Below are 72,089 nucleotides of genomic sequence, written 5' to 3' on the forward strand. Positions count from 1 at the left end.
TTTAAGTAGTTTTAAATGAAGACTTTTCTTTTGGCTGCCCACCCCACCCCCCCTGCCACGAGAGCATCCTTTCCTTCCACTTTCACCTCATGTTACTTGTACAGAAACCCAAGGAGAGATTCAACACCCCACTCCTGATGGCTCTGTTTTAATTCCATGTATAAATCTCCTCCTTTGTAGGCACCATTGTTAATTGACAGGCAGTTCAGGCAAAGCCATGACAGGCACAATAAAAGGAGAAATTTCAGTATGAGAAAAACCACAGGTCACTGCAAAGGATTATTTCTAAGAGGTTGAAGCAGTGAAGAATTTGCTATACTTTATGGAAAGAGTCTGAAGCTGGGAGATATTTATTGATGTGAAACTATGGAAAACTAGCCCTAACAATAATTCAGAGATTACATGATGGGATGTGGGGTTGGTTAGGAAAGGGGTTTCTAGGGCCCCAAACTTCCATTTGCTGAGCATGTCACTGTCTCCTGTCAGTAAATTATCCACTGCAGTGTAAGGTAACAGCTGAATCCTTCTGAGCCCAACAGGACCTGCATCAGGTCTCACTCTTTGAAAACTCCATATTTCACACAGCACTGGAAATTCAACAGCATGTGGTAATTAATGGTCATAGAATGAAAATTATATGCTATTATAGAATAGAACATCCTGAGACAGAAGGGACCCACAGGAATCATCAAAGTCCTGCATAGGGGGCAGGCACTGCTCTCTTCTCTCTGGGGACCAGTGACAGGACCTGAGGGAATGGCATGAACCTGTGTCAGGGGAGGTTTGGGTTAGATATTAGGAAAAGGTTTCTCACCCTGGGGCACTGAAACAGGCTCCCCAGAAACGGTCACAGCACCAAGATGTGTACTCAGCATATACAAACCAGAAGGGCTGGGTGTCTCTAGAAGGGGGAGGAGTTTTAATGTGAAAATTAAGTCCCAAGAATTAATGTGGGGTTTTTTTTCTTGCTTTCATATGCCTCCAGACCCAGAAGAATCTTTTATAGTTGTTTAAGCTAAATGTCTCTCCAGGAAACTGAAGATATGAAATTCAATAAAGACCTTGCTTTCTGACGGAAATTTTCCTCCCCTTTGCAATATTTAGTAATTTCTCACACTTGAGAAACATGGTCCTTGTGCACAGTGCTCAGATGCACCCAGTTATCAGCTGCATCTTCCTTTTGTGGTATTTATCAATTCCGTATTTTACAGGTTACTCAGGTATTTCATTGAAAGCAATCTGGGTCTGCAGGTCCCTGGTACTTGTCCTCATTCTCGTGATATCAAAATACCCCAGACTTGCAAAGCTTTTGATGATTCTATTCATTGGAGGTAGGAGGAAACATTATCCACCCTGCACAGACAGGGAACTGAAGCACGCGCCAGTTGAAGTGATTTAGCTGAAGGAAGGAAGTTTGTGACTGCTCCATAAGGAATTGGATACAGTTTTTCCTAGTCCCAGTGTGGTCCCCTTCCTCAGACAATCCTTCTCATGCCAAATTCTCCAACATTAGATCTGTCATTAGGCAGCAAGACATCTGTGCTAATGATGCTTTAGTGACCCAGGCATGAGCAGCGCGCAGTGAAGCCCTTGAGTAAAAGCCTGATCTGCAAAACCTGCAGCAGAGGAACGAGGCCGGGGGAAAACCCAGGGCTGGACTTAGCATGCTTTGAGTTCAGCATGAGTCTGGCCAGGATCCAGCTCTAGAAAATATCACGCAATATGATTTTGAGCAAAGGTTGTGAATGAGACCACATGTAAACTGGGAGGAGAGAGTGTGTGCACAAGAAAGCAGACCTAGGGCTGTATATGCTTAATATGCTTTTCAGATTATTCTCCATCAGCCAGACAATTGCTTTTCTCCTCACTACACAAATGGGGCATTGGAATGCAAAGTAAAAGCCATTATCTGTCCAATCAGTGTCTGGGTCACAAGAGTTTTAGTGTGGGAGGGTAACTGTGAAAAATTTCTAGTTATTACTGCCAAGAAAACTTTGAAATCTCACCGGAAACCAAAAATTGCACTAAGGAAAAATAAAACTAAAAAGAGGGTCAAAAGACCCCCAAATGAAAACTCTTAACAGAACATTGATAACTTAAATGAGAGAGAATGCAGGCCTTTTTTGGCCTGGAAACGTTTTATAGATCCTCAGTGCTTTAGAATGTGCTTAGCAGATCAGTTGATTTGCAGTAAAATAATTGGGATCAGTTCAGAAATATAGGTGGAGGTAAGTGTAGATACCAACTAGGAGTATTGAAACAGTGATAAAGGCTTGTAAGAGCCCAGTGCAGAGAGTGAGATGCTGCTTTCTGAGGACACAAAGAACTGAGACTTGTTGACAGGTTTCTCTGACATTTTTCAATTGTGCATCTATTGCAGCAATTGAGAGTGGGAGTCAGCTGGGAAAAACAGGGTTAAATGAGATATAAATATGAAGCAATGAATCAAAATGTTCATGTCTTGAGTGCAACAAGTGATGTTCTGGCTAGAAAAAAACTACAGGTAATGTGTGGAGCACAATGAGCACAATTGTTTTCTGAAACTCTTGTGGTGCAGTGAGGTGATGCTGTTGGACACCAGACATGTGAAGACAGTACTTTGAGGGCTGGAGTGACTGTTCTAATGTGAGAAGTGTCAGTCTTGAAACACCTTATTTTTTCTGCAATGTCCATTTAAGTCTTAGTGGAGACTGCTCAGTTTTCTGAGTAGTATCAGCAAATGAATGATCTGTTTATGAAATACTTACAGATTAGCCCTGTAGTGGGAAAGTTTTTGGCTCATTTCTGCATGAGGCAAGACATGTATGCTCAGTAGTACCAACATATTTCGCAAAAATTATCACAGAATTGGTCAATTCTAAAAAGTGACTCATAACAAAGTCAACAATTGCTTTCATTTTCAAAGCAGAAAGTAATCCAAAAGGATTTTTCGTGTTGAAAAAGCCTGATTTCTTTTAAAAAATTATAGAAAATATCCTTTAAAACAGGTTTTAATTTCTTTTTCAGTTTGCGAAATGTTTTGGACACCATTTCATTAAAGATCAGGCCAAACCTGACTATTCACCACCACCAGCAAATGTAAAGCATGCAAACCTCTAAAACCTCAAGTGGAAAGCCAGCATCCCACCACACCCTCCCACAATCCTGTTGCTCCCACGACTGCTGTAAAGCAGTGCTACCCTGCACTGTGAGGAGCCATACCAATGTCCACTGGCAAAACTTCTCCCTCTCCCTTTGCTGTTTCACTGGTTGTCACCTTTCAGCTCAGGGCTGCACTTCTGGTGCTGCATTTTTCACATGTTTGGTGAGACCAGTCAGGGAGTTCCGCCTTGGGACCTTCAAGTGCATTGGATACATGAGGAAACCATTTCTCTAGCATTTCCCTCATTGAACAAAACAGGACTTTCCCTAGTGCTTCTGAGCAGAAAAGCCTTAGGCTTATATGGTCATAGATTTACTCACAGTCCTGAGGGACACAGGACTTGTCTTTTATACCTTATATGTTCTCGCTGAGGTTTTTACACCTGTGTATTAGATAACTGCCTTAGACATTGTCGTTCAAAGAAAGCCCCTATTTGAAACAAAAGACTTAAAGCCCCCAGAAGGATTGTCAGGCAGCTCTGTGCTCCAGTGTATTCCCCTGGCTTTCTTTCTCCTTTCCTGTTCTTTGTGTGCATTTATCTGCCTTTCTGGGCACCCACGGGGCTGTGCAGTGATGCACATCACTGCTGTGCAAGGAGAGGCAGTGGAGGGGAGGAGCAAGCCCTGGGGCTGACTGACCCCCCAGGACGGGCAGCCTCATTGCTTCTGTGGTAGAGCCACGTGGGATGATCTAATGCAGCCTCAACATGTGCAATATGCATTGTCTATAGTTTAATGTGCTTTATTTAGGTCCAGGCAGCCAGAGAAGGGAAATGAGGCTCGATAAACAATAGGAAAACATAGACATCTAAAAACAGATTATATCCTACTCCTGGGTTGTACTGTGCTATTCTGTGTTCCAGCAAAAATTGAGGATTTTCATGGGAAGGCAAAACAACGGGTGTAGCATCACCACTGCTTGTGATTCACCAGCCTTTCCTTCAACACCCCTGCATTTCATTGCCCTTTCAGTCTTCAGAAATGAACCCAAGTGCCACTGCTTATATTTGGTTGTGCAGCTTCCCTGATGAGGTTGGGAGTCCATGTTGCCTTGCACCCTGAGGGATGTAATCTGCCCATGTCTCAGTCTGTGAAGAGGAGGAGAGGAGCAGTGTGAAACATTTTAGCTGCTGCTGCTGTAAGGCTGAATTATAGCTTTTCCAATGAGTAGTGGTCTTGCTTTGGGGCAATTAATTTACCTGTTTATCATTAAAGAAAAATTTGTCATGCAAACTGAACTAATGAGTTCCTCCCACGGCTTGAGTAAAAACTACATTTTTTTGGCCTTTAGAGAAAAGATGGTCTGCTCAGAACCTAGTCAGCACTAAGGATGGACTTGGCACGAGGGGAGAGCAGGGGGTGTGAGGAGACCTTTGATGTAGTAGACCTTTGGTCATACAGGTCTCTAACTGTCAAACCCAAGCCAGACCACTGACCTCAGTTTCTAAGTCTTTCCCTGAATGGAGAGCTGGTCCTGGAATGCTGCTCTTGGCTGGCTTCTCCCATCTTCTCCAGTCAACCCCTTGAGAACTTTCATTATGGAGATTTAGGAAACTCGAAGTTTTAGAATCAAAGGGCAAAAGAGAAGCAGCTCAGTTTTAGAATGCAAGTCATTTTGGGCAAGTCAGCCCACAACTTTGTAATACAAGAAGCAGCTCAGTTTTAGAATGCAAGTCATTTTGGGCAAGTCAGCCCACAACTTTGTAATACAAATAACATGAAAGGCCTCTGAGAATGGAGTCTTGCTATAATATAACTTTCTTTAGGAAACACTTTGGCATGAAATTGATCTGTTTGCTGCACTGCACTGTTTTGATCTTAAAAAAGTCCAGTAATTGCATCAAATCTGTTTTTCTCTGAAGCTCATGGAGCTGCCTGCACGTTTTTGGTGCTTGGAACAGGCCAACACAAGTACATGAGCACTTGTGTTGCAAAACAGTTCTGTGTTGTCAGTAATCCCAACAAAAAGGCACGGGGAGGTTTACAGAGAAATGTTTCCTGGCTGGTGCAAGCCTGCATGTGCCTGCTTCTCATTTCTGAGTAAGTCAAAGGAGGGATCACTTTTATTCATGTCAGAGACTACTGCAATCCAACATTCCTGCAGGGATACAGGGGCCAGTATTCAAGCCTGGGTGGCTGATAGAGAAAACTGCACTCAGAAAACTGCAACAGTGAACTAGGCAGAAGGCTACTGTGAAAGATATTTTAGGGTTTTCTGGTTTGTCCCTATCTTGCTATTTGTTAACTGGATCTGCCAGGTTTCTGCTCAGCAGCTCTGATACTAATTTTCTATATATTTGGTAGGACTGATGCTAGAGCTATCACATGTGCTCAACAGGCATGTGCATGAGCATTGAAATTTTCTGGAGAAGCCTGGGAATTTTTATTCCAAGAAAATGGTAAAGGTGGAACATCTATTTCTTGAGTTTGTATCTGGAAGTCAGAATACTACCCTATCCTCAAAGGAAAGAACTTGTGTGTCTACACAGTCTCTAGACACAGAAACACATCTTCAGAGGTGCCAGTATGGGTTGCTCTGGACTGGGCCAGGTCTGCCAGGCACATGAGCTGGGGCACAATCTAAATATATCCACAAATCTCTGCACATTTGATAATATGTTGCTTTTATTTCTCACCATTATTTGTCAAGCTTCAGGTCTGAAATATAAGCATTACAGCATGAAACCCTAGAGGTGGAAAAGCTGTCTATTGTCATACATCAGGCAAGTATGGGAACACTATTGCTGCAGGGACAGACTCACCCCTAGGAAGCTTGGTGGGTCTTTTTAACTCCACATGGTCTCAGAGAAAGAGGCGCTGCAGGACAAGGAGCTCTGCTTTATTATTCTGTAGTAAGGGATGTTTCTGAGGCAGCAAAGGCTTTACTTGGTAGGTTTGTGTTACTACTGCTCAGTGTGCTGCAGAGAGCTCAGGGCTGAGCTGACAGCCCTTCATCAGCAAAATCCCACTTAGAAAGGGCTCTTTGCAGCTGCTGCAGAGTAAATACCTGAGCCTCAGCTAAGTACCACCCAAAGAGACACAAAATGAGGAAAATGATGGATCTAAGTGCAGGAGGTGGGACCCTTTGCAAAAGCTGAGGCAGGCCTTGAATAACCAGAGGATGGTAGGAATGTGGTCCTTGAAAGGTCAGTGCTGGACCATGGTAGATGGCACCTGTCCCTTAGACCTTTGTACCAGGGGCAGAGTAACTGGGTTTGTCAGTGCTACCACAAGGAAAGAGGTTCACTGCTTTTCTCCAATAAGCACTGGCTGCTTCTTCAGCCCCTATCAAAATTCAGTGCCTGTTAATAGGCAAGTGCTGTCCATCAAAGGTGACCAGAGTAGCCATGGAATGTTTACAAAGAGCCACAGCAGGGGCCCATCACTGGTGTTTATTAACTTGAGGAGGGACCTTACCCCCTCTCCCTCTTCTGTTCAATTCCTGTCCTCACTGCCAGCACCCCCTTGCATATAACAAGAGCTTTGTGGTTGCCAAGGAGAGCCCACCCCCCCCAGAGAGGAGGAGAACGTGTGGAGAAGAAGTAGCAAAGACCATTATCATCATTTATACAGCAATGGGAGACTGGCAGCCAAGTGCTGTTGGCAGTAAAGCTTTCAGCTGCTCTGGGAAGATTGAGAGTGTTCTCCTAATGATTCCCAGACATCTACTTTGCAGCAGTTTCTTGGAGTGATTCACTCTTTGGAATGCTTTCCCCCTCTGTTTTATGCCCTTCTGAAGACAAGGGCCAGCAGGGTGGGCAGAAGGTGCACTGTCAGAAACAGGGGTCTGGGGGAACCCCATGCCCCAGGCACCCAGTTTCTGGTGGAACTTGGGAGGGCACTGCCTCCCTGGCCTGTCTCCAAACTTTGTGCTGGGATCTTGAGTCATCCATCCATCCATCCATCCATCCATCCATCCATCCATCCATCCATCCATCCATCCCCCTCTTGGCTCTTTTGGCTGTCTGCCAGGGCACCTGCCTCTCTCCTGGTCTCCTCAGCCCCAGGTACTGCAGGCAGGAGAGGCAGCAGAAGGACTGCAGTGGAGGAGAGCCGATGCCTCCATCGTGAGCTGCCCTTTTGTGAGGAAAGCCTCGTTCCCCATTTACCTATTGCAACGTCACAGCTCCCTGGGAATGACGCAGCAGCACATGGCCATGGAGAGCCAGAATGGCACCCAATCCTCAAGCACAGCTCACTATCCTTACTGCCTTTTTGTTTTTAAGGAACTGGGGCAAAGTTGAGAAGACTACTCCCACCTCTTCCCATAAATCTACAACTGGGAAACAAACAGGCATCTTCATCCAAAAATGTGTGGCTCAGGCTCATCACTAGCTGAGACAGGAGTGACGTGAAATTCCCCAAGCTACAGCAGGCTGGATGGAGCAGATGAACTCCAGTTTCAATGAAGGCAAGGAGATGGGGGAGGTGTAGAGCTCCCAACACACAATGGAAAGGGCTCTGGAGGAAACTTTGTGGTTGTGGACTCTAAGCAGACTTTTTTTTGCTGTTGTGTAACTGCTTAAGTGCAGCTTGGCTGAAAGCTAAGCTATACTAGGAATTTTTGCTTTCTGTTAGCCACCTGGAAAGTGACATTAATTCCTTTGTCTCTTGTATTCCTGGGTAGGAAAGCAAAGCCAGAAATTTCTCTGTGATAAGAACACAAGTCCAGGCATATAAACCCTACTTCTCAGTCCTACAGGAATGGACTCCTGTGCCCTCAGTGCAGTCACTTTGGCTTTTTGCCAACACCACCAACAGCTGAGTTTAAGCCAGTGTCACATTTTCCCCTGTAAGGTGTCAAGTGGCCACTGATGTTTGGGCCTGGACAAGAGCCCCTGGGACCATCTGGCTGCAGCACAGGGATGGCTGCAGCAGGGGCTGGGCACGATTCCCACCAAAAAGCAGGGAGGGGGACCTGGAGGGAATCCTGGAGGAGATGCTGCCTCATGGGTGGCTCTGTGCCCCTCTCAGTCCCTGAGCTTGCAGACAGCATGAGGTGAAAGGATGGTCATGGGAACCAGCCTGAAGCCACTGACCACTTTTGTAGACAACGGCAGCCCCCCTTTAGGGGTAGGGACAGGGCAGCCAGGATCAAGGGTCACAGAGAGCTCTGCCTCTGCATGATCCAACAGCTGATCCAACAGTCTCCTGACTGGAGATGGCACTGGGGTGACTGCCAAAAGCTCTGTGGGAGAGGGGATGTCATTTGGGAAATAGTCTTCCTTCCAGCTGACACATTTGGGCTGGCAATCAAGAATGTCAATTGTCCCCAGGGCTCTTTTTAGCAGCTACTGTGGCCAAGAGAGGTGTGAAGACAGAGATGTGCAGGCTCAATAGATCAGAGTCCCGGTCAGCTTCAATTACACCAGCCAGATGACATTAGAGATAGCATAAAATAATATAAGGCCTATCAGCATAGCAGCTCTGCCAAAGGGGACATGCAGCATTAGGGACAATGGGCTGGAGCATCCTGCAGGTCACTTTGATGACAAGATTTTACTGGGTCCATATCCAATAAATCTATGAGAAAAAATTATTCTTTCCTTTAGTTTTTCTGATGTTTGGGATACATGGTGCAAAAAATTTAATCTCCCTTCGGTCTTCAATCATAATCTTAAATTGTTCTTGCTGCAATTGCTTTCCCTATATATTAGAAAGATAGATTGTCACATGGCTCTACAAACTCACAGACCATCCTTGAGGTTCTTATGAAGTCTTTTACTCTAGAAAATAAAAAACTATAGCTGAAGATCTGGATTTATCTAGTGCAGAATCACAGCCCTCAAAAGAGAGGTCTTAGCTTTACCCTCAATGAAGTCCAGGATCTTTTTGCTATCTATAGATTTTCCACTGTTTCTTAAGTACTGCCAAATGTTTTATCTCAATGTCTACTCAGTTTTAGAGAGTATGAACAAGGCAACACTGAAGAAAGTTCATGTAGCGTGGCTCCTTATTTTCTGACAATAGCTAGTAGGCACCAGTCCTTTTGGGAAAGATATGATCCAAAGCAGGAGATAATGAACCTGTCTGCTCTAAGATCTCCTTACACGTCCTATTAAAGATTAATCTCAATGTTGAAACAGAGGTTTTAATAAAGCCATAAATAATTCATTATTTACAACATTGGATATGCTTGTTATCTATAGAGAAATCCACTCCTTTTAGGATCTTGCCAAGTTTCTTTTTTTATTTATATCTAACAATATTATGGGAAATGAGTTTTGTAGCTCGATCACACATTGGCCAAAAAAGTGTTTCCTCTGATTCATTTTGAAATTTTATTTCTTTATTTTATCTTATGGATTAGCTTCTTATTCAAAAGCCTTTCAAAATCCTTTCAAAATCCTTTCACAAGAACATCTGCTCAACCCCAGGGGCCTGCAGGGCAAGATGACAGTCCCGAGTGAAGCCTATCTTCTTCATGAAGAGCCCTATGAAAATTCACAAGTGAAGGACCAGATAGGACTGACTTTTAGAGAGTCTGTAAGAGGGAACTGGCGGGAAAACAAGCTGTTCTATGCTCATTGTCCTGGAAAGCTGGACATTTTACTTAACCTGAAAGGAATTAAAACCAGTAACTGCAAGAATTTAGGGTAACAATAACATCCCAAGAGAAGGCAAGTAGCTGTTAGGTTTTTTTCTTTTAAAACATTGTACAGATTAAATAACACAAACTTAACCTAAAACACTAATATGAAATTAATCTAGATTTGTAATGTAATAAAAAAGCTGATATGAATCAGAACAAGGGGTAAAAGAAACTCTGACACCATTGCAAACAAGTTTCTGTTTAAATTGACATGTTTTCACAACCCCTCCATCACTGCCTGCCTTCCTCCTCCCCTTCCTTCTTTCTCTGAACCAACCAGAAATTTTTCTGCTAAGCATTTTCCAGACAGCCATATTCTCTGGAGAAGGAAAACCTTTAAGTGACAGCCAGCTTCATTTACAAACAAGAGCTGGGTACCCTGTCCTCATCTATACCTGCTGTCCCTGGCTCCTGAAATGGGGCAATATTCCCTAATTTGATTAGACTTCCCAGGTAATTTCTGCCCTGGGCAGCAGAGTGTGTAGGTGATTACTGTGGTGTGAAATAGCATGGAGATGTGGTCATTCAAGCATCTGAGAGTCCACTCTGAATAGGTTTGGCAGCCCCTCTGTCCCCATCAGCACAAGACCAAGGTCTTCCCCATTCTCAAAATCCTTGTATTGATTTAATTTAAACCAGATGCATTCCCATTGACATCCAACTGCCACTCCAAACTCTGCACCATACCCTGTAGGTGTTATTCCTAGTCTAAGCAAATTACTCAAGGCCTGGTCTCTATTATACTCCTCTGTTGGTGTTGAAAAGTGTTATTGAAACTCACATTCTGATTCTCTCCTTCCTCTATCCCCTATTGCTGCTTCTGACAAGGTGCTGCTCTGGGACCTGCTTCTGAAATCTCTTGGCAATTGGTGAAGAGTGAGGGGACCATGGTCTGTGGAGAAATTGCCTTCTGTATTTGTCTGAGAAAGGCCTTGTGACTACATAACCCTGAGCTAGAGATGCCTCATTTGGGTGACAGCCATAGGAGGGCCAACAAAATGCTCTTGTCATGGTACATGTGGCTGTCTGTCTCAGTGACAATTTTCCCTACAGGACATCCAGGTGGAAAGCACGCAACCCCAAATTCATAGAGCTCTGTAATCTGCTCCAGGGTCCCTGTGACACATCAACAGACCAAGACTGCAGAGCTGAGACTGGCTTGCAAAGGTGTGGGAGGGAAATGGACAACCCCAGAATGAAAATGGGCTCTCAGGGAAGGAGCCATCATCACCTTTACTTGTTCTATCTCCCCGCCCTCAGGCAGCACAAGGTACTTTCATGTAATGTCATTTTTTACAAATGTTCCTCTAAGCTCTTGAGGCTCTTCAGCAGAGAGATCCTCCATTGACCCCAGACAAATCCTTCTTGGTGTGTCAGTAACCATGCCCCCAAAAGATTTTCTAATATCCAACCTAAAATCCTTGTACTGCATGCTGAGAATATTAGGAGCCTCTAACTTTCAGCTGCTGTTGGGCTCTTACTGACCCATAAGGTGCTGACGGAGGGGCACAAAGAGGCCAGGCTAGGGACCCTAATCAGAAACTCTCATTACTGACGCCAGTGTGAGAGGGTTTTCTCCTTGTTGTTGTTTCTGGCACAGAAGAGCAGGGCAGGCAGGGGCCATGCAATGCCCTTGAGCATTGGGCGATTCCTTACCCATACCAGTGCCAGAGGTACAGGGATCAGGAGTCAGACACAAGCCTTTGTCTCTTACCTGCCCCAGAGGGTCAAGTTTCCTTCCACTTTATAAGTATTTATTGTTTCAGATGAAGGATGGTAGGGGGTCACAGGGGAGGGGGAACAGTGAGATAATAAGGGATAATATTGCTTCCAAAACTGTGTCTGGTTTTTCCTACAGTATTAGCTACTCTAATAAAAGATGTTATCTCTCCCTACAAACCTTGACTGGCCTACATCCTTTCATCACAGCTTCAACAATGTTACTACTGCAGTAAAAATATTTACTGGCAAAAAAGAGCCTCCTATTCTTTAGTAATGGGTTGCATCAGCAACTGGAAGGGGAACCTCCCCAGGGAAATATTTTTCTACAGCCCTTTCAGGCAACCCTATTCCCAAAGGAAACACAGCCAGTGTGCTGTGCACTGGATTAGTGAAGCAACAGTGACGTCACAATTTTGTTTTTATTGTTGTGCCTCTTGTGTTGTCATAAGAAAGGAAGAAGGAGCTGAGGGGCAGAGGGGAGCTTGGGGAGCTGTCAGCATTAGCCCCAGCTCCTGCCTGCTGGGTCTGTGCGTGGGCTGCTCATGGAGCCACAGCCTAACCAAGTGTCTGAGCCCATGAACTGTCAGGGGATGAATGAATCGGGCTCTGCAAAGGGCACAGCAATCCCTTGGGAAGCAGATATCCTCAGTGGCTCGCTGCTGGGCCCCCTGCAGAGCTGCCCTTCCCCTCAGTCCGAAGGGGCCATGGGACTATTACAGCTGATGGGCTGACTTGTAGCAGCACAGGCTTGGAGCTCAAGAGACCTCCGAGCAGCCTTGGCAGGTTAGCTGTGGTGGGAATCATGTTGCATGGTTTAGGCAGCAAACAGGAACCTCAGGCCTGACGTTAGAACCTTTCAAACACCTCTGGAGTTTGATGGGGAACAGTTTCTCTGTGCTTTCTGCTGACACCAGAGCACTTTCTTTGCTAATTTAAAGTTGGAGAAGGGCTTGAGCCAGAATTTGCCCATCTATGGGGCAGTTTTGTACTCATCTCTCCTCTGAAAAAGAAAGCAATTAGGAAATACAAACAGCACAAACTCAAGCTGAAGTGGATTCTGAATGTCTCAAAGGTTCAGCTGCAACCATAGTTTCCTGGGAAATGCTGTGCTAGGGCAAGCATGGCAAGTGGCTGGGCTGTATTGGGTTTGGCTTAAAGAAATGAACGGAGAAGGTTTCAAAATATTTAGGGTGAATATGTTTTCATTCCCCATTCTAAAGCAAATTTGGGACCATGGAGACTGGTGTTTCATTTCTTCAAGGAAAGAAAAGTGCCAGAAATTTAACGACTCATTGCTTCTGGGCAGAGAAAGTGCAGTATGACTGGGGGTCAGCACATTTATAAAAAGAAGGCATATTTTTCAATTTGGGATAATCCCAAGATTTTAGCAGCTGTAGCAGAAAGTCAGTTATTCACAAGGATCCTCTTCCTCCTTCTTTGCCTTCAGTTCCCAGTGCTAGTCCAACAGACAGAGCAAATCTCACTCCACGAATAAAGAGTTAATGTGTGCTCAACATCCTGGGTGCTTGGAGGCAGAGCCAGTCACACATATCAGCTCTGAACAGGGAGTCAGAAACACATATATCAAACTTTTGAGGACAAAACCCTTTCCCACAAGATCATGGTGAGAAGATTTCAAGTCTTAACCCAGCTGCCACTGCTCTGACTTAACAAATGTCCTTACACAGACGATTTAAGTCAAGATTTTTTCCCAGTAGAGACGTTTCACCCCTCAGATATAAGGCCATTGACCAACCCTTTCCAGTCAGGAAGCTCCAGTCATCTGTTTGTAGCTATCTAATGATAGAGAGGAAGGGGACATTTTAATTAAAACATTTGAACTCAATCTGAACTCCACAAAGACTGATGAGGTTCATGATGCCGGCTCAGGTGCTGTTCAGCTTACAGAGCAAATGCCAAAAGGAAGTGAGAGAGAGAGAGAGGGAGAGGGAGAGAAAGATCCTAATAAGGACTGTGCAGACAGTAGTTTGAATCCCTTGAAGGCACCCTGGTGGGCCATCACAGCTTTGGGTGACTTATCTCTTCCTGACACATGCTGGAAGCTGCTCACATGCTACATTTTATTTTTAAAAGTGAATCATCCTTAAAAATGAAATAGATCGAAGTGATTGGTGCAGGGGGACTGGAAGATGGAAACAGTTTATGAATGGATTTAAGTGCCAAGTTACTCCAAACTTCAGAACAAATGTTCCCGCAAATGTTCCCCAAAGTATGTTTACAAAAGCAGGTTCTCACCTGGAAGGATGCGAGGACTTGCTGGAGTCCCTGACCTTTGCCAAAAGCTTTCTAAAACTCTTTGGTGCTGTCAGGCTTTGAAGTGGGGGAATTCATCAGGGCAGGCCAGAACGTGGTGACATGAACAGACTTCACGTTTTGCTGATGGGCCCTCTCCCACAGCACTCCTCTGATTTACACCCAGAATAGAATTATACAGCTCCTTCCTCAGAGCAGCTGGGACACCTGACACCATCTTCAGCCCTCAAAGCTGGCTTACTTACAGTCCCAGTAGAAGTGAATGGAGCAACTACAAAGCTAAAAAACAGCGTCAGTGCAAGAAAACTCAGGCCTGGAATTATGCAATAGTCCTCATTCTGAAAAGTATTGTTGGGAGCGAGTCATTGTCCTCCCAAGTACTGCAGCCTGAAGTGAAAAATCCACATCCTTTCACAGGTCTGTCTGTAACAGCCTATTAAGCAATTTCATCTGGATCCAGAAGGGAAACCTGTTCCACATGCTTGATGGTGGATCAGACTGTGGCTGTTCACATAAGGAATTTATTATTTCAGAGATACAATTAGACAAATAAAGGGCTTCCTAAGGAAGTGTACATTCTCTGTACTCACATATGTAAAAAATGTATATTGCATTGGAAGCCTGATGCAATATTTAAAGAGAAATCTAAGTGGGGACCTCTCTTCTCTGCTCTACAGAAACACTGTTGTTTCTATAGGATCTCTCACAATTTATGCTGTGTAAGGTGGGTAGGGAATCAGGACCACAGTGTTCATTTAAAATGGGTCTTTACCAACATCAGCATGTAACATATCTTGTGCACTGCTCCCTAACTCATTCCTGCCAGCCTGAAAGAGCCTGTCTGGACTCAACTGATGGCAGTGGAAATTCATCAGGTTTAATCAGTGGAAACCCCATGAAAAACATCACTGTGCCTAAAAACAAGCCAGGAAAACAAGCAGCTAATTTTATTCTATGAATGAAATTCAGCTCAAGAGGGAAACCAGCACAAGATATTTGTACATGTCTGAGCTACTGGCTGCCAAAGCTGCATCATTTTACTGAACCACATCTGCTGTACATGAAGTCTTCCTTCCTGATAGTATGACTGCAAAACTGAGGTGTAGGGGTTCTGAGCCTTGCCTGAGCTTTCCCAGGGCTGTACAGGTAGGGCCACCTCATTGCTTGTATCAGTGAAATGGCTCGAGTTGCCAAAACAAATCAGGTGTTACCTAGACTGCCAGCAAAATCTGCCCATGTGCAGTGGCAGGGGAGTGAAGCAGACCTACCAGAACCAGGAGCTCCTCAGGCACATTTTGCCACCAGGTAAAATATTAACACCTCAGTCCTGAAGAGCACAAAACAGGGAAGTCTGTGCAGCTGGCCTCAGAGGAGACTGATCTGCTGCTGGATGATCCCTGGCCTGCAGGCAAAGGAGGACTTCTTACTGGGCAAGACAGTGTGATCCAGTTGCACAATACAGGCTTACCAGAAAATGGCTCATCATCTAATTGCCCGTGACCTTGTGCAGAAATCAGAGTCCAGGCCTCTGTGGGCAGTCCTAGTTCACGTCTTGTGACTGACTAGGCTGGACAGGACTGTGCTTTGCCATGCCTGTTAATAGATGGAGTAGTTGTGTTTCTGGTCTTAGGGCTAGAACACATCCCTCGTGATTTGGAAGAACTGAACTGCATCTGCAGTACATTTAGTTGTAGAAGCACTGGATTCACAGCAGTGTAATGGACTCCAGACCTTTCCCACTGCAATGTTTGAGAGAGTAGGATCCATGGGTGTGTTTGAAACCATAGGAGCATCCTGAAATAAGTATTATTTGAAAGACAGAAAAGTGCTGTAACCTGCTGCCTGAGGTCTGCAGAGTGGCAGTGATAGTTTATGCATGGTGACAGTCTCCTGCAGCCACATCTGCCCTCTCTCTGTGTCCAGCCTCAGCTGCTCCTTTCCTTGAGCTCCGGGTTTGGATTGATGTTTAAGACTAGACACTGCCTTCTGCCTAACTTCACTGGCTCTTCAAGCAGGCAGTGGCCTTTGGTCATGTAGGGTTTTCTGTTTTGTTTGTTAAAGAAGTTTATCAAGAGAAGCATCAGGATGAAATCTGGGTGCCACTGAAGTCGGTGATTAAACTGCTAGTGACTTAACAGGGCCAAGGTTTCAGCCTGTAGGCTTCGTTTGCAGTACCAGTAATGAATACCAGGCACTGACTTTGAAGCCACTTCGTGCACTAATGATATAGAACCCCAGAAAAAGCTGTCACTAGTAAGTAAAAGCCCTCAAATTCCTGAGAAAGGTTGTGATGATTAATCAAAAGCTTTTTTATGTCCACATAAGAATGGAGATGTATTGAATCCATGAGCTAATCTGGTATTTGAAGTTAATTAATTACATCTCCCTATAAATGTCAGTGGATCCAGGACTCATGCCAATATCCTGGGGAAAGAGGGAATATGGCTGCATTTCTTTCTTCCCCTTTTGTTGAAAGAAAACAACAGATTTTTAAATTAGATGTCACATATTTGTTAGATATATTGTGTAGTTTGCTTTTCTCCCTCTCCCTCCTATTAACTACCTCTCCCAGAAGTTTAAAGTTTCATTCAAGACACAAATATCCTGAAAGCAATAAGTGAGTTACAATGAAGAAATCACATACCTGAGACCCATGGAACAAATTAGGCTTTTGTTATGCTGGGGCAATCCCAGTAAGGCAGGGGGCAAAACTCGGCCATATATCTGAAATCAAGTAGTTGAATCTACAGTATCAGAAGTTGGCTCAGTATGAACATGTTTCTTAAAGCAATTATAGACATGGCAAAGGAAATGTCCAAGGCTAGCCAAGATAATCAACAAAGTTCCTTGAGCCAACATCCCATATTCTCCTAAAATAAACTTAAACAACATTTCTATTTATTGTTTCCTGGGTTTCTTGATAGCCCCTATCGAAAGGCAAGAAGAATTAGAGGAGAGGACTAGAAAACAACTGCATAACAGTGGCAAGGGCAGCATTTTGAAACTGGATTGTTCAGTACAGTCTGTACCAGCCTGAAGTGGAAAAGTTTTGAAATAAATCAGAAAAACCACATTCACCAAGAGGCATTGGGCAGTGGGCTTTGGGCTTCAGGACAGAACTTTTTGAAGACATCCTACATGCCATTGCAAAGGCCTGTGAAGAGTGGGAACAGCACTTTTTCTCTGCCACTGTTCACAGAAAGCTGAGCAGAACAGATGCTTTTGCCGAATGGAAGTCAATGCCTCTGGCTCCATCGGAGCTGAATGGCAAACAGAAGGGCAGAGAAGGATTTGTCCATGTCCTGCAGGTGTACCCAATTTGCTTTCTCTCTACATCTGCCCTGGTCCACTGCTATAAGTGAAGAACATTGCAAGCTGGAGACACAGTACATCTGTAACCAGGGAGCACAAAAGGACAGCCCTGACAACACATGTGAACACGCTGGTGTAAAAGGAGGCACAAAATAGGTTCCCCTTGGTTTCTAAAGGAAAATTGCCTCACTACAAAACTGTAAGTAGTGATGTGTGTGGCACAAATCCAGCTGTACCAGTGCTGCTGTCTTCCAGATGGGCCATTAAATCACTCACAGTTATTAAAATACCATGGCAACTTCTGCAAGTGCAGAAAAGCTCAGTGTAGCCCTGTGGCCAGATTCTAGCTTACAGCACTTCATCCTCCTTACTCCTTCACTTTCCTGCTCTCAGTAGCACCACTCCTGTCCAGCAGTGCTCCTGAGGCAGCAGATCAAGCACCAGCCATGCCCATGACCCTACAGGCCCTGCAAAGGCAGGTTTTACCAGACCGTAGGTAGTCACCGCAGCCCTCTGCAAGGATCACTTACATTCCCTTTCCCTTTGTGGGTGCATGAGTCCAGTGAGCCCAAAACCCCCAAAAAAACAAGGCATTCCAGAGGAAGTGTCCCCTCATGGACAGGACACCCTCATATGCCAACTGCATCTTCCCAAAGGTGGTTTTAAGCCCTGAAAGGATGAAACTACCATGCACTTGCTGGCCTGAGCCTGCAGTACGACATGAAACAATAAAACAAACAGTAGAGTTCACATGCAGGGACTGAGAGCAGAGCTATCTCAGGCAGGTCCATTGCCTGCTCCCTGCCTGGCCATCATAGTGCTTGGCCACTGTCCCCCTCCCAGTACTCTATGTCTGCTGGGAAAGCCAACCACCAAAAAATTCCCCACTGTGAGTGCAAGAATTTTGCTGCATGGTAGGTTTGATTAAATCTTTCTGCTGCAGAATCAAGAATAGTTTTATGCCCATGTTGAGTAACTCTTCTCTTGAGTGATGTCTGAGCTAACACCAGGGTGCCATTCAAGTGCCTACAAGTGTTTGTACAAAATGTCTATAAAGGTTTGCGGTTCCTCTTGTTTCTGAGTCAAACAGATGAGGGTTTTCAGCCTTGGCAACAACCCTGCTTGCTTACACTTGAAGAATTCCCAGCCTTACTGCCAGCTGTGGGTTGATGCCTCTGGCTGAAGTTGCCTTGGGCAGACCCAAGGGACAGGGCTGGCTGTAGCTGCCTCACAGAGAGTGACCAAGCTGCCCTCAGCTCTCCTGGGGACACTGTAATCCTTCAGGAACTCCAAGAACTGATATTTCTTTTGCCTCCCTCATCCTTTATTCCTGCTTCTTTCTGTCTTCACACTGCATTCACACTGGGGCTGTGGTGCAATAAGGAAGCAATACCACAAAAATTCCAAGAGCAATTTTGGAAATGAAATATCCATAAAAGAATTTAGAGAACCAGATGCAAAATATTGGTTCCGTGAAAACCCAGTTCATTGACAAATAGCAACAAAACCAAGACTAACAGCCTCTGTGCATCAGCTCCAGACAAGGGAAAGGTCATTGTTAAACTCAATCCACTCATCATTCATGTGACCCATGCACCCCTGTGTGTCTGTGGAAACTGCTAAGCAGGTGATGAACAATTCCAAGTTTCCTTTATTTTTGGCTAAAGACAGCTGCTGCTCACCACAGTAGACACATTCTACACAGACCCACCTGTTGCAGAAGTCAGTGGAAATGGATTTGTCCCAAACAACATGTCAATGTTATCACTCTTCTTGCTTATTAAGCATTGTTTGTTGATTCAACATGCAATGTAATGAGCCTAAACAAAGACCCTCTGAACATAACATAGTGAGAAATTAGCACCAAGTCCATGCACACCTCCTGGGGTGGCCATTGGCAGCCCCAGCTGAGGTGCTCTTCTCTGATGGGAACTTCTTATTGCTAGAGTGGAAAGTTTCTGCTTCTGTGTCCTGCACATTGCAGTCTCCAAGTGATGCTGCTACACGCAAATTGGGGCCCTGAAGGCATTTCTTTTCTCTACTGAGTAGTAAATTATAAAATAAAATAAACTGACCCATAATATGCTTTCCTCTCTCCAAATTAAATAACACAGAGAACAGTTCTCCTTAATCAGACCACACACACAAAACTCTTGGCTTTTTTGTTTTGTCTTGCAAATTACATGCATTTGGCCCATATAATATCTGGAAGCCTACCAGCAATCTCCATGGTCAGACTGCAGCAGGTTTATAGCAGGTATGGCTGGGTAAATTCCATAGCTTGTCCTTCTTTAAGAACTGATACAGCTTTCTATAGTAGCACTAGTTCTGGTTTTCACTCATTAAATCCCATTTGCTGACTTTGATCATGGACTCTCTGCCTCACAGGAATAATAGGAATAATGAGACAGAAATACCACATACGCACACACTTGCAGGCAACAGTGGGATGGAGCAGCAAGATGATAAGACTGGGAGTGGCTGTGCAGGACTGTGCCATGAACAGAAATATTTTCTTGACTCATTAGAAGATACCAGCACCCAGGAAAGAAAGCCTAACAAAAACAAGGCAAGGGTCACTGTGTTCTGGTATCCTCCTTCTGTCAAAAAAAAAAAAAAAAAAAAAAAAAAATTCTACCTTTCAATTAGCTGAAAACTGCAAATACTCTCGGTTGTGTTGAGTGGTTTTGTGTAAGTTGTCTAAGGCATAGCAGCAGGGTGGAGTATGTGCAACGCTGGATCTGATCAAAAGTGTGAAATTGAAAAATTCTTCTGACAGAAAACACAGCCTTATCAAAACCAGAAGCTTTCTGAAGATATCAAATGTTAGGAAAGTTAAATTTTCCAGATGGAAACTGTGAAGAGAAACTGCATGTTGGAAAACCAGGTTAGTGCTAATTTTTGACTGAGACATATGTGCTTCTGGCCCCATATCTGGAACTTGAGCTTTATCTAGAGTAAAAGATTAAAGCAGGCAGTTTCACTTTTCCTCCTTCCCCACACTTTCGGTCTCTTCCCTCCCATCTCTTCCACCCAAAGAGGACAAAGATTACAAAAGAGTGAAGATGGGAAAAACCCCAAGTGTGCATATACCTACTGTTTCCTAGAAAGAGAGACTCAGAAGGCAGGGAAGTGTCTGAAAAAAGAGAATTATTAGACAGCAAGCAGAGACACCTAAGCAGAGGAAATGTTACAGAAAGGCTGGAGGCCCCTAAAGGCACAGAAAAAAAGAGAATTTCATGACTGCATAAATAAATAAATAAATGATGTGGACTTCTTGATTAAGAGGACCTAGAAATTATGTTTATTTTCACACCACTTTCTAAAGTGAAAGGCAAGTGCACATTTCTGTGAGAAAGCTGTAAACATTTGAAAGATGGAGTATTTCTAGAGGGGATTTTTGCTTAGGATGATAGTGGGGTAGTGGTGAGGGAAGAAGGACATGGGCTTTCAGCCTGGCTCTGCTGCCGAAGCCTTGCTGTCTGGATCAAAACCTCTGGCACAGGACCAGCTGTGGCTGGCACATGCACAAGCTCCATCATTACAGTTTTCACTAAAAGAAACACAAATGAAACACGACAGGTTAGTGCCAGTCCATGAATTACTGAGCTGTGATGAATCTTGTAAGCATCACTCACTTAATTGGACCCTTGCACGATATCCGTGGAAAAAATCCCACCTTTCACTGCAGCCCTCTGGCCAAAATAGCCTGTGCTGGGCCTAAGTACATGCAATAAAATACATGGGTTTATTTTTTTTAAACAGCACCAGAATGAACTTTTAGTTTTAATAAAACAAACAATTGCTAATAGTCCTTTCCCACTTTCAGTCCCCTTGGCCTTTATTATCCCCTTTCCTTCTAGGTCCTAGACATTTTACAAACACTTGTAAATAACCATACCCAGGCCAAACAGAGAGTCATTCTTCATTCTAAACAGGACATCAGGGATAGTGAAAAAACAGTGTTTGTGGCTGGAATGCATTGTACAAAGGTGGAGGGAACAGAAGACATTTCTGTGTCTGGAAACAGAAGACGAGTGCTTGTTTATAATGCAACATGTTAGAGAACAGATTAGATAATAACATTCTAAACAGAAGAACTCATGCTCCACCAAATCTGAAATAAACTTTGAAAAGATATCTCAATGAACTCTGTCTCCTTCTGGGCCCCTCACAGTACCATGAGGTCAGAGCTGAAGAAATGGATCATTTCACATAATTTACTCAGTCAGTCACTGGGTGAGTACGAACGACCCACATACTGTGGCCTGATGTGATCAGGAATAGCAAATCTCATTTTGGTCTTTCAGGAGAAGTTAACATGCCATTGCTGAGCTGTGTGTGCTCTGATCATGCATTTCTAATACAGTGTGCACAATCAACAGCCTGCCTTGCAGGATATATATGCAGAAATATAAGATTTTTGGAATTATCCAAGAGATTTGGGAATCTTTTTTCCAGGTGTGACTTCAGATTATTTCATTCCACAGAGTGTGAAGTCCCATTAAAATTGATAAACTCTGTTTCCTAACTACATTACAAATTGCAATAAATTGCAATAATTAGAGCTATGTTAACAGGGCTTTGCCAAAAAGCATTTCTGGGTTTTTCAGAAAAGTGAGACATACTGAAAGAATTAGTGTGGATTAACCTGAAACACTGATCACCTTGAAACATTTAAGAAGCTATGTTGAGTTCTTCTGATGCAGGTCATTTTACTTCCTGGCAGCATACAATTTTGAAACAAAACAATGGAATTAAGGGCTTTCCAGCAGTATAGCTCATTGTTTTAAGACTTACAGTTACTTGTTATTTTTGGATGAAAAATAAAAGCAAGCTGAATTTTGTTCCTGATTCATTAGTGGGTATTTTTCCCCTGGAACTCAATTTAACAACAAATATAGTGAATCCATTGTTTTTAGACCAACAGATGAGTAGTCATTCTGTTAAGCAGAGTTAGTTGAAATATTCTGAGCAGAGCATCTCTCCACCCCCACATTTTCTCTTATCAAAAATGGGTCTGTTTCAATATTATAAACATTTTCCATTTGAATGGATCATTTCCAGTGGAATTTTCCACACAAGTCACTAAACAAGGAGCAGAAGACCTGAAGGATTTTGTGCAAAGCTGACACGATGCCTGGTGTCTGCGCTGTGCCACAGGGTCCGTGCAGGGTCAGCTGTGCAACCCCTGCAGCCTCCTGCATGGCCCTACCCATGGATGAGGGATGGCAAGGGGTGGCCATGAGACCTCATGGACCATGGGGCACCACAGGCCCTTGTGGGAAAAGGATATGCCAAGAATAAGGTCAAACCAAAAACTGAAGGCAGCTTTTCAGCATTTCTAAACCCATGGTTTTCTTTAAAAAATAAACTCTGCTAAATTTTATTTCCACTGCTTGTCCCAAATGTTTGTTTGTCCTTACTGATGAAATTACATTTTTCCCATGGGAAGGACATTATATTTTTCTGTACCCTTTAATGTCAGTCACTCCATTGCCCTAAATTTCATTGAACCACCATAAGCATAGCTTTAAACACCTTCCAAAGCCTCGATGCACAATGCTCTTTTTTTCTTTTTTAGTGTGCTTAAATTTTTCTGCATATCTGCTGCATTCCTACCTGCACCACAGCAGTGCATATCAAACCAGAATAAGGTGGTCCAGTTTGACAAATACAAACTGAAGTCACCAAATAAAAAGTGTGGGAAGTAAAGGAAAGTTTAGACATCAAAGAATGACCATTTCCTGACTTTTAGGGCTACCTTTAAGAGCTTTGCAAGCAGAAAATCTCTGCTCACTTTGACAGTCTTACTTTAAGCTGTTATAGCTCAGATTCACATGGCCCATATTCCATATGATTTCCCAGGTTTTAGTGGTTTTCCTACCAGCTTTCTCTGATCCTTCTGTAGTACTTTGTCTATAGAAAACTGAGGGCTGAGAAGCTTGGCTGGAATTTGGGGAGAAATCTTTGACTAACTAAAGATTTCTTTAGAATATCTGCTTTCCTTGGTTTTCTTTATGTCTGATTCCTCCTGGTAGTCTAGAGACCTGAAACACCCTACTCCTGCTTGTAAGATACTTGCAGTTCTTTTTGATAAATAATTGCTATTTCCCACTGAAACGGCAAGTTTCTTTATTGATGATTGCCATAAAAACTCTGATCCTACTTTCTCTTTCTCTTTGCCTGGAAATGGGAGAATGAGCTGATGGGAGCAGTAGTCCTCAATGTCCCAAAAGTTGTGTACCACTGGCCATGAGGAAGGGAGAACCAGTGGCCTTTGCCAGAGTCAGGAGCTAAACAAGGAGTGGGACACACTGGCACATGATTCATGGAGTCATCCTTTCTTTCCCATGATGAAACAGAGACTACCTCCATGCTGTGCTTGTGGTTCTCCTCCCCTGACATCCTTGCATGGAGTCAAGGGGGGAGAGGGAAGGAGCAGAGGCTAGGCCCTTCATTTAGCATCCTGGACTCCTGAATGGAAAGGATGGGCATAGGGAATTCCAAAGAGGAGCAGAATGTTGTTTTTTTTGGCCTTCTCAGGAATTTCCACAAAGAGAACAACTTTCAGCTGAGTAAGCGTCAGGAGCTCAAATAGGAGGCCTGACTCCATATCAGACGTCTCAAAATGTTCACTTCTCAGGTTATTAAGTTTGGTCTTTGCCCTCTTGAGACCTGTGAAATGAATCAATGTCTCCTGCCAACCACCAAGGGATTTGCTGTCTTCATGCCTCATTGAGACATCAAAAACTAACCAGTGAGGTGAGGGTTTCTCAGTCATGGATTGCACAATGCTCCAAACACTAACGCTCTGTGTACAGAAATAATATCCTGAAGGCAGATCTCTTCACACTGAAGTTGTTACATTTTCTAGCCACTATTGCTCTTTAATATCCCAGTTTATATTTAAAGGCCAGTGCATGTAAATGGTGTTGTGCCTGCAAAATATCATATGCAGGCAGCTGCATTTTGGCAGGAGCTGTGTGAAAATGCCAAAATCCTTAGCTGGTACGGATACTGTACAGATTAATTCCTCTAAAAATGCCACAATCCTACACAAGAATAGACTACTGCCATTGGTGTAACCGTGGGACAGTTTGGTTAAAAATTAAGTCCCAAACTGTCCCTCGGTGTCCCTCGGGTATTCTCAAAACTCCAGCCTTTGGGAAAAAGTTACTTAGCCCTCATACCATGAGAACTGTGCAGGAAAAATCAAATTAGTGTTAATATCTCTCTTGAAACCTAATGATGAAGTTCTGTCAACAATTTCTCTTTCTGCAATTTGTGAATCTGAAGTAAGTTTGCACCACTGTTCACATCTAAAACAGCCTACACAGGCTGCACAAAGCCAATGTTACCTTCCAATATGCAAAACAACTCGCTAAAAGATGTTCTGAAGAAGTCATTAGATCAGAAAATTAGTGATAGAATTGTGATTAAGAGCAGCTGGAAATAGACCAGAGGTTAACTGGGAATTTCCTGCTCCACATTAAGAACTGCAAGTTTAGGAGAATTTGATTTAGTCCTTTTCATGAGCTTAGCAGAGCCAGGCAACCTTTCAGAGAGGGGTGATGTAGTATGCACAATTAAACCACTGGACCCTTTCCATTAACTTTAAAAACTATTGGAAAGCACTCCATATGGATTGGTTTTCCATGTCAATTCTGCAGTGCTCTCTCATCGGTGTGTGTAGAACAGATCTATTTTCCTCAGGAAACTTGTTGGCATGAAAATCTGGCCCAGGATATCTCCAGGAACTAAATCTAGAAGCCTTTGAGAGTTGTTAGCAGCCCATAATTTCAATCTCATATCTCACACTTATCACTTATTACTTCCTTCAGAACAGAGACTTGATTTTGAACTTGGACTTGCTTCAGAACAGTCCTGTTTCCCCAGTGTAGCAAACATCCTCCAGCACCACTAGAATCTCAGAGCAGACCCTCTTGAGCCACCATCCTAATTTACAACTTCCTACCACAGTGATCAGTGGCTCTGCATTCAAGTGCACACATTTAAGTGTTACAAGTTGCTGTCCTGAGTATCACCAAGTGGATGTTAACAATGAAGGAAATGACTTCACAATACTTGGTCTTTCATTACTTTCACCCATCACCTACACAGATGCTGAGGAAAACCAGGAAATGGTTAAGCTGGTTTTTGCTTGCATTGTCATGGCAAATCTACATTTTTCTGTTAATTTCCAGAAAATCATCCACTTTTTTTTTTTCTGGTCATTCCCCCTTCTACACTACAGCGTCTGATAAGCTCAAGTACTGGGTCACACTTAAATATATTTGACTGATCCCACAGTGGGATTCACCAACTTATCACACTATCTGGCAGTAGTTATCTGGCAATTTGGGACAGTGCCTAAGTTTATGGGCAGAGAACAGCAGGAAAGGCTCCCAAGCACAGCCATGTCTGAAAAGTCTCATTCATCTGCCAATGACAAGGAAACAAATAAGCTTCAGATAATGCTGATCCTTTCCTGGAAATGTCTGGGGAACTATCCAGAGTGTGTGGTGGAATCAGGACTTTATCCAAGCAAGCCTACAGGTAGGACAGGGTTTTTTTCATTAAAATATAAACTCCACTTTCTGCAAAATTGAAGAAATACATATTTTTGTTAAATTTCTCTATGCAAAATTGTTTCGTTGGTTTTTGGTAATTTCCTTTTGTGAAAACAGAACGCTGCCAATTCTCATTCCATCTGTGCTGCATCTCATGCAGAAGACAAGGGTGTATGGAACAGGACATATATCCAGCATTTTCTATGGCCAAGAGCACGATGCATTTCCATGTTACTGCACAAAGGGCTGGCTGGTCCTTCATGGGAGCCCCCTGCTGAGGCCGTGACCAAGGGACACAGCCCTCAGAAGCCTAGCATTTGGAAGGCATTTGGAAAAAGGAGATAACATAGCTATGGCTCCTTGAAATCTTTGCAACATACACCACACATATGTAGGTTTTTTTCTTCTGGCGTGTTTCAAGATTTGATATAAGCAAAACCTGAAGCCTACCTCTCTTTTCTGCATGTTTGCAGGACCTATGAAAAACTGTTCACCTCTATTAATGCAGAATGTTCAGCCATAAAATGATGATCTTAATACAATCAGTTTTATACACAGGTTTTAACATCCAATTTTGAAACGTTTTAGTTGCAGCCTTCCTTACAAAATACTTTACTCAATGTAAATCAAAGATCTGGAAACTGAAGTATTGCAGGACCTTAAACCTGAGCACCAGCCTGGAAAGGCAGAGCAGCTGTCTTAAGCCGTTTGATGCAGACAGAAAAATGATTGCTGACCTCAGAAAGGTTGTGTGAAATGCCCTGTTCCTCATGTCCCATTCTGGTTTGGGGACTAAAGAGCGGACATAGATTCCAGTCCATTGGATTTGAAACCGCTCTTTCCCACCAGCGTTTTTGTGTGCTCACTGAGCCTCTCCTCTCCCAGCGTGCTGGCTTGAGGTCGGCTCCTCAGCCTGAAGCACTGAACCCTCCCATGCAGTGAACAGGCAGAGCACTCTCTGAATCTGGGGTGGGCAGCTCCAGCCTGCAAGTACCATAAAGTTGTTACAATATGAGGCTTTTTGTGGCTGGATGCCAAAGTCTACTGGCTTATCCCTCACTGTAGTGAGGATAAGAAAAGCTAACATTTCACTCAACCATCAGAAACAAGAATTGACCTTGATAAGTGGATGAATGGAGTTTTTCAGATTTGGGGTAATAATAGTCAGTGACTCCAGGATCACTGATGGTATTGGAAGGTTTAAATAATCAATCTTCATAAAACTCCTAATCTTTGCCTGACAGGCACTATATACAGTGTGTGGAATATTAATATTGCATTCAGTTCTAGACAGCCCAGTAACAGTAGTGAGAACAAATTGGAAGGAATTCAGAGAAGCACAGCAAAATGATGGAGTGGCTAGAGAGACTGATTTATGTGGGGTTATATCAAAAGAACTGTGAGTTCTGTTTTGGCCAAAATGTAAGGGAGAAAGGATGATCTGTGGAGTCGTAAGAACATCTTTGGGTATCTGGAGGGGAGACACTGCAGGAGGAAAGAAAATTTTTTTGGAGTCCTCTCAGGGTGTCAAGTTAGGATCAGTAAAAAGAATTAAGTAACTGACAGTTAAGGCAGAAAATCGAGATAGTCTTGTTTCTCTTGTTGTCTCCCAGATCAGCTGGTGAAAATGTATCTCCCAAACCTGAAAATAAGTAGTGGGCACTAAAAAAAAAATTAAAACATTAAAGGCTAATGAGGAGAAAAGGAGAAATTAAGAGAAATAAGAAGAAATTGACAATGTATAATGTCCCAGAGTCTCTGAATGTCCTCTTGAGGACCCAAGAGATCCTTCATTGTAGGGAGCGAAGGGAATATCAAGAACCAGTAGGGAGGTGATGAAAAACAAAACAATGATTTGGAAGAGACCCACAAGTCATTTCCCAGCCCCTGACCCAGAGACAGCGAAGTTTGGCCGGGGCTGGGATGCATACTCCCTGGGTGTCCTGACTCCAGGTCAAGCCTTGCTATCAAACAAGACTGAACTAAGGGTCCAGACTCCAGAGGACAGCTAAAATCTGGATCTTAAGCATCCATCTCTGACTCGTGTCTAGTTTAAGGTGAATGTTTCGCATATTTTAAAGGGAGTAGAGATGATATATCCAAGATGGGGACTTCTGTCCTCTGTCAATGCCTCCTCCCCACCAATGACAGGAACTTGCAGTGCAGCTGTCAAAACCCCCAACACAGCACATAGTGGGAAGGGACACGCACTTCTCTTTGGCAAACTTGCTATCTAGAAACATGTGTGCAGAGGATCACCCACCAAGGGTCTGTGCTGTGTCTCAGGAGGGAGGGCTTTCTTCAACAGGACAGAGAGTTCCTCTGGAAGGGGATGAGTGGAAATCATGTACAAACAAGAGATCAAACAGGCCTCTTGCATACTGGCCAGAAGGCAAAGGTTTAGTAACCCCACTTTTGGAGGAGGATTGGGATATCAATGACCTCTGTACAGCCACCCTTTGTGAGGAAAATGCACATCTCCAGGCAGCTGTGTGAGCCAAAACTTCTCTTTCCCAGTTTTGGGCTGCAGTGCACCTTGTTGCTGCTGTCTGATTACAGCTCTCCTTGTGGGGAGAGAGGGATGCACAGTGGAGGTGTGGCGTGGAGGCAGTGTCCCATCTGTTTAGTGTCCTTATTTCCTTTTAGATTTAGGAAATTTTAAACAAATAAAGGTCTCTGAAGAACAAATAGTTTGAAAATAAAACTCATATTCCTCTTTCATGTTCTCAAGTTCTCAAGCATTAATGCTGACTGTGGACTCAGTTCTCTCGTACTTCATGCATGATATTGGTCCTTCCATTTTCTGTTGAATGTTACAGAGATTTTTCTCAGCCCTTCACCATCACTGGGCTGTATGCTTAAAACTGTATTTAAACCTCTAAAATATGCTGCCTAAGTCCTGTCAGATTGAGATCTCATGGTGCCAGGGTGATGCTTTACTCTTTGGCACAACCATCTCAGCAGCATGATCCTCCTCAGAAAGAGGACCATGACTTCTCATATGTCCCTTCCTCCCTGGGACAACAACTATATTTTTATGAAAACCTGCTTTTTCTTTTACTAAAGGGGACTTGTAGTAACTCAGCTTTCTCCCCTGACCTTCCACACCTCAGAGCATGTAGTTCTGGACAGTTGCCTCCCAAATCCTCCTTGACATATCCCCAAAAGCAACACGGCTGTGATCTCCTGCCACTGTAAGCACTGCAGTGATCAGCAAATATTGCTGATGAAAGCAGTCCATGGCCCACACGCATTCCTCTTCAGTGACACTCAGGCCAGCAGAGCCAGGCACATGCTGTACTGAGAAGACTTAACGTGGATCCTGACATAACTTGGCAATTTTCCCACTCCCAGCATCAAAATTTAGGCAGAGAAGCACTTTGAACCCTAAGTAAAAAAGAAAACTATTGCACGGATATTTCACCCGAGTAGCTCTACTCTATACAATTTACACAATTTCTCAAGTCATGCTGGTGAAAAGGTTGGGGAGTCCTCACTGGATATGGGTGATTTACATCAACATATAGAAAAAACTATTTAAGTATTTAAATATTATTTATGTAAATATTTAAATACGTATTTATGTGACAGTCATCTTACCCTGGTTCATGACAAGCTTCTTATCACTTTCTCACTAGCATGGAGTTCAACCTGAGGACATAATGGTGGGATTAATTAGGACAGAGCTCCTTCCCATGAATTCCCATGCTTTGGGGACCACTTGTAAGTAGAACGACAAAAGCCAGAGAGTATTTAGGGTAGTCCCTTGCGTAGGCTGCAACGCAATGGCTGATTTTGTTTTGGTCATCAGATCTTGCTTGTACCCCCAGGTTAAAGAAAAAGGATGAAAGAGAGCATGTAATTTCTTCCTCCTAGAAATAAAACAAAACAGTAGAGAAAACTGATCTGATACAGACAGTCATTTAACTAATTGAATGTTACAGGAGAGATGTTTATAACATTTTCCTGCCCTTCTTCACTTGTATTACCAGCTTAGTGCTTTTTGAAAGTTGGTGCCTAGGACTCCTTTTGGAGGCAGCAGCTGTAGATTCTGCAGCAGTGTTTTCCACCACCTCACTGCAGAGCAGCTCCTGCACTCACACACGTGAAGCCAAGTATTGCTGATTTCCAGACGCAGTTGAAGCAGGATCAAAGCTTTGGTGATCAAAACACAACAGGAGTTTGCCCATGACACCATCTGTGTTGGCTGAAACATAAAACTTATCACCAGCCATATATCACTCGTTATCTTGATCCAGCAGTGTACCAAAGGGACATTCCTGCTGGATGAGCAGTCCCACTGATTCTAGCAGGACTACTTACACATGTATATAAAGAGGTGTGCCTAAGTATTTCTCTGAAGCAAACCTAAGGCCTTTAGTTCTTTTCATTCTGACATGGTGATAGTGTTTAAATGAATCAATGCTACTCACATTGACTAGCAGATTAAAACTCAATTTAAACCTTTCTTTAATTAGGATTGAGATTACGAGTGAGACTAATTTTTGCTCTAAGATTTAAGGATTGACTTTTAGCTCCACCTCCATACATGACACACACAAAAACCCACAGGGGCGCTCCAAAGGAAACCAGAGGGCAGGTTGACACTCACTGCTCTTGGGGTGGCACACACTTACCTGGGGCCAGTGGCTGTTGACTTTGATGCTACAAGTGTAACCAGTTTGCTCTGTGGCAATGACACCTCTGCAGCAAGGATTACCTGTGTCAGGAGTCCTATTGTCTGCATTACACTGACCAGTGTGTTGGTTGGTACATCTTGAACAAAACAGTCTTGGTTTCCATCTATCTTCAAATGTAAGGTAGTTATGTAGGGGCAATATCTACCAAAACCTTGTATGTTTTCCTTTGAGACAGATCAGACACATTGCCTTAGGTACAAATGGTCCTGACCTTGGGGAAAGTCTGGTCACGCTCAGAATAATTTCACCCATTAATCTTTTTATTAGTTACCTTAATCACTAGAAATCACCAGCATACCTATGCTGCAGTTACACCCCAGCTTCACACCACAGACAGAGGTTGAGGCAGTATGGACCTCTAAATCCACTGAACTGAGTAACATGTTACTTTTGGCCTCCCATATTAAAACCTTTTAAACTCTGCAGCAAGCTTTAAAACAATCACATTTCCTCAGGGCTGCCAGAAGCAAACGTAAATACAGGAGTTCAAAAGAAGAATCCAGTTTTCACAGCTGCATCTTAGTTAAATTAAAAAGAAAAAAAAAAAAAAAAAGAGAAAAAGACAAAAAAGAAGAAAGACAAACTGACCTAAAAGCTTTTGAAAATGCAGACCAGGGCAGACAAAAGTAATTGTTGTAAAGCTGTTCTGGATGTTTTAGGAACTCTATAATTTCCAGATTTGAAAATCTTTTTTTTCTAAGAAACCATCTTTTTTGAGTAATAAAAGACTTAAAAATATCTTGGTTAGAGCTATTATCAAGCCTCCAAGAGGAAATAAAATATACCACAGTTAGGAAAACATGTCATTTTGGCTATAGTGTATAACTAATTGATTTTTGAGCATTGCCTAATTGTCTGACACTGGTTAACCAAACAACAATGCATTTTTTCACAGGCTCCAGTATTAGCTGAAACCATTCTGTGACCTCCCCCTGTTGAGAGACACATTGTAGTTTTCATCATAAATCTAACAGGGTAAGGACTGGAAAAGGGATTCCTGCTTTGTTTTTGCATTTTAACTGAGGTTAAAAAATTCTAACTGTTGCCATTTATATGGGGAGTACTATATTTTAGTGAGGGTTATGCCTCAGAGAAATGTGGATACCAAAGCTGTGCTGCTGAGCTTTGTGTTTATTTTGACACAACAATGGATTGGATTTGTGAGTAGAGTCATGCTTAAGTCGTGGTTAAATTCATCTTTGATGGCTGCACTGAACTGACTCCTGAAATTAATTTGAGGAACTAAAATATACTATTAGAAGAACTTTAAATGAAACAGTATTGTTGATATGAAAATCCTTAAGTGTTCAAAATATTCTCTGTTTCCTCCACATCACAGATGCTGAGCAATGCATATTATCTCAGGCAAACCAATTTCCACTGAAAAATATGTGCTTGTGATGACAAAAACTGTACAAATTTAATATTAGCTACATTTTAAGAAAGAAAGACTTGAGAAAGGTTAAAATTTTGCAGCAACATAGTCTAAAATACAGATTTTTACTTTTAAAAATGGTTATTGGTCCCTAACCAATAAAATTGGTTAATAATTTTTTTATAAACTATTATAAATTATTATAAAAGAAAAATACAGGAGAAAAAAATTGAAAGAAAATAAATTATGAAATAGTCATAAGCACTTCAATGTGATTTGAAAACATATTTTTTCTCTTTGGCCAGCCAACTAAGAAACTGATATTCTTATTTTCATGAGGGAGATGCTGAAAGGATTTAAAGCACCATTTGGTTTGGAGTGTGTGCCAAGGAACTAACCTGCTGAATTTTTGAGCACAGTTTTACAGTCTGCTGTGCAGTTTATGTTGACATTCCACCAAGAAGAGATGGGCAAATTACCATTTGTGACTAGACTATGAAGGGAATTTTGGTCTATTTTTGGAGACTATTTCCTAATCAAATAAACAGCTCATAATGCATTTTTCAATATCAATTTGAAATATGTTCTTTTATTTTCTTGGAGCTGAGCATTTCCAGGTAATGCCAGCAGCTATTTACCTGGGCACCAGAGTAGTGCTACAGTTATGGAGACTTCTTTGGTGAAAGGAAAAGGTTTCTCATTTGTAGAAATGTTGTTTTTATTGCCCTGTGCACAAGTCTGGAAGCAAAAATAGTGTTTGCACATTCAGTGGCTCTCTCACTGTGCTTAATGCCACTGATTTGTTTTTGTTTGCTGATAAGGGAACTAGAGAAGTGAAGGGAGTAATTGATGAGCTCCAGTGCAAATTCCCATCTCACAAGCTGGGAGGTAAATAAAAACCCATCCTAGTGAGCGGTGGGAAAAGGCAAAAAAAAAAAAAAGGCAAAAAAAAGAAGGAAAAAAAAGAAAAAGAGGCAGTCAGCAATGTTTTGATCACAGGCTGTCTGTCCATGATAGTAACTCATCAACTCTATGCATCTGACCAAGTGAATTCTCTAAAGGGAAGAGTCCAAAACACTGAAGTGAAATGAAATTCAAGAATGCCAGTATTTTATATTTGATTGCTTTGCCATGTGTTCTCCTGCTTTGTTCTTTGTGTGTGAATCCTCAGTATTTACGATGAAACTGGACTGTGAAGATGGAGGGTGAGTTCTTGAAATGCTTTGTGGGAAACTGGCGCCCTGTTATGTTACTGAAAACTACCTGGCCACATCCCAGGTCTTGACTTGGAAACCTGCCCTAAGGAATCTTCCTGGCTTTTCCTCAGTAATTTCCCCCAGTGATAATGAAGAAGAAAAAGGAAGAGCAACGTGCTGAACGTAAGGTGCATTCACCCCCATCAGCATTGGCTGCAGCACACACAGCACGGACTTGGGCAGAGTGCGATGTAATGGTCTGATCCAACTGGGAAAAGACCATAAAACTCCACTGCAAACACTTGTATAAACAGGACTTTTTTTGATGAAATTGAAACCATATTTTGACTTGTCATTAGAAAAACAAATCTGAAGAGATAGTTGTATATTGAATAACCTTAGAGCTTTTCAGAGCCAAGAAATCAGCTGCTGGCTTGAAGAGCTGGATGGCAATGTGAAACGTGCTGACCCAGGCCAATTCCTTAGTGTTCTGTGGCTCAGCAGCATGTTCATGTTGTGAGTTTGCTCTCCATCATAACCACTGAGACCTTCCTGGGACCAGCAGGTATAAAACCGTTAAACTTTCCTCAAAAGGTTTCATCAAACAAAAGAGGAATTCCCAGGAACTGTTGACAACACAGGGCAAATGACACACAGCCAAGCCTGCCAATAGTGTCATGAGACTGGTGACACATAGGCAGCAGATGTGTATATAGCATATAGCAGCATGGCCCTATAGTGTACACATTTTATAGAAACCAGGAGCATAACTGGTGGTGTCAGCCATGTGCTTCTTTCAGGAATGTCATTTTTGCTTACAGTTCACTGGTTGGCAAAAACTAATTCTGACTACAATGCCAAGGATGTGCATGAGAGGGGGGATCTAATGGAGCAGTGGTCTCTCACTAGGACATGGCTCATTTCAACACTTGTGTCTGTGGTCATCTGTACCAGGGGCTGGAGCTGAGGCAGACGTGAGGAAGCTTTCCTAATTTAAGAAGCAAGGAAATGCAAAAGACACCTTTGTCCAGAGCCATAAAATACGTGTACGGTAAATTAGCATCTCATTAAATAAATATACTGGGCCTCTTAAACACCCTGCTCAAAAGGAAGTATGTAAAGCATGCCACATTATCCAAACCTTATCCACACAGCTATGATGAGGTGTGACTGCCTGCAAATAGAGTAAGAACAAAGTCTCAAAGTAGTTTAGTATTGCTGTATTTTTCCATTTCAGTAGCACCTAAAGGCCCTGAACGAGACACAGGTCCCTGGCTGGAAAAACTTACCATCTTAGGGAAGACAAAGGGAAACTGAGAAATAGACAAATAAGTGACTTGCCACAAATTATAGAGCACGTAACAGTGAAGGCAGAAAGAGAATACAGACCTTGGGAGCTCCACCCCATGATCTGGTGACTAATTGAGATAAGCAGACTGCTAACACCTGAAGCCTGCTGCCCTTTGCTTTTGTCACTGCCCTTCCCTCACTGCAGTCAGAAGTTTACTTTCAGAACAGCTTATTGTGGGCCGAGCTCAAGAACTCCATGGCAATGAGAAATGTTCAGCGATCAATCAGGCAACCAAATGTCATTTTTTATTGTGATTTTCTTGCCTGGGATTCTGGATGCTCATCTGCATTTTCTGCAGGTTGCTTCTACTGAGATCCAAAACTTTTAGCCAAGTCAGGTCCTTCCGAGGATACAGCTGGCATGGCAGATGAAGTTACTGGCCCACCTGCTCCTTCTTTCTGCTGAGGAAATACTACAGGGAGTTGTTTCCATTGCTGTTGAGATACCATAACAGCTTTTGCAAGTGTTTCTATTGTGTTTCATTGCAAAGATAAATGTGTGCACGAGGTGGTTTTGTGCTGTAGAAGATTAGGAAATGTGGGATTGTGACAGCTTGGGCTGTAAGACTGCTAACCTTCTGGAAAGCCATCCTGGAATGAAAAGAGGACCATCTCCTCAGCTGATCCTTCCCATGTTGCCTAGCTGTAAATCCTCTCTAGTCCTGTCAAGCACCTGACATGATGGAAAGAGGATGATGTTTACAGATGTCCTTGAAATATGATCCAGTACAGAGTGTCCAGTGGAGGCAAGTGCTGGCAACAGTGATGTCCCCTTTGCACAATTCTCCTGCAGCATTTATCCACAGACAGAGCAGTTGCCAAAAGGGGATTTCCACTGCTGACTTCCCAATCTCCTATTTCTGGTCAATCCAGTAATTTTATTCCCCTGCTGTGAATATCTGTGGTTGGAGTAGGAATTAGGAAAGAGATTTTTAGTGGGTGATGGCCAAAACCAACAGCACTGGCAGGGCTGACTTTTTAGTAAACTGAACTGACCACCAAGGGGAGAATGAAGGATCCCAAGACAGGGCATTTCTGAAACTCCTGCAGGTGCCATCATGTTGGACACTGTGTGTCTCTTCTGGGCAAGCTCATGTGAGACAGGTCTGTGGCCTGTAACTGCATTGGGGGCCATCAGCCAAGCCAGGCAGCACAGAGGCCAGCCTAGCATGTCTTCCCCACCAGCTGTCCAACCCTCAAAAAGCTGCTGAGGTCTGTGTAGGTCTTATGAGAAAGATCACAGCTAGGGCCAGCCCTTTGCTGGAGACCTGTATGTGTGCAGCAGCACAGCCCATCCCATCTCATAGGAAGAGAGACACTGGTGAGCATTCCAAAGCAACAGCTGTAGGTGAAAGGATGTATCTCTTGCATCCTGTTTACTGATGCTGATTTGTTAAATTAAGTTACCTGTGTGTTGGATTTGGCCCAGAATTTGCAGCTGTACACCTTCACACAGATACGCCAGCAGCAGCAGAACTTATGGTCCTGCATGGGACCTGTTGGGAGTGTCATACAGCCTTTTGGGCAGCAATTCATTCAGACACTAGAAAATCTAGTTGATTATCATTAGGACATAAAGTTGATAGTCCAGACCTCCTAGGATGTCTGTGCTGTACTTTCAGCAGTGCCCTCAACCCCCCTGTGTATCAGATTCACTCGCAGTGCTGGGGTCAAAGCTGGAACTGTGGCTCCAGTTGTATTCAAAAGCTGCTCAATACATTTGACAGCCCACGCACTCATGCTGGAGTGCAGGTAGTTGTTTCATTGTAGAAGGCAATCAGATTGGTAAAGCATTATTACCTTTAGTGCATCCATGCTGACTACTCCTGATCACCTTCTTGTCACCCATATGGATAAAGGTCTCCTACATAATGAGGCACTCCATCATCTTTCCAGGGATTGAGCTGAGGCTGATTGGCTTGTAGTTCCCTGTGTCCTTCTTCTTTCCCTTTTTGAAAACCAGGGTCATTGGCTTTGTTTTTCCCATAATGAGCTGCACTTCACAAGCTGAACCCAGAGTGAAATGCATCAAGGATTGGGTGGATCACGGCACAGTGAGCTCAGGATAAGAGGTCTGCCCATTGGCTTCTCTGCAGCACTTAGAGCAAGGGATTGTCACGGCCCAGCAATGAAAGGATTGTCTCCTTTCATGAGTTTCCTTTCCTTGAGTGCTCTTGTGGGATGCTTCTGGCTGTATACCAAACAGTTTTTAAGCCTCCACAAGTCTGGCAAATGTTCTTCTCTCCTTTACCTTGAGTTGATAGGGACTGAAAATGGTGACTTCCAAGGCATGCTGCAGACAAAAAACAACTTTTGGCAAAAAGATTTTGGAGCAATTGGGCTGTGAGTGATCAAAATGTTATCAGTCATATCTTCTTGGTTGAGTTATTCCTTGGTGTCTTTTTAAAATAAAAACATGCCTTGAGTTTTTAAGGGTATTTTTCCATGTGCGAGGCACCTAAAAATTCTTTTCATTGTTCTGTTTATTACTTGAATAAAAGTAAAATTGTCAGTCAATCAAAATTACCTGCCCAGCCCCAAGATTTGATTCTGAAAGCTTCAGCTCTCCATGTGGTCTTTTAAACCACAGCAAGCTACCAGAGTTTAGAGCTGGCTGCTCCCACTACCACAGCAATCAATCCCTCCTGCATGTAACCATGGTTATTTTGTAACACACCATGACATGAGCACATTCCTTCCTTATACAATAATTGACTTCTCCATGTCTTCAGTGAGGTTTCATCTTCCCAGCCTGACCCAGTCTGACAAATACACTGGATCTATTTAAAACAGCAGGTCCAGGGTAGCTACGCAAAGCACCGCAATTAAGTGGGAGCAGCCTGATTAAAATGTTGTCCTTAATTATGTGTGATGACAGGGAAAAACCTTTTTTATAGATTCTCTTTGTGACAGGGCCCAGACTGCCTTGCCAAAGCCCTAATGCTAGACAGCAGGAAACTTGGCCCAGAACCAAAAACTCAGCAGACACTTCCTTAGACAGCACTTGGTGCAGAAAGCAATCTGTCCTTCCCCATGTATATTTTAGGCAGACAGGCCGAAAGTCAACACAAGCCTGAGTAAATCTGGGGACTGGTGTAGAAACTCATGTTATCATCAGACAAGCCTAACCCCCAGGTCAGCAGGAGTCTAGAGTATGGGGTCAGAGTGGGACTAATGCTTGTAAGTATCGACCCCATTAAACTTACAACGTTGTTTACATCAATCTGCTTCATTCATGAAATGATGATGCTGCCAAACTTTGCTGGGGTTTTTTTATGAGAAATGGGCAAGGCAAATTGGGCAATGGTCCAAAGGCCCCTGAGGCACAAGTTAGTTGTGATAGATTAGAAACAAGATGAATCTCCATGGGATGGTATTAAAGCATCTTTTATTATGTGCAAAGCAGGCTTTTAACTTCCCAGGAGACAACCCTATCTCTCCATGCTAGTCCAAGCAAAAAGCTTTCAGCATTAATAACACCTGGAGAACCCCACTGGTCTGACAGCTCAAGGGGAACAGCTTGGCAAGGGCTGCCTGACCTCCTAAAATAGTCCATTTGGGTCAAATGTTGCTGTGCTCTGGAGAAAATTACCTCCCTCCAAAAGCAGTAGAAGCTTTGAACACTGGATGCTTCACAGCTTTAGGGCCTGGATTTCTTCATATAATTCACATTTGTCCACACATCAGTTGCATTGCCTGAAATGTCTGAGAGACCAAGATCTCTCATTTTTTTTCCTAATAAGTTAATAGCATTTAGTTTCTGCAAGGTAGACTATCTCAATACCATGGTGTTTGCTGGACTTGCTGAGATGAATGTGATATGGACAAGCAATTTTAGTGTGTAACCTTCATCCCAAAAGTATTGTCCAGTCATATCTTCACATAAATTCCCAAAAACTATTTTTGCTCATTGGGCATGTTTAATTTTGTTTGCAAACACTGAAATAATGTATTTACTACATGAAATTAGCATATTTTTCAACTTTTTTTCAAGTGATAAAATGTTGCTCTATTGATTTTTTTCAGGTGTTACAAATTTAAAAAAAAAAATGTGTGTGTCTTTCACCAAAAGTTGTTCCAGCATAAATAATTTTTCTTGTTCTGATGAAAACACAGCAAATTTCCAGCCAGTTTTAGTGTGCACTTCTGATTACTTGTCTCAAAAAGCATCCTCTGTATACAGACCTGAAGAATGGCAATGAACATAATGAATAACCCAGAACAGAAATCTCTGAGAAGAGATTGCTAAATGTCATTTTTTCAAGCAGTAGAGAAGTAGAATGTACATGATAAACTGTATGAACAATAAAAGTGTCAGGGAACTGAGGCAGGGAAATATGGCTCTCTTTGGCTTATAATATAAAAATTCTCAACCAAACAAATGACAATTCAGTGAAACAAATTCAAAGCCAGCAAAAGGACATACTACTCATTTTAAGTGCATTTTTCATGGTGTAATTTGCTGCCAGAAAATGTCACTGAGGGAGAGAACTCAGAAACAGAATGGACATTTATAGAGATAGCAGTAATACTTAAATCCATTATGAGTATTGATAACATATATTTTGAAAGGAACATCCAGCCTGAAAGAAAGAAGGTTAAAGAACCATAACTACTAAAGGAGAAGTAGGTCCTGGCTGTTGCTGGGGTCACAAAGCCTGGGTACAACAGGTCTACTTCAGGCAGGGAACTACAACACTCCCTTGGATGCATAAACAGGACAGCAGTCATAAAGCAGCAACAAAACATTGCACTTCTATATGAACATGGCAGTTCTATATATGGGTACTGCTATTAGCTCATTTCACCAGCGCAAAATTTGAAAATCTCCTTTTATTCTGAGCCAGAATGAAAAAAAAACCACTGAATATTTTATTGTAAACACTCAGAAAAAAATGTCCTTTTTGGGAAAAAAAGTTCACATATGTATTTATTCTTCTGTTACTTTTATTAGTTTTACATCATTTCTTGAGACATAGCCATTCCAGTCTTCACTGGGATTCATATTAAAATATTTTAAACAATAGCTGCTCGTCCAATTTATGAGTACTTCTTTGTTCTGAATGCTAGGATACACTAACACTGGTAGGAGACATAATCCAGAAAAGACAGGATGTTTCAGTCTTTGTGAAGTAGCAGCTGCCCCTATTTATTAAAAAAAAAAAAAAAAAAAAAAAAGGCTATTAGACCAGGTATTGTAATATAACTATCACATCCTGTGCCGTCTCTTATGTCATATATCATCTCAATTGAGGAACACACTCGGTGCTTGTGTCCACTTTCCCCTTTGCTTCATCTCCCTACACACATCCTTCTTTTTCATCCCAAAATATAACTGCCACAACTCTTCTACAGTAGGTTATGACATGCTAGTTGGAAGATCGAATGACACAGGAATGTCAACAAATAACTAAAACCAGAGGAAAGTAAATAAACATTTTTTTTTTTAATGTTAAAAGAGTTATAAATATTGGTGAGGACAGTCATCATCACTACAGATTATTGTGGAAAAAAATATTTACTCAAACACTTCAGCAAAAATGTCCTGGGCAGCTCTAGTCAATATATGTTTGGGCAATCAGTCCAGCTAATTGTAGCATATATTTACAAAGACTAATAACTCTGAAGAACCCAGGAGGCTACTGGAAGAAGTTAAGAACCTATTTGGCTTTTAGCCTTGCTCTAACATTTCTGTTTGTATTGAAGAGCGCCTGGTCTTCCCTAACCAGGAAATCCCTGATTCATCTGCTTTGCAGACATGAGAGGGAATGCAGGTTTTTCTCCATCAGGAATGATACTTGTGTAAGACCAGCCCTCATGCACAAGTCAGGAGACTTCTACCCCCCCAGTATTGCCTGAACCACTCCAGTCTAATATATTGCAGGTTAGAGGAGCTCCAGCCCATAGTTTCTTGTAATTCAGCTTGTATTTGGCAGGAATCTTGCGTGTTTTCCCTATATAGATTGGATCATTGCCTGTCTCCAGTTTAAAACCTTGGTAAAGCAATTTCTTAGGACTCTGTTTCTCTCTGTGCCCTGGGATTACACGAATAGCAGGCTCTCATGACACTTCCTGGTGTTTCAGCTTCACCTCAGAGCTTTTCTGTAGCTCAGCTCTTGGGACTGATCTCTGGCCAACTGCTTGAGGGGCTGCACAGTCTTATTCAGCTCCCAGCTGTGCTCCCTTCCACACTGCTCTGTCTCCAGATGTGGCCTGCAGATCACAGTGCAGAGAAGGGGAGTGTCCTGCATCTGCATCCGTACCTGTCCCTGGGAGTGCCCACGTGGTGCTGCAGCTGGAAGGTTGCTTGCCTTCAGCTCCCCTTGCTCAGCTTTTCCCTGCTTCCAGCATGGACACACAGGAAGAAGTCTCTGGGAAGCTCAGGGAAGCTCCTTTCCATGCTGAATCATTTATTTCAATGAGCTAGAAATGTCATAAGTTACCAGCCTTCACATTTCTTTCTCCATGAACATGCAGCATGTTTAATAGATACTCTATCTTCTTCCTCCTCAACCTAGATTCCAATGGTTGATCTGTTTCCTCCCAATGAATGCTGGAAATTCACTTCGTTGTTTTATGTCCGTTCTCCCTCACTTCCCTGTTTCAAATTCCCTGTTTATTCCTGGTTTGTGTCTTGCTTTTCAGTCCTCCATGATCTTTGGACAGCACTTCACCTCTTGAAGCAATTTGGAATATTGCAAAATGGTCACCAATTGCAATTAGGAACAGGGAAATGCTTCCACACTTTCCTAAGGCCCTCTCTTTGCAGTTATGATCCTATTGATGTTCCTACTTCCATGCTCTCAACAGATATATTAGGAATTAAAGAGAAAAGGGAATGAGAAAAAGGGGTTACAAGAGAAAGTCTATCCAGTCATAGGCATTCAGAGAAGAGAGGCTCAGGGACTTGCAGTCTCACCCTCTCTGAGAAACAAGAAAGTTTCTAGTCATTCTTACTATAACTGGCTTATAACTGTATTTTGCTGAAGAATATTGTTCAGGAAAGCATTCCAGTAAGATTTGAGCATATTAAAGGAAGGACAATTCCATGCTTTCTTTATCCTTTTTTAATAGTGCTTCACCGTTGTCTCTATCAAAACTCAGCAGGTGAGGAACAGAGGGATCTGAGCGCTCATTTTGGAACCCACAAGATACCGTGAGCTGTCATGTGTGTCTTTCAGCTGTAACTGTGTGAGTTCAGCACTCAGAGTGTGGCTCCAAGTTACTCATTCTCAACCCTCTGGCTTGGGTGTTAACTCTCTGCCATCAATCATGCTCAGAGATATTTGGGCTTTTTGTTTTCCATTAGATCAGACAAGTGTCACTGACTACACTGTGGCAGACAAAGCTTTCCAGAAAAGAGGTTTGAAAAGCCTCATACTGTGCTATCCAAATTATCCTAATTATCCTAATTATCCTTATCACAGCAACTAATTAGACTGGCTATAAAGCTAAACCCATAAACAAACCACAGGCTATAAAAGCCTGCAGGCAAGAGCGAGATGTTGAAAAGGGACTCAGAAGAACAAGTGGTGTAGGAATGCTTTTATTTAAAGGTTTAGTTGAGGATGTGTGCCTGCAGAAAGTAACCAGCAGTCTCTCAGCCTGCTAAGAGCACCGACAGGCTACAAAATCTCTATGTGTCAGCAAGACCATCACTTACAATTGCCCAATTTTAACAACTTGCAGAAAAATAGAAATGTGTTTTTCCCCACCACAGTCCCTTAAAAGAAGGCAACAAAATGAATCACAACCCTCCTCCTGGGAGTCTCCTCTTCCAAAAGGCAAAAGCAAAAGCTGACTGAGCACTGTAATAAAGGAACATGTTCCTCAAGTCTCATCCTTTGACAGAGCAAGGATGCAAATATATGGTCTCCAGACTAGGTTCCATTGTGCTTCACATGTCTCTTGAAGGTCATTCCAATTCCCCTGTACTAATGCAAAGGCTTTATTTTCCAAGGTGTGAAGAGTACCTAAAAGGGCTTCCTGTCTTCCAAGATGAAAGTTTTTGCAGCAAGGTGAAAGTCAGTGGCATTATTTATTGCTTACTCCTGGCTCTCAGCAGCAGTCAGTCTGGCTGTTGGGGAGGCCATATGCAAACACTTTGTCAAAGTACAGTGTCTGTCCCTTTTAGCAGTCATTTGGGAAGGGAAAGGCAATCTGACACTGTGTCTGCTGCTCTCCCTTGCTTGGAAGAATTCGTTCCTTGTAAATAAAAGCCTATGCTTTTTCCTGCTGAGGTATTTCCCTATTGTCTGCTATTTGATTTCCTGTAAATGGACTTCCACTGCTGTTGGAACGTTTAAATAGAAACCAGAAATAGCTCTGAGCAGAGCTGCACACACACAGTTTAATGGCAACCCGACAAAGTCATCTTTTTTTCATGAAGTTACCAGAGTTGACTTTTTTCTCTTAAAGACCTTTGCTGACTTGTTATAGGCAGCCCCTCCTTTACACTTCCTACCAGAGGAAAATCAGAACATGTAACCAAAACCAGGCAGAAACAGCAGGCAGCATCACAGGCAGCAAACAACTTGCAAGCAAAGTGGGATGCTCTTCTGGAGGTGATGAAGAGAAGCGTGCTCCTTCCTGAATGACAGCCCCAGGCTGCCTTGAGTTTCCTCACCCTGGTGCTAGAGCTGCCTGGGACCCCTCCTAAGTAGGGTCTGGTAGGAGCATAGTCCTGCTTACTTTATTACAGTAGAATGGTTTCCTTCTGACACAAACAGAAATCCTGGTTGAAACATCTTGCTGGTTCTTAGTGGAATTTATGACATCTCTTTATTCCTTATTCTGGTGTTTTTCCACACGTGCAGGTTTCCCAGCTGGCACACACATTTCAAACAGCAATTACACAGTAGCCTGTTCAATAGTCATAGCTACAGGCTCAGAAGTGAGGTGTCTCTGCTCTTGTAACCTTAATAGCCAAGTATTGAGTAATAGCACCAGAACTTGTAAGAATCAGAAAATATGCTCTGTTTGGAAGTAATAAAATGCACATTGCCATGGGCCTCCCAGCTCATGCACCTGCTGGCACAGACACAGCCAGTAAAAGGAAGCTTGTATTAACATAAAAGCTTGGAATTCAGAGGACTTAAAGCTGAACAAATCATTGGAGAGGGAGGTTTGCATTGCAGAGAAATGAGCTTAAAAGGCCTAGAAAGCCACAAATGCTGATTGTTTCTAGATTCTACTCCATTTTACTAACGTAATGTGAATTGGCTGAGGTTACAAGGTTAAGCTCTGCAATGTTTACCACTTTTCTAACTAAATAGAGGGGAACACAAACAGAATGCGTTAGGTTTCAGGGCTGCAGCACCATTTCTGTGCTTCTTCTTGGGAGGTACTGGCAATTCAAAATATCCTGTGGGAGTGCAAGGAGCTCAGCACCCTCCCCAGTACTGAGCAGGATTGCTCCTAGGAGATTTGGGCTGCCAGACGCTTGGAGGTTTTTCTTGCACCAACACAGACAGTTGAACAGATGCATTTTTTGCTGCTCCTGTCAATTGAAAGCACCTGCTACAGATAAATCACATTTTGGCCAGCATCTTTCCTGAAAATTTTAGCACATATTAAACTTTTCCAGATTTCTATTTTTGACCAATATCAACAGGGTTGAGGGATGTTTTGGGGAGGATAGAGAAGTTGTCTGGATGTAAGTCAGGTAGAAATTGAGCAAAGTGTAGCTCTCTTATCATCATAGAATCATAAAATTGTTTAGGTTGGAAAAGACCTTTAAGACCACCAAGTCCAGTTGTTACCCTAACACTGCTAAGTCCACCACTAAACCATGTCCTTAAGTGCCACATCTACACATCTTTCAAACACCTCCAGAGATGGTGACTCAGCCTCTTTGCTGGGCATCTTCAGTCTCTGCTAGACTCCAGCTGTGTGAACAATGACTGTTGACAAGTTTCTCTGATTGTATTCCCCAATAATTAACAGATCAGGGAAAGAGAAAAGATGTTCAGCCCTCTCAGGATGTTCAGTGGAGGTAAGTAATCATACAAGCTGTCTGTCCTTGTTCTGGGCAAGAAGGAGAGGCTCTGCCTTGTGATACTGTTCACATATTTCCTGTGGACCTGTACTTCTGCAAGACTTATTCTAGCTCATTTCCCAGCATAATTGCTTTTGAAGCAGCCTACTTAGGCCAAAGAATTTTAGCTTTTTTTTAAACATGAAACCCCAGTTTGTTTGAGGGATTGGTCTATCCCTGCGAACCCTTAATCACATTATCCTCAGTTTCCATTCCCAGGTCTGCCCCAGGCCCTACCAGCTTTGAAGACAATTTCCCCAGCCACATGCCTAGAGAGAAGTCTGATTATTAAAATCAGCTTCTTGCTATAAGAGAGGCCTGAGGAACCTCCTGAGCAAACAACCCCAGGAAGCAGGACTAAGGATGTCATTGGGACTAAGGTGGAACAGCAGTGTTATGAGGAAAGTTAATGCCTCTCTGGTTAAATCTCCACCAATTTTGTAATTTTCATAAAAGAAATATATCTGCCAAATTCAAACAAAAAATAAAAATTGGAAAAATTTGATAAGATGCAGCTGCTTCATTTTATAATTTTCTAGACGAAACTAAATTTTTTTCAAGATCACTATAGTTTGTTTCCATTGAAAATTGGGGGAAACAGAACCTTGAAGTTAAACTTGATTTCAGGGAAGATTTCAAATGACACACAGTGAAATCAACACAACAAAGAATTCTTTAATCTTACTTTTATACTATATTTAAAATTTTCACTTGTGAATTAAAAAAAAAGTGGTTGTTACAGCTCTGACCCTGAGTCCATTAATCCATAGCTACATTTACCAGTCTTTCTGTCTATCTCTTATTTCTACAGTGGTTTCAAATGTGTTAAAACCATTTAACTACTTTTGGTTTTCCTCTGAACAAATTTCTAAAACACACAGGTGGATTTTAGAGCACTTAAAAACACAAGCAATTAAAGCTCCAAGGGCCAGACTGCTCCAAGGACACTCAAAGGAAAGCAGTTGGAGAGCAATAAATACACACAGCACACATTTTTAGCAAGGGACTGAGAGATGATTCAGGGTCAGCAGTTATGGCACAGCATCTGGATCCAACCCTTTCCTCCTAACACTGACTGCCTGCAAACACCCTGCCTTAGAGAGCAAGCCTGGCTCTGCTGAACACTTCCCATTCCCTTTGGGGGACTGCTCTATTTTTAAATTTCAACCTTCACCCTGAGTAACTTTGGAAATACAGCCTTGCCAGTTGAGGAACTGAGGTGAACTAAAAAGAATATGAACCAAAACATTTTAATATCACATTATAGTTTGAAGCAGTTAGGCGCGTATCTCACTGATGTTTTCCAAAATAGTTCAATTTTTGGAATCAAATTCTTCTCTCTGTGAGGTATAACAATTACCCAGACTATCCATACAAACTTGGAGATGTGCAGCATTTTGGAAAAAATAATTCTTAAAAGAGTGAACGTGTCTTGAGTGTTAATTTCAGCATAGTTACCAGCCTTTAATGTAATCTGCATTTGCAGATCAAAATGTCAGATGTGATGAGGAGATATCCGAGCATAAACAGGAAGGGTCTGTGTCCAAAAAGCTACCAGCTGAACTCAGAACTTTCCCAGATATGCCTCTGTTTTAACCTGGATCATTCAGCCCTTTCCTGTGGTTTGAAATCCCATTAGGAAAATATTGGGACACCACTGGAAATGTCTCTGACCTTCAGTTTCTTCTTATGGGGTTTGCAACTCTGGCAAAAGGAGCAGGGTGAGTTTTCTGGACAGCTGACTCCTTGCTCTGGGTTGATGGAGGGGATGCAGGTGATCCTGTGCTTGTTGCTGTCAGCTGGGGCTGTGCCCAGCCAGAGCTTGTCCTGCTGAGCTTGTACTGAGCAAAGCCTTACCTGTCACACCCAGGAGATTTGTGACTTTAGTACAACCGATTTCCTTCTTGGGAAGAACAAAGTTTTGCAACCAGCAGCAGAGCAGCAAAGAACACTTCAGAAAGGAAATGCTTGAAAAGCTCCAATGGCCAATTAGGTGTGAGTATGAAACTCTAGCCTTGGTTGACCACAAATCCGATTTGTATTTTCACAGGATCGAGGCCATTTCACGCAGTCCTGACCTCCGAGTGTCAATATTGCTGAGCAGGGATATACAACATGACTTAAGTGTGTTGCAATAAAATGTTTATTAATGTCAAACAGAAATTACCCAGGGTATGGCAAACTTTTACCCTGGAAAGACATAAATGAAGTGCAACAAGTGGTTTGGGTTTTTTTTTTACCATCATACTTATTCATAATTTTTCAAAGCTAAGTTAGCTTTGATGACTAGGTGGACGTATTATATTAGCAGCATAATGTATTACACACCCACTGTTGCTTAAATAAGGGTCCAAGTCAGGAACTAGGGAACTCATTTTTAGGTTTCCACTTTTCAAAACTTTTGGCATCTGTTAAAAAATAACATGCTGAGCAATATGGTTCAACAACAACTTAGGGAGCAGCTTGAACACAGTCTCTCAGGGAAGTTAGTGGGACTCCACACCAAGAAGGTTAAATGCGTAAATAAATGAATATTGAATGATGAGGCCAGGTTGCACAACCAAAATTAAGTGCCTTGGAAATCCCGTGTATAAAATTCTCAGAGCCTTTTTCCACCTGGGGGTGTGCAGAGGGAAGTTGATCTGTACTAACTGGAGACACAGGGATGTTTTATACCAGACAGGCTGGTGAAAGCCCAGACAAGAAATAAGCGTCTTGTTTCACATATGTTTTCCTTTAATTATTGCTATGCAATATTTGGCTTTTCAAGGCAATTTCTAGGGTAAAGATTAGGAGATATTGTGCATAATACGACTTATTCCTTGAATGGAATCCAATAGTCCCAAACTAATTTCCAGTCCTTAGAATGAGGTATTTCTCCTGGGGATGGCAATATCTGTGGTTTCAATCTCTCACATCCTACCCAACTGTTTCCTCATTACAGTCTCAGGTTTCTTTGTCACCACACAGTTTATACAGGCTCAGATTTAATCAGTAGCAAAACATTCATCAACATGAATCCATGCCATTTTTTTTCCTCAAAAATACCTCCAAGCTCGCTAAATATTTGTCAAGTAAACATTTCCTAGACACAGAGAGCGCTGCTCCTCACTTCCTTCTCCTTTAGGTATATTGCAGTCTTGGGATTCTTCTCTAGGATTACAGTCATTGGTATTTTACTCCAACACATAGATTTGATAGAAAGTCATCGTGACTCTAGGCTATAAGTTCACAAGTCTGGACATGGAAAACCCTTTTGTGGTTAACTAATATTTTGTTTCAATATTAGAGTATTTTCTGTTCAAAATTAAGATGAAGGTTCTTACTTGGCAAAATATTTATCTTGTGCTGTGATTTATCAAAGACAAAAAATTATATAACGGTTATATAATTTTCAGCTCCACAGTAAATGGATACTCCTACTTGAACCCTCACAGTGATTTATGAACATAAATTAATTAAGGCTTACAAGAGTCCTGTGAGATAAGGAAACACTATTCTCCATCTCATGGTGTAGGAAAGGCATATCTTCTGCCAAGATCACACACAGTTGTTGCCACACATTCCTTGACTGCTGCCACCTATCCTTGCCTTTCAGCTCGTTCCAGTGTTGACTATCGTGTTGGTGCCATCAAATTGCTTTTAAGTTCGCTGCTTGTTTATCAAAAATGATGTTTCCAAGCAATTGCAATGATGTCTATTCCACTCCCTCCCCTCCACTGTTGTTATGCTCATCTCCGTTCTTTTCCCCAGGTTTCTGAGGATTGCTGGGTCTGAGAGTGTCATGCAACCACAGTACCTTATGCCTGTTTAGGGTGAAAGCATGCAGGAAATGCCACCCCAAGTTCTCCGTTTCCTTGTGGAGTTCAGACATCTGGGGCTTTGGGGAAATGTGGAAGATTCAACTGAGTTTTCTGTACAGAAAAACATCTGTGATCTCTGTATTGCACACTGTGGTTACACTCTTCAAAATATCTCCAGTGTTTTCATATAACACTGATGCCCTTCTGCTCAGGGAAGAATACATTCAGTTAAAGACCTCAGGCTCTGAAAAATGAGCTCTGGAAAATCTCGGTGAAGTGGTTTAAGATGCTACTGCCTGTGGCTTTCTGCCCTGCCTCTGCACAGGGGTGTATGGACCCTAGACAGCAGCACAGAGTGTGCCTGTGCCACAGCTGCTCCAGTGGCTGGGCTGGTGCCTCGGTTTAAGTCCCAAAGGAAGTGGATTTATGCTACAGCTGAGAATCAGAAGCACTGAGGCATGGGCATGCTGCCTTTGGCTGATCCTCCAAAAACCTATGTATGAGACCTCTTCTGCTCCTTGGCTTTACCCTTAGTGCCAAGATTTCCCCTTCTCAACAAAGTCCAAATTCCCAGTACCTGATCCACCAGCCACAGTTTCTCACAGAGGTGGATCCTAAAACTAGAGGCTGGTCTCTCGAATCCCAGAAGAAGCAAGACATGCTTGGAGAACATTTCACACCAAGAAGTTCACAGTCCAAATATCAAGTTATATTTACTCTTCTTTTAGAGAAGAGGCCTCCTCCTCCTCCCTTCTGTTTATATACTCAGAAGTGAATTGAGCAAGATTTGAGACCTCTGAATTTGAATTCCTCTCCAGCCTGGGAAGCCTCAAGCTTGCAGCATCCTCTAACCCGGAGTGCACTTGGCACACCAGGCCAGGGATGGAGCAACTGTAGGAGCAGGCAGGGAGAGGCAGAAGCTGAGCCCGTGATCCAGGAGCAGTTTAGAAGCCTGTTTTGTGCAGGTGCTCAGTGTTAGTGACTCTAATCAGAAACATTTTGCCAGGGTCTGCAGTGAAGCACACAGGAGATCAGTGTTGCCATCTGAATGCCTCCTGCTGCTTTATATCGACTCCTATTATAAGCTGAGCCCTGATGTTCGCACCTGCCAGAGCTGCAGATCCAGCTGTGCATTAACAAAACCAGCTGGAGCCTTTCTGCTTCACTCCCACTCTGTTCTGCCCATCAGTGCCTCTGGAGGGAGAGCAGGGGCAGGCTGCTGGGAGGCAGAGCTGCAGCCTCACCGCTGCCAGCTCAGGGGAGCAGCAGAGCAGAGGGAGAAGAGGAAAGGCAAAGCATCCAATAGCTCGGGCAAGGAGCGAGATAAGGCTGGCCTGGCTCTGACTGCATCACTCTCTGTCTCCATGTGGGTTGTGTTGAAGCAGTTCAATGTTTGGAGTGGGTCCACGGGCTCCTCCTTCATGCCACGGCTGCACTGCAGCTACCAGAGCCCGTGTCACACAAGTGGAGTGACTGTGCAGAGGAAATGTCCTTCAGCTGTGGGTCTCAGTCACCAAAACTGGTACCAGTCTCAGCTCAGCTGGGCTCACAACTCTCCCTGCAGTTCACTGCAGACAGCTTGCCTCATAGTCATGAATAAACCCCAGGAGACTGGAGCATCTCACAGCAGCTGCTGAACAAGCCCTCCCCACTGCTCACCCTGCCAGACAGGCAGCTGCCCTGGTTCTCTTCAGAAGATGCTGATGATTCTGTAAGACCAAAGAGCTCAATGTAAACAAAGGCACCAGAAACCCTACAGTATTCTCACTTGGAGGAAAATCTTTCCTGGAAACAGAATTGGAAGTTCTCTCCTGAAGCAAGTGTTTTCTTTTTTTTAGAAATTACAAATAAACTTTGAAAGACGTTGGAACGCAACAAGGCATAAATGATACTGCAATGGCTGCTTTGCGAAGTCCTATAATGGGAAATTCTTTTACAAACCTTTTAAAATTGGCAAATGTTACTAATATTCCTCCAGGCAACACTTGGGCTATTATTTAAAATGGGATGTGTGGTGTCCCAGCGAGACTGTTCCCCTGAACTGCAAAGCATTTTGTAGGACCTGCGAAATATGAAATGATTTAAGGAGGAAAGAGGGTTAGCAGTTCTGCTTTGTGTGGTTTCTACTACCTTTAAAGTAGTTTAAGAGGAGAATGTGTTCTGGGCTGTAATTCAAGTAGTATTACAGATACTGTAACATTAAAAATGGACAAATTAGAGGCACCTGATGAAAAACATGTTACTCTCTCTGTTTGGTGCCTCAAACACACAACATGATGCTTAGATTCTCCTGGGTGCTTATATTAAATGCAACTGAACTTATTAAGGAGGTCTGAAGAGAGTTTTAAACACAAGAGCTGGACTGCCTCACTCTGTGTCACTCTGCAGAGCATCCTCAACACTCAGGATGGTGTGGATCAGCAACAAATTCAGCACTCAGGGACCCCTGCAGAGATGAGACTTTTTTGCCATCTGCCTGACTCCTATAAACAGTGCAAGGACAAGCCATAACTGACCCATCTGTGAAAGGCTCTGGAGGTTTTCTGCATATACCTGATGTTTCTGCTCCAGCACAGAAGTAGAGTATTTGGGATTTTCACACTGAAAGGCAGCCTTAGTGCTCCAGAGTTTTTCTCTGCAGTGGGGGACTGGGAAATGGGGCTCATCTTTAAAGGCCCTAACCCTGCTGCAGTCTTCAGAGGATCAACAACCGGATGGGAGCAGGTTCCTGGATGGTAGAGAGAAGCCTCAGTACGGCACTGGGTGAGAAACCCCATGTAAAGCAACATGAGCCTCCTCAGAGCAGCTGCATGTACCTAGTCCTGAGGACCTGTGCCTTGGTGCAGGGAGTGACCCCATAGAGGGGAAGGACACTGTGGGGGTAGGCCAAAGCAATGGGAACAAGTTTTGAAGCTTGGTGCCTGCGGGGAGCAGAGAGGCAACACTGGTGTTACTGAGCTGCCTGGGGATACACCTGCCCTCTCATGGCAGCCTGACACCTCTGCCCTTGCTTGGGGCATCTCTTGTAGGATGCTTACACTCTTTGTTAGGTCCTACACTCACCAAACCATTATGTTCAAAAAACAGCACAGTTATAAAGGCCCCGTTGTCTGGGGTTTTTCTGCCACAGAGATCTGCTCACAGTGTGACGTGGCAGTAGGAAGGAACCAAATGCACCAGCAGTCCTTTGCTTGTTCTCTTTCAGTGCAAAGGGACTGAACAAATGGCTTTCAAGGAGATTAGTGGATGAATCCAAGAACACACAGCCAAACAGATGAGCAAAGTGCAGGTGAGGATTTATCCACAGCAGGGTTCAAGTTTAGAGAATAGACAGATCCCAGAGTTGTGTTAGGTACCGACAAAAGAGCTCAGGAACACAGAACAGGTAATCCAAACATGCGGGAGAGAAGGTTTGAATAGAATGATCACAAAAAGCAAATCCACATTCCAGCATGGAAAGCATCTGTGGGGAAAGAGATCTCTGGGGCAAGAGGAGGCAGACTGCTAACAGGAACAGCAGATTGCAATATCCCCAGCCAGTACTGCAGGCTGAGCTCTCCTCTCCAAACTGCAGCTGTGGATCAGGAATGATGTGAAAGACAGCAGGCTGACACTGGCTCACACAGCAGCGAATGAAATCACATCCAGGCTGCCTATATCCTGCTGGCCACCTCCCTGTGACAGCACTGGGAGCAAAGCTGTCCTGGTGAACCTCTGTCTGCCCAGGCACGGAAAGGGTGCGCTGGGGGCTGTGGGGGTCCTCTGCTCCACTTCCCAGGCACAAAGGGGCAGCCCTTTGGGACACCATCCCAGGAAGACATGCAAGACATGGCTTTCACTCCTGGTGCAATTCCCACAAGGAGATTGTCCCCCCACCCTTATTCCCTGTCTGCCACCTCTCCCCACCACCACTGTGCTAGGGTATTATGAAACATGAATAAGGTTCATGTGCCAGACTCCAAAGTGCTTTCAGGGTTTTTTGGGTAGAAAGCAAGAGCCTGTGGGAAGTGGTAATTGCTGTCCCTCTGGACTTAGCCTGACCACTGCTCAGTGCCTCCAGGATCTGGTCTGTGCTCTTTCCCAGGGGTGAGACTTGGTGTTCTTTCTCTAGTAAAGACTGAAGGAAATTCATGGAGGCAACACAAGCTGAAATTCTTCCCATCTATTTATAATTCCCTATAGACTGGAAAACTTTCCTTTATACTGAATATTTGTAAGAGAAGGATGCTGAGTAAATATTGGGTATTTTGCCACTATCACGAGCAATGTCCTGGGTTCCACAGTACTGCTGTGTCAGGCACAGGGACATCTCCAGGAAACATTTTGCAGCATATTTTGCATCCAAGGCACAGTGGTGGTGTTGAAAGACACAAAAAAATTTTCCCTTACTCCAACTGGCCAAGAGACAAAAAGGAGTGAGATTTGCAAATTGCCGAATTAAGCTCAGCCAGAGTCTGTGGCTGTTGTCATTAAGAAAACCCCTGCAATAAATGTTTACAAAAGCATTTCAGAAATAATGGCTCTCTGTAGAACTGGGTTGGGAAATTTCCAGCAGAACAGGTTTCAGGAGAAAAATGCTGATTTCTTGAAACTGTGGGGTTTGTGGAGTTGTATGGGTTTTGACAAACTTTCGATGAACTGCAGCAGCAATTGCCAAACTAGGGGCTGGGAGCCTGGTGGAAGTTCAAGCTTAAGTGAGGCTTGTGTATGGATCTGGGGTCATGAGTCTGGAAAATACTACACTGTGGGCAGATTTAGTCTTTAAGATCATTTGTGCCAAGGCAGCCCCTCTGTGCTCAGTGCCCTTGGCCACAGGGTCACAGGGCTCCAAGGCTCCCCAGCTACCAGAGCCATTGCTCTCAGACAATGCATATGGACATACACCTTGCAGATGTAACAGCCAGAAAACAGAGCAAATATTTTTAATGTACAGCAAAAGAAAAAAAACCTGAATGAGGCCAGCTTTGAAGGGTTGGAAGCTATTCTTAGCCCTTGTTCTAGTTCAGAGAATTGTTTTTATATGAAAATAAAACACTGAAATAAAATATACAAGTTAGAAGGAACCACTTCCACTCTTCCATTTGAGATAGCAGGAGTTTTCCCTACAATGTTTTTTTCTGATAAATTCATCTTTTTAAAGAGCTTTTCAGAGCAAATTTTAAAAATACAATGAAATGCTTGACTTGGGGCTATGACAGACTTTTGATTCAACTTGAAACAAAAAAGCAGTCAGCTGCTGCTGCCTGGTAAGTCCATTTCCCCGAGTGCCTTTCCCTGACAGCAGCTCCAGCATAGCCTGCACACCTGGTCACAGAGCAGGAGGTGTGGGGGCCAGAACAGCTCTGCTCTTCCCCAAGATCATCCCTCACTGGCACCAGGCTGCACTGCTGCCCACCTGGAAGAGACCCAGCTGGGCTATGGTACCCATGCAGCTTAAACACAACACCAGGAAATGTATTTTTCATCACTGTCTCAGGGAAGAGATGGGGATGAAGGGATAACTCCAACTTGCAGGGTGATCAATGCGATTAGCATTTCAAAGGAATCACTGAGAACCAATGCTCAGTCTTTAAAGAACTTTTGCTGATTACAGGCTTTAACAGGCCCAGAGACACTGGCAGAGATCTGTGAAGCATGTGTGTTCACACTGCTCTGCTGCTTTATCCTACCACGGAGCCCAGCCTCCCAGGCACACTCATTGGTGTATTAGAAGCTATTTATATGAAATACAATAATTTATATCTACAGGGAGGATTTTCCTCCTGAAGTACAAAAACTGAGCTATAAAAGAATGACACTGCAATCTCGCTTTCCTCAGCAGGGTAATTAGGCTTTTCAGTGAGTGTGTGCTATATTAACCCCTGGGGACCAGTTCATTGACTCATTTGTGTTACTAGCTGATAAATACCATGCTTAGTATCAAGCAGGGGCAGGAAGGAGGGTACCTCAGGAGGTTACCCAGCAGGGCCATGCAGGAGCCCAGACCTGGCTCTGCTAGGTTTTGCTCATTTTCTGACATTCTTTTACTGTTCTTTCCACCACTGCCTTTCTTAGTCAAACTGACCCTTCCCAACAGGGCACTGCAGTGAGGATTTGCATAAATCCAGCTCACCTTACCACATTTCTATTGTCTAGAAAACTATTCACTGAGGAAACAAACTATCAGACACAAGTTGTTCAGTTTGAAGTCAGGTCTCATATGATTCTAAATCTTCCCTAAGCCTTCCTAAATGTCTTCTAAACTCTTACATCCTATCAAGGGCTGACTACCAGGAGAGGACATGGGGTGACTCCCTTGCCCACATCCCCTCTCCTGCCCAGGACATGCTTGTTATTCACAAGCACCAACTTGTCATGTCAAGCCTCTGGCAGAGCTGAGCCCCAGATATCTCTGGACTTATTTCTGCCTCAGGACCTGAGCCCTGCTCCTGCTGTGCTGAAATATCTGCTGAGGCCACGTGGGAGCTGTGAGATGGGGTGTGAAGGGACGAGGAGCACAGCACACCTTGGATGAAGGTAAGGGCACAGGGCTGAAGACAGCTGGCCCATGACTGCATGTGTTTGCTGTGCCCAGTCTCCTCAGTTCTAATAATTCTTTCTGACTATAAAGGACCTACCAAAGGATGCAGCTGAGCTGTGCAATAGGGGAATTTTGTGAATTCCCCTCTCCCCTTCAGTTCACAATATGGGCTTTCATAAAAGCACTGTGTCCTTTAATTGTGAAACCTGAGACCCTGCTAATGCACAGAGGAATAAAATCTCTTTGGAAACAACCAATCACCTTCCATGTCATGAAGTGCAAGGAGAACTTTTATGCACGGGCTTCTCAATCACTTTATTAAATATTTTAACAGAAAAAATACATTTTATTGAAAGTAAGAGGGTTGCCTAAATGATCCAAAGAATCAGCTGTTAGTGAAATTGTTTTAATTTTTTTTTTCAGCTAAATAAGGAATAGCCCACCAAATTTTTCTCTAGTGGGCCCATAAATAATGCTTAGCTAGAGGAGGTAAAATGGTGGAGCTGATCTTTTTCTCTTTTCATTTAAAGAAATATCAGAGGAATGTGGCTGCCAAAAATATTTTCCTAAGCTTTAGGCGATCTCATTGCACCTTTAAACAAAGCAGCAAGAGGAGAAGTTATGCTTCTAATTTGTTAATCATGAATTAAATCAAAATTTAACAGACATTACAATAACTCCTTGAGAGCAGGTACCATCATTTGATATCCATTTATTAGTTGTTTATATCGGTGGTCTTACATTAAGCTTAACAAGGTCCCACTGCTCAAATTGGTGCCAAATCAAAGTGAAAGATTTTTTTTCCCAGGAACTCGCAGTGCAAATCAAAAATATTTTATAAATTGAGTTTTTGTGCTGTTCTTATTTTCATGTTAAGTGAGTGCAATTGGCTTTGCTTATTCATGGGTGATTTAATCAGCAGTTCTCAGCGTGTCTTACATGTTTTTGCATGGATCCTAGGGCACGGCAGAGGTAGAGTTAAATTTTCTCTGCCTCTGACTTCTCATTATTTGAAGCAAATCACTTTATCTCATGGTTTATTGTTAGGAAAATGGGCCACAGCCCTGCCCACCTCAGAAAAGGTTCTGTGAGAAGAAGTACAAGAAAGACACTGAGGTATCAAGACAGTGGTGCTGAGTCCCAAAGTTCCAGAAGTCACACTTAACCCTCCTCCCAGGAGTGTCAGGTAGGGGAAAGAACAGGAGCACTGCAATGGTTACATGCAAGGCATCCAAAGAGCCATGCTCTTAAAATGCCATTATCCAGGGAATAGTCCATAGAGGCCTTCTGAAACTAGAGCCAGGTTGTTTTTGCATCCATGAAGGTTTGCCAGTAAGTTGTTAAGCTGTTCTGCAGGCAGAAGTGGTGATGGCTGGTTTCTGGTGACTGCCTTGGCTGGCTATGCAGAAGCACCAGGGGCTAACAAAAAGCGTGGCTGACAACCAATCCTTCCTTTGGGAGGGCTCTAACAAGATTCCACTCCTTCCCTTTCTTGTTCAGTGTCGCAGTGATCGTACAAACTTAATAACTTTGAGACTTCATCCCTTCTCTCCAGTCTGCTAAGAAGTTTGAAAGTCACTAGGGAGGGACTGAGAGGCAGATGGATAGGTATGGTGATCCTGTAAACCAGGCTTCCTTAAGAAACTAACTTAAGAAATGCAAACTGCTATTCTCGGTGGTATTCTAATTCTGGCAGCTGATGCTTAAGAGAAGCAATGTTACAAGACTTGAGCACCAGCAACTCTGCAGTAAGCAACCAATCCAAAGGCCTCCTCCTTTTATTTTTCTTCTGTACCACAGGCGTTCAGAGACACCTCTGCTGTCTGGGTGCCAAATCTGTGACAACTTAAATCTGATCAAGCCTTGAATACTGAGCACAGGGACCACACAACTGGTGTATCCTCCCTGCCAGAACGCCACCCTACGTGTTTGCAGCACCAGCCCCAGCTCCTGCCCAGCAGCCCCGACCCTGGCAGGCTCACAGCCTCCTGGATCTGCTGGGTACCAGTGATGCCATGAAGATTTTTGCCCTTTCCTTTATACCCCTGTTATACCTTTTTACAACTTCTGTATTCTTAGTGCTTTTTTGCCTACATTCTTGGACTTGTTTGTTAAGCTAAGAGACAAAACATTTTAGAAGCTTCGTAGCCAGAGATCAGTGTGCCCCAGACCCCAAGGTCCTCTCCAGAACACATTCTGTAAACCAAGATAGAACCATCCAGGGGAAAGTTCCTTGGGGAGGGGGGCTCACTTGAGCCTCTTATTGGGGAATCTTTGATAGATATGCTAATTAGTAAAACCTATAAGGTTATACCCAATGTTGGGGAGAGAGAGAGGTGTGGAGACAGAAGACGAAGACAGAGATAGACTCGGTGGGGTACATCTCGATGCATATGACCTGGACGTGTACACCTAAGGATCCTTAAAATAAATACCAAGGTAAAATCCCTTTTCCCCTTCTAACCGTGTGTGACTCCTGATTTTAAGACCAGGAAAAGGCATCACCAGGACACGGAGGGGGAGCAACCACTGCACTGCCCAGAAGCATGTATGCCTCCTCCAAACAGTGCTGATACCATTTAAATCTGTCTAGTGCAGAATGAACTCCTGAAAATGCTCTGTGCCAGCTGCCCTTCCAACACCCAGCTGGTCATTCCTCAGTGCCACAAGGATGCACTGCAGCACAGTGCTATTCTCACTGTCCTTTCATGGCCAGGAACACGTAGACCACCCTGGTCACAATCAAGGTCACAGAATTCACAGGGAAAGAGGAGACAGTGGGGATGGGGAGCAGTAAGAGAATGAGAGACAATGGAGAGAAAATGGTTTCAGGAATCACTGCAATCTGTGACACATTGATTAGTGATACTGAATAAAAAACCACATGTTCCATTGTGCAGAAAAAAAATCATTGAATTAATGCAAAAGAATTGCAATATCCCATAAAATTACTCTTTTAGGGATCTGGACTGAACCAAGATACTTCTGGCAATCTCTTCATCATTAAAGTGTTTCCTACATTAAACTCTGTGTGTCCTCTTTATGTGCTTCCCATTGCTGAGTGATTTCACTCTAAGAGCAGCAAATTGATATGCTGGAATAATTATACGAATGGATTCCTTCCCAGACTTGCTAATATAGCCTGAAACTGAAGAATGCACAACACCAAGCCACAAGGTCAGGAATATCTGTCCAAAACTATAGTTGGGATAGCTATGCTTGGACTATGGTTTATGGTTTCAGATAACAATAGTTTGGACAGCAGAATTGAGGAGGCTAAATAGCTAGTTCTTTGGATCTGCCAGCAAGGTTTAAGCCCTCCTGCAACAGCAAAGGGCACTGCAATAGTGCTAAGAGCCATTACCCCACATTTAAAAGTTTTGGGGGATACCACTTCTGTGCCACTATGGCAAAAAAATCTTTCTGCACAGAAGTGTCACAGAAATGAGCAGATCTTTTCTTCCTACAGATTCCCCTCAAAATACATCAAAAAATAATGAAGTTTCTTGAGAGAAAAGGTAAATAATTTTGCCATAATCAGCTGAAAATGTAATTTTATTCCATTTGTAGCCATATTTTTCCCCTGAAACATTAGAAGAGTAAAGAGAAGGTGTGGGAAGAGAAAAATAAACACCCTTACTGCTTCCTTTTCTGAGCCTTAGTGGGAGAGTTCACCATCCTAACAAACTAGGTGTTTACCTGGGGGTAAAAGGTGACCCTGGCAGTTAAGGGACACTGTCCCCAGATCAGCTCTTTGCACCTTGCACAGCTGAGTGGGAGTCCTGTGGTCTCATGTTTTCTGATCCTGTCAGCAGCAGAGCAAAAGCTGCCTACTTGTGGGATATAAACCAGACTTGTTGGAGGAACTTGGCAGAGGTCTCTGCCTCCTCCCACCCACTTGTCCTTTGCACAGTGGTACCCCACTGCACCACTTACCACTTGTCTGTGAAAGCCTAGAAGTGCCTCCTCCAAGGGATGTCCTGATCCTGTCCCTGGGCTGAGCTCTGCCCAGTTCTTTCCCCTGTGCAAAGCATCCCCAGCCCTCACAGATGCTGCTCTCACACCCTCTCCTCAGGGAACCTGCTGTCCCAATGGGGAAACAAAAAGGGCATTTTGAAATATTTCCTTTTCTCAAAGTGCCAGGTCCTGAGAAATCCCAGCTGTTCCTGTCCTTGTGCCAGGGGATGCTCCTCAGCCAGGTTCTGCCATTCAGAGAGCAGGAGAGGTCCCTGGTGTGGGGCTGTCCTCCCAGAGCCCCAGGGCACAGCAGAACCTCTGCAGAAGTAGTGAACAGCCAAAGAGAAACAAGTGCAGGAATTCCCTGGGGTGGAGAGGTAAGTTTTATCCAAGACCTCTGAGGAAAACAAGGTGTGAAACAGCTGAGGCATTGGCAGGCACTTTGAAACAAAGGAGAAGAGACAGTTCTCAAGTCCCCATGGCCAAGCTGGGCTATTGCCCCTGCCAGTGGAGCAAGGCTGTGCAGCACTGGGGTACAGAACTCTCTCTCTGTCTTGGATGGATGCTCCTCTGCTTTGCCTGCCATGCAAGATGACCATGAATACCATGGGGACATGACTGAGGACTACAGGCTCTGCTGGGGCAAGTCTTGAGGCTTCTTTGCTATCTGCTTACCTCTGCACAAAGGTGTGTGGTAAATTCTGCCAGGATCTGTGTGAATCTGAGGTCATTGCATTTTAAGTGCCTCCTTCTCCTGTGTTTTTGCCTCGTGAAATTTCATGTTTTGACACACTTTCTTCCCTCTCTGACCTATTGCTTGGTCTCCAAAAAAAAAGTCATTGGTATGCATTCTCACATATTCAGCAAATCACATCCCCCCTTCCTCAAGCCTGTACTCCAGACACTCAGAAGGACCTTGTGGAAGCCTGCTTTGAACTCCTGCCTGCAGACAACCCAGTGGCTTGTACAGGACACCTATGGTGCAGATGGCCCCAGCTGTGCCTATTCTGTCAGCAGACTCTTAGGCTGAGCTCTCCAGGACCCTCAGTATGCAAGAAGCACCACGTCAACAGGCACTCGCATGAGACACTCAGAGAACTCAGTGGTCAGGCATTTAACAGGGCACGCATATCAGATCTGACTTTCTCATAAATCCTCCTCCACAGTCACACAAAGGATCCCTAAGGATCTAAGGTGCCTTGCTATGACCAGACAGGACAAGAGCAAGGTTTCTTGTAAATTTCGGTACAGCACCATTAAAAACAAGGTTGGTATCGTTCTCTTCCATTTAAAGGCAACCAAAGAACTGGTGTGAGTTTTGTACAGTCATGTAAGTGCCCTCCTGCAACCCTGCATGTTGGAGTCATCAAAACCAACATTGCTGATTTATAGGGCCCACCTCAGCATTCCAGCATCCAGTTAGTTAATGCAGGAAACCTTGCAATTTGGAGGCTTCCAGGAAGTGCCAAGGGTCTTGCAGGCTGTGTGGCTGCTCCTGGGGAGTGATCTATGCTCCACTGTGACCCTGGTCTTTTCCGTTCCACGCTGCTGTGCTTTCAAGTTGTCCTAAGGAGGTGCTCCATGCTGGCCTTTGAAGAGAGAGCTGTGCTGCCCAGGTGGGATCTGCTCCCTGGCAGTGATGGAGCAGCATATCAGAGGCAAACAGCAGATCCTACTGTGCAAGGTTCTGCTCTCACTCTGTTTTGTGGCAGATCAAGCTGTCACCTACAGGATGACACACTGAAGTGATTTACTGTGGTTTTTTCACAAAAGACTGGATTTTGTTAGGTGCATTAATAGCACTTTTAAGTACAGAGCCCAAATGAGAGATTCATAAGGATTTGCCCACTGTGGCTAGGGAACAATTCCAAAATCTCTCTAGGCAAAATATTTTGTACCACCAGCTATTTCTTTCATTCTCTTCCTTCCCTCCAGGGGATGAGATATTTTCTGGCAGCATCTGCCTTACTTTTCTGCTATTTTCCCTTATTAGAGGCTGAGGCTTACGGGAAACATAAAGAATCTACTCATCTGGGCTTGGACTGGTCATATTACAAGTTGAATTTTGTCATGATACCCATAAGCAAAACACTTTCTTTTCCTCAAGGCCCTGCATGGGAAACTGAGCAATGAGAAGCTCTCTGGGCACTGGTGGTTTGCTACATATCTCTAAACTCTCTGAGCCAACAGTAACATAGAAAAGGGAAGCAGATAGGATAAGCAGGAATCCTTCTTAATTTCTTTCATTAAAATGCATTTGGACAAGGCAGTTTTGGCTAGCACACATATGCAGACTAGGACTGGGCACTAAGTTTCTCCCTGAAAGCCTAAAGGTCCCAAGAGAAACATCATTACCAGCATCAAGCTGCTGCACCTCTCCTTGAATTTAATCCCATCTAAGTCCTGGTGCGCAGAAAACAATAGGATTTTGTCACCATTAGGGCTTAAATCTCTACTTGCTGACGTTAAAAGCAAGCAAGAAAGTTTTTGACATAACCTCTGAACTCCAAAGGGCTAAAGTTCAACATGGATCAAAGAAGGGTCTCTAAAGAGCTCCATAATGCACAAGGAGGGTAACATAAGGATGCAATGTACAAATTGCACTGCCTCTCAGGAATGCCTTGTTTCTGTTATTGCTTTTGTCCTCCAATAGCAGATCCAGGGTCCCAAAGCAGAATGTTGTATTAAAATACTGACAGAGGCTTTACCAACTCTGACTTAAATGGCCAGTTCAGAAATCCACTCTGGTCTCAGGACAGGCAGGCTTTGAAAGGGATTGTAAATTAAGTGGTGCCTACAGGAGTGGGAAGTCCCAGAGACTTGAGACTTGTCATAATAACTTAGTCCCCAGAGAACACACTGGGAGGACAAAGCCACCGGGTGGGCGAATGGATCTGGCAGCCTCAATGGAACTGTTCGTGGCATCACCTAAATCCTCTTTCTGAAACTCTGACCCCTTAACTCAACTTCTTCCACACCTACAGGAGCCCTCCAGCACACAGCTGGGAGAAAATCAAGGAGGATGAGCTGAGCACAAATGTATGATCCTTCTCTCCCATCCAATACCCTGTTCAAAATGAAAGAGTGAAAATTTGGTTTTGATTCTTAACAAATTACTAGAATTGTGTAAAACATAGATACTTGTTTAAAACACTGAGAAATGCAAAAGGGGACACTGAGCTCTGGAAGCCTTTATTTCTATGTTTTGGGGGTAGTTAAAGTGTTAGGATGTTCTCAGCACCATCAGGAAGCCTCAGTGGCTGAAGAAGCATTCTACATTGCAAGAAGTTGTACAACTAAGGCTGGGGCTAAAAGGATGCCACCCACATTCACTTGTTCCTTGAGCTGAATGTTGCCTTTGAACCTAGGCCATACCACTGTCTTTGAATGCCACTGGTCTACCATTCCCAAGAGGACAGAACACAAAACCAGATATAAACAGTGATGCTTTATACTGCAGTTTCCATCTTCTGAGTGTTTTACCAGACAGGGCTTTCTAGAAACAATGTTTTCAGATCTCACCGCTCTGGAAACGTGCTCCATGAACGAATTACCAACAGAGGAAGGAGGATTGGATGCCTTCACAGCAGAAGGATAAAATGTGCGTGCTCCAGGCTTCCCTGGGGATCAGGATTCACTGCCTGCCAGGTGGTTTTCTGCACAGGGCCAGCTGGGGCCCACCAGCACTTATTACCTCTGCAGCAACCCAGCTGCCTCTTGCTACATTGGGGTTCTGGGGAGGTTTATTAGTGCTAGAACTAATTTAGCTGAATGTACTCCCACCTCACCATCACTGGCAATGCTTCTCTGAAGTTCCAAAAATTCCTCCAAAGATAGCTCACAGCTGACTGTGCACAGGTGGACAATTTATACACATTATGATTAATAGATTTTGCTATTTATATAATAGTGTAAGTAAAATCAAGTGAAATAAAATACAGTTTCATGTTTCATTATTTTTAAAATATGACTCAGAAAAAACCAAAAGACAGATAATCCTTTATTAGGATATATACTCTCCCCACCCAAATCAGGATTCAGAAATCATTTGTGCCAAATCAGGGCACCATAACGTGCTTAAAATAACCTAAGGTCATCTAAGTTCCAAAAATCAGATATAAATAAGGGAAAAGAAAAATTATTAATTACTTCCTTAAAAAAATAAAAAGGAAAAATACTGCCTGTCATACATGAAATCCCTATTTGTGCTTGGTCTTTGCATATTAAGTGCTTTAATTAATTTTGAGCTTAACATTTTTAAATTGAATGTTAAAATTAACCCATCAGCCCAGGTACACTAATCAAGTTTTTATGGTCTTCCTGTGTTTACTGTATACTTTTACAAGTGTTTTAAGATGTGTTGGATGTATTTTTTTTATGTTTTACTTGTATCTTGGTTTCAAGGCAGATTTTAAAAAACCCCAGTTGCAACAAACAGCCCAGCCCCCGTAAGCACCTGACCCTTATCTCAACTAATATCACCCCTCTGACCAGGAGGAGCCATTGGTGGACAGAGATGGTCTGTCAAAGGGAGAGCACCAATCACCTTGAACCAAAGGGGTGGGCTGTGGGCGGACTGTGGGCGGAGCAAAAGCTATAAAAAGGAGCAAAAGACAGACACGCTCTCTCAGTCTCCCTTCCTCTCCAGCTTGCTAAGGCAGTGCTGGAGAAACCTACCCCTTTCTAGGGGCTTTTAGAAATAGATTTCTTTTTGACCAGCCTAGACTGCAAGTTTTTTTTTTTTCTCTACCTGAGGTTCAGAGCTGCCTTAAGCCAAAAGCTCCTGAATCCCTGCGCTCCTGGGGCATACTTCCTGAGCCACTAGGATCCCAATTTTTTATATTTTGTTAGTTTTTGCAATTTTTCAATTTTTCTGTTTTAATAAATTGTTTTAATTTCTACAAAGAGTTGTCTCATTCCTCACACTGCCTGATTTTGTTGCATTGATATTACTAGAGTTACAGTAGGATGGATCTTGCTCTGCCTCTCCTGCCTACAGCTCTCCTGGCCTTGACTGGTACAGATACACAGTAGATTTCCAGGCATGAAAAATAGAGTCCATCCAGGAAATTCGAATACTTTTTCCCATGACGGGTTAGAGTTGAATTTTCCAGAAAACAAAGGGAGAGTCTGAAGTGCAGCAGCTACACAATTTTATTTTATTTTATTTTATTTTATTTTATTTTATTTTATTTTATTTATTTTATTTTGATAAAAGGCCACACAAACCACCTGAGAGGAATCTCCAGCTCCTACACAGCATTATGACCATGATTTACATTCACTACTGGATGAAAATGAAGTTCTGAGCACTTTTATGCTGTGTTTTCCCTCCCCTCACTATGCTTTGGCACCCACGAGAGTGTATGGGGGGGTTGCAGCAGAATTTCAGCATTGCTTTCACAGACAGCCTCCTGATGCCTTTCAAACCAGAGGCAGAGAAACACTGAACTAGATGATGCTTTGAGGTCCCTTTCCATCTTGCTTTTTATGAGTCCATCAATCTGTCACAATGACTCAAATGGTTCATTTATTAATGTGGAGTGAAAGCTTTTGGCTGGGGCTGGTGCCCCACCATTTCATAAAGGCCTAGCAGCTAATGGGGTCAAACCTCACTCCCTCCCTGTTAATATTAGCCAGACTGGGAAGGCACAATAACATCCTCATAGGGTGACAACCTTAAATACCCCACACAGACTGTAGCTGGCCACACTGGAGACAGACATTCTGCTTTGGAGAGGCTTGCAAGACAAAGGTGCTCCCAGAGGGACTGCAAGGCAGTAGTTTTGATGCTGCATTCACTCAGTAACTTTTTCATCCTGTCCATACCCAAAGCTGACCACCCAGTTCAAATCCAGACAGAAATCCCTACTCCTGGCATTTGGCCTCTTCTTCTCAAGCAATTTTCTATGAGCTTGGGGTGTATCTCAAGTGCTCAACGTCCTGCTTGGCCATTAAGCCTTCTACCACCTACTCTGCTTCCACTTGCTAACAGAGAAGCTATAGAGAAAAAGGCAGTGGACCTTCAGCTACCTGCTTGCCCAAAAATGGGGTCAATAGTCAAAGATGTTACAGAAAGACTTTGTCCTTCCCCTGTTGTGCTTTGTATGTTTCCCAATGACCCAGCTGCCAATGATGGAAACAGACTGGCAGTGTTTGCCCTAAATTCTAATCAGCTACAAAAAGATGTGTTATATAAAGAGACCCCTTCCTGGTAATCAATTGTGGGTTTACCTCCCCTGCTTGGAACAAGTTATGATAATTTTGAGAATTTATTAATAAAATATCAATTAGGACATTTGGGTCTCTGATGGCTGACTTAGAGCAAGTTATCCCCTATAAACTCTTAAAATGGGCAGCTTTCCATTGCTTGAGTGGATGAAGTAATTGAGCAGCGGAGTTATATTAAATCCAGACACATTCAGTATTTAATGCCAATTATGTCCTACTGACAAGGGAGTGGGATGCTGGAGATCTGGCTTATGTCATGCCCTTCCTTTATCCCTTTTTGACAAGATGAAGGTGGAATGACCTCAAATAATGGCATTGCCCTGCTGTTACTTTTGCTATAGTTGGCACATCATATTTTTTTGGCTATTGATGGTTCACAGCTTTCATGTGTTGCAATCAAGGAGTTTTAAGGCTTTTCCCACCATCAGTATTGAATACAGCTTCCAGCTATCCCTTGCTATTTAATTCCAGATGGATCGAATCTTTCGTACTGCCTGCAGGCACATTACTAGCTAATGAGTTGCACTGCTCTGAGATCATTGTTACAAGCTTTATTTCCTTGGTAAATATTTTTGGTTCAGACCTGAGAAACGGCAGAGGTACAAGCGGTCAAGATTTATAATCTCGCAAGAGGTTTGAAAGTCGAGTTGCAAATAACAATGGCTACATTTGTATTCTCTGTTTACAGTTTTCTTCCTGCAAGAATGTTGGAGGCTTAAGCCAAGCAATGAGCCCTGCCACACGGCTGGCACATTCCCATGCTGAGAGCACAGGGATGAGCATCTCAGGGACTTCTGTTCTTGTCTCTGTTACAGTATCTCAGCCTTCTCACTCATGAATGCGCCAATCCCAGCAACCACTCTGGCAGAGAAGTGAAAATGTTTTCCTTTCACAAATGCAAATGCTGATGAGGAAGAATAAAGTGCCAGAAATACTTAGAGACTAAAAATGCATCCAAATGCTTAGTGAGATTTTTCAGAAGCTCCTAGATGCAGCTCAGGGCAGGATGCAGCCATGGAGAGGCCATGCAGCTCTCATCTTCCTTGGCATCAGACCTGCAGCCTTAGTACTGGAAAGGTGTTTCTTCTTCAGAGAGCTCCAATCCCTTACAGACACCTTTCCCAGAAAACTTATACCTGCTTTGGATGCCTGCTGAGGTTTTCTTGCAGATCCTACCAGGCAACAGTCTGATCCTTCACCTCCTCTGAAGGGATGAACTAATGGCCCCAGTCCTGCAGGCCTTTAAATACCTCATGAAACAATTGATGCCTTGCCCATGGTGGCTCAGGGGCACTGTGACTTAAACAGGAGACCAGCTCATGTCCCCTACCTCTCTGCTGGCTGCCTGGACTGTGCTGGCAGCCTCCCACAGAGAGTGAGCCTCCAGTCCAAGGGGTGGGTTTGTTATTGTGCAATATTCTATATTTTAGGTACAGTCCTGATTCTTTTACTCAAATAAGCTATCTCAGTGGAATCACTACAGTAGAATCCAGTCTCAATTAACCTGGAATTACCTCAGCAGTGGTAAGGGTTATTCTAGTTTTATCTGAAGACACATTTTGTTTTTTATGGTATTATGGCCAATTTACATAATTTTTCTGACACCAGTTACTGGCCCAAAACCACTAATCCAAAACAGTGGCAGAATATTGTCAAAAAAGAACAGGAAAAAAAAAAAGCAAATAATTATGGAAACTGGTTAATAGACATAACAATAAGAAACATGCCTCATCCAAATTTCTTATGAAACAGAGGTTTAATAGAATGCAGGGATGGGAAGACGCCAGTTTTCACGTAATCATAGAGCATACAGGAAAAATCAGATGGTCTCAGGAGCTAGAACAAGATAAATAGGGCAAAAACAATTCACATAAATTTGTGTGCATAGGGATTAGGCTCAAGAACTGCCCCTTTGGCAGACAGACCATCAGTGGGAGCTAACAAAGCTCTGCAGCTATTAGACACAGGATGTCTCAGAGTCACCACTACAACACTGGCAGGGGAATGCAGAACTTTTCTCAGGCAATAGGAAGAAAGGTATTTCCAAGAAAAGAGGAAAATATTCATGCCAGAAAGCAGCAGTCTCATAAGAGCTTGTCTGCACACACCTGGTCATCCATAATCCAGTAAAACAGGAGCTACAAGGATGCTAAGGAAACTGGAGAGTCTGTCCTGTGCAAGAGAACTAAAGCAGCCTGCCTGGCTTGTGCAGCTCAGCAAAACAGAGGAGAGGTGGTGTGGTTTCAATTCCCAAAACTGCTGTGTGACAGTGGGCAGAAACTGCAGAGAAGGAAGAGCCAAAGAGAAATATTGATACAAGACCTAATTAACTTAATTATATTTTCACCAGAAATGTGAAGCAGTGGTATTCAGGATCAAGCATTCCAAATGTAGCAAAATTTGGTAAGATACCTACTTTTAAGTTGAGTTTAGTATTTTCAAGTGAATACTGAGGTTACAATACTCATGTCTGTGATAATAGGAAAGTGAAGTGGATGAGTCATCTGACTCCATCAGCTCTGTGTTCCTACTGCATTCTAACATCAACCTTTTGAAACACCAAATGTTGCTCCAACTTGAGGTTTTGTCACATCAAAGCCATCAGCACTTCCTTATCCATGGAAAGTTAACATTTTTGAGGGTTCAGATTACATCACCAGGGACACCCCATCCCACAAAAATGTTAATTCTTGTGACTTTTCCTTCCTCTTAGTTCCTTTACTCCTTTCATTTTTGCCTTAAGATTAAAGAAGAAGCTAAAATATCTACATTTCCCATAGGATAGAGATTCAGAGCTTTCACATGTCTCCCATTAATAGTTGTGCACACTAACACAGCTCTGAATACTTCTTATAGTCTCTGGCAGGAATGATAACAGGTCAGTGAGAATTGACTCTGTCTAGTGGTTGTGTACTTGTCTAGGATGCAGACAGAAGGAAAAGATCCATCTGTTCCCTTCTTATCTAAGCTTGCAAAGTGCAGGACAGCTCTCAACGTGTTCCCTGCTCCAGCAGAAGTGTCAGCTAAGGGATCAAGGTGGGATTTGCTGAACCTCACCTTTTTGAAAGGAAGTTTGCTCCTCTAGCCCACCACAGGACAGATCCTTCACAGGTTCAGCTCTGCTCCAGCAGTGCTGGCAGTGACTGAAAGTCACCCAGGAGTGGCACCTGGAAAGCTCCTCCAACCTGTTACAAGAACAAGAGCTCAGTTTCAAGTCTGACCCTACACTAGGGGTGGAAAGACAGACCTGAAAGCTTAAGTTTTGAGGACTGGAAAACATCACTTTGACAAGAAGAACTCTTCTTGCCTGCTTCTACAAGAGGAAATAGTAGAACTGAACATCCTCTAAGCCTTTACCTCAAATGTCAAGTCCTTTTCATCACCTTCTCTGCCCACTAGATACCAGAACCTTGCCTACTGCAAAGGAAATATCCCCTGGAATGGTTCCATATTCCAATATTGTGGGGCTCCTGTGACTATTCTGGGATTATTATGGAATTATTCTACCTCTAGCTCTTTTAATAAATGTTACATGATTGCTAGGGAAACCCTGAGGAACAAAATACTGATCCATAGTTATGAATTCTACCTGGATCTGAGTCAATTGCTATAATATGTAAATTAAGTAGTTAATGGCTTTAATTCATTAAATCTAAGACTGGGACATTCTGGGACTAACTATGCCCCTGTGATCCAGAAGATGCCTGTTTACTCTGCAATTTCATTAAAAGAGAAAACTTAAGTTGCCTAGAATAGCAGAAATATTTCCCAGACTGACACTTCCACCAGTGTGACCTTTCTGGGACGGTCTTGTAGAATTGATTGTGGACATGGCTACTGAGCCACCAACTTCTGTCTGAAAACCCCCAGTTTACATGACACTTCTCTGAAAGAGATCTCCTAGAACTTTCCTAAAAAGCCCAGATGTTTTGGGTTTGCTTATATTAAGGCTTTTCCCTTGTTCATAGTTTTGTTGTTTTGTTATTTTGTTTTGTTTTTCTGAAATGTAGTAAATAAGATATTTTCCTTCAGCTTCTTGAAAGTCACATTCTTAAATCTGGGTACAAAGAAGAAATTATTACAAGGAACTTTGAATGAGACCATGTTTCTACATCAACAACAATCTCCAGTACTTCCACTGGATATTCATTAATATTCCTAAATCTACAGAGTTTTTCCCCTTTTCCCCCCCTTTTCTTGTTAATTCTTATCCTAATAAAGGCTCTCACCTTGCAAAAGGTGTCCATGTATACCAGTAGTGCAACAATGTTCTGGCTACAATGGTCTGTGTGATGAGGGCTCCCGGCAGGATCACAGTCCTGAGCTGAAATATCTTCATGATGGACCTGGCAATGATTTGGGAAGAGGCAAGAAGAGAGGTGACAATAAGTGCTGAGGATTATGGGGTTCTCAGCCTGAGGAGAGGGGTTACTGAGCAGTGAGGAGCTGAATGAGGTGAGTTTCATTTGCAGTTGCAATGCTAAAAAGTACAAAGTATTGCTCCTGGAAAAGAAACAACTCCAATTCACCACACAAAATAATAGGCCATAAGTTAGCTTGTGCCACTCCTAGAAAAGAAATCCTGGATTAATTATGTGGTCTGTGGAAACAGCTGCCTGCTTGATAGGGATCAGAAAGCATGAAAAGCCTCCCAGTGCAGCTGCACATTGCATCCAGTAAATCTGAGCAGGCTGGCTGCTGAAAGGACAGTTGCTCTGTTCCCTCTGTGTTCCCTCCCTCTCCCTTGCACCCTCCTGATGCTTGTCTGCTCCTCAGCAGCAAACTTAGCCAGGAGAAGGAACAGCTATTTGTGCCCTAGGTGTTATAAATTATGCAGTTCGAATGAAATCTGTTTTACAGAAATATACTGAACAAGGTGTCCTCACTGTGCATTTGAGCTCTGCAGTGGGGACATGCCCAACATAGCCAGAACATAATGTGGATGCTTAACCCCCCAAATGACACCACTTTCCTACACCCCTGTCTTCTCCAGCATTCTCACTGAGTGATTTCCATTGCACTCCAGCCCCAGCACTGCATGCCCGATTTTAGTCCCTGTTCCTGGACAGCCTGGCCCCTCTGCAGGTCTGCATTGCACCATGTGATGGGGATTTGGCCCATGGAGGGAGGCACAGGAGGTGGGAGATGTTGTTTGCACATCCAGGGCATAGCAGGAGGGCTCTTGAAGCCTTGGGTCTGCTTGCAATGGAACAGTGGCCTGGCAGTGCTTCCCAGCTCCTCTGCAAGCATTTAGCAACAGGAAGGGGCTGAATCCTGTTGATAACCTTTGGTCCCAACTTGGCATATCCCCAGCCAGAACATGGAGCAGCATCCCATCCCACCCCTCCCCACTTCCCCATCTCCTGGGACCCATCTGTCCCATTAGCCTGGAACCCTGTGGCTGCCATCTCCTGCTCCATGGCCCTGCTCTCCAGCCTTCTTTGAATCTTTGCACCCTGCCAGAGGCTTTCTGACCCTTTCCTCCTGCTAGCACTGCCATGCCACACACGGGAGTGGGTGCTGCCAGATATGGAGCAGGAAATCCAGCTGCCAGTCCATAAAGTACAGGTCATTGCACAGAGAGCAGAGTCTGAAGTCAATCAGTGTGCAGAAGGTGCTGTGTGCCACAGGGTTACTGCTCCCCTGCACGGGGAAGGCAGCTGCTCTCTTCACCAGATGACTCAATCTCCTGGGATGGTTTGGAGTTGAAAAAATTCAAACCAGACCATAAAAAGGTTGTTAGCCTTGTGCTGGCCAGACAGCCCCCATTGTGCTGTGAATTATAGCCCCACACACAGGGAAGGTGGGAAAGCAGGTAGGGTGAAAAGGTTTTTGGCACCTCTCACCACCTCCAGTGAATAATTGACCCAACTGATGGTGGCACTATTAATTATCCAGTACTATTAAATATTTTGTTCATGATGATGTATAACAGTAGCATTCTGTACTTCACATGAGGAGTTTCATTTTTCTCTCACAATGCTGAAAGGGATCTTGAGAGATCATCTAATCTTTTCTCCTGCCCAGGTCAAGATAAGATTTTAAAACCTTTCTGAGAGATGTCACATTAGTTTGTCATATCACATTCCCTTTCTCAGGGTCTGTCCTTCCAGGATTTTGACCTGCATGATTTCATGGAAAAGGTAATTGTGGGTTCTGCAAAGAATTCAACACTCTGCACCTACAGGCAGGGCAGTGCCTGTGGTGACATCAGCTGCACTCTCTGGCAGCCCTCAGCAAGTGGATCCCCTGCACCCACCTGACTTGAGGGCTGGAAGAGCCATGTCTCTGGCAGCTGCTGGGAACCCACGAAGCCAAGCTGAACTAAGGAAAGGGATGAATTTGGATAGGCTCAATTAAACCGCATTAAGGTGAATCCACTTTGGGGAGAACAATGCTACTGGAATTCTGCAGCTGCAGACAGCTGTGTGCCATGACACAGCTGTGTGTTCTGCAGACAGCTGTGCATCCTGAGCCAGCTGTGCACCACACAGACAGCTGTGTGCCCCGAGATAGCTGTGTGCCTTGAGATACCTGTGCCCTGCAGAGCTGAGCACCCTGGGACAGATGTGTCCCAGGCAGAGCTGTGTGCCACATTGTGCCATGTGAACCCTGGGACAGCTGTGTGCCATGTGACAGCTGTGTGCCATACAGCCAGCTGTGCTCCCTGCACACAGCCCTGCACACAGCTGGGCTGCAGGGGACCCTTCTGCTCACCCCCACCTCGCAGCGTGCCGGTGCTCAGGCATGCCAGCAAAGCTGCTTGGCAGGGTCTTCTCCACCTCATTCCTGGCAGAATGACCTTGCCTAGGAAGTACCCATTATCTAAGAGCATGGGACATTAATAGGACAAGCTCAGTTTGAGTAAAACAGTGTAAGGAGCAGCATCAGAAAGAGCTCTGTCTGTGGATCAGGAGGATGGTGACATCTGGCAGACATCCCCATAAAAGAGTGTTTCTGCACAGCCTGATCAAGAGCATTTCAGACTAATATTCTCTAGTGTGCAAGGGACATATTCCACTCTCTGTGTACATCAGGCAATTTTGACATCACCCAGTGGCTTAAATATAGTGCTACAAAACCCCAGCAACAGCACCCCTTGAAGACTGCAGGCATCTTCACATGTGCTGCTGCACACGTGGGTTTGAACTGTGCATACGTGCTTCTAGTTGCTCTTCTAGCCTTCTCTACTGAGCTCTGGGGTTTGGAAAAGGCTGGAGAGGAAGTGATTATCCTGATCTGGCTCTCTGTAAAATCTTGTTCTCTACTTGGCTGCCAGGAAAATCTTGCACACGTTATCTTAGAAT

This window comes from Aphelocoma coerulescens, chromosome 6, assembly GCF_041296385.1.
Source record: "Aphelocoma coerulescens isolate FSJ_1873_10779 chromosome 6, UR_Acoe_1.0, whole genome shotgun sequence".
In the NCBI taxonomy this organism is placed as follows: Eukaryota; Metazoa; Chordata; class Aves; order Passeriformes; family Corvidae; genus Aphelocoma; species Aphelocoma coerulescens.